The 72089-nt window shown below is 42.0% G+C and overlaps 1 long non-coding RNA gene across 1 annotated transcript; it reads right to left on the bottom strand.

The window, feature by feature from the left end:
* Positions 1-20997: 20997 nt before the first annotated feature.
* On the bottom strand, positions 20998-54030 carry LOC117196726 (uncharacterized). Its single transcript, XR_004477056.2, has 3 exons — positions 53736-54030; positions 51199-51311; positions 20998-21982 (listed from the first exon to the last, which is right to left on the bottom strand). It is a non-coding gene; the product is annotated as an uncharacterized LOC117196726 (long non-coding RNA).
* Between the last annotated feature and the right edge of the window lie 18059 nt (positions 54031-72089).

Below are 72089 nucleotides of genomic sequence, written 5' to 3'. Positions count from 1 at the left end.
ACCAAGGGGAAAAGAGGTAGGGAGGGATAAATTGGGAGATTGGGATTGAACATAGACACACTACTATACATAAAATACATAACCAATAAGGACCTACTGTAGAGCACAGGGAACTCTACTCAGTACTCTGTAATGACCTACATAGGAAAGGAATCTAAAAAAGAATGGATATGTGTATCTGTATAACTGATTCACTTTGCTGTACACCTGAAATTAACACAACACTGTAAATCAACCATGCTCCAATAAAATTAATTTTAAAAAACCACAACCCTGGCTCAGAGGTTCATCAAACTTTTATTTCTTCTCTAATAAAGCCAAGGTCTCCCACTGCAGTTCTCCCAAGAATAAGGAAGAACTCAAATCCTTGTAAACGAGGCAGAGAAAAGAAAAAGGGCAGGCACTGACTGCTCTACTGCGTGCCAGCCAGTGCACTTTACATGCGTTAACTCATGTCCTGTGCTTTCGGTTTTTTGATTGCTTGTTTATTTGCAACAGACCTTGTAAGATGGGTACTTTCAGTATTAGAGAAGGGGACTGAGATCCCCCTGGCTAAAGGCAACTTTCAAAATCACAGAGCTGAGATTCAAACCCAAAGCTCAATGACTCCCAGGGGGGTGCCCTTTTCTGAATTCCAGCAGAGCTCTCAGGTCAGCTGCAGGGGGAAACGGAGCAGTCAAGTCTGACTGTAGGAGTCTGGTGTCTTGCCTGGGAAATGTAAATAGTTTAGAGAACAGGGGCTGGAGGGTAATCATCCTGTCTGGTTTCACAGGCCACCCAGACAGCTCTGAAGCCCCTCTCCACCATCCACACCCCACGGTCACCTCGCTCCCCGTAACCCATCTCCTTGCAGATTCTTGTCATTCCGGGGACGAGAACCTCCTTCTCAACCAGAAGGAAAAAGGTGAGCGGTGAAAATACCATTTGGCAACCAAGTTCCTCAAGCAGAGAAACACTATTACAGGCTGAGGAAATGGTACGGAGGCAAAACTCAATCAACGTGTGCTGACTTGATGCCTACTGTATACAAGGCTCCCCACTAAGAATAGTGAGGACTGGAAAGGTGAGTAAGAAACATTATGTGGACCCCTTTCATTCATTATAAAATGGTTTATCAGGCGTATATTTTATGCCAAGCCAAAGGCGAGGCTCCGAGATATCAGGAGAGAAAAACAGTACCCCTGACCTATGGTCAAAGGTGCTTTGAGGTCAGGGGTCTTGTTATTAATTGTATTAATAAATTAGTACAAAGTGTTAATGTATTAATAAAAGTACTAATTAAGATATGGATTGAAAGCAGCAGTGAGTTAGGGGGAGAATGGACAGACAAGGTCCCAAGTGGATGAATGAATGAATTAAAATTAAAAAGGAGAAATTATCATTCAAAAGCACAGCTAAAGTTCTGGGAAAGGGAAGGTACAGAAGTGAAACCTGACCTGCAGGAGAGAAATCAGGAAAACCTTCGTGACCAATTGTCTTTTCATGTTAACAAGATTCAGACATGTGGATATGAGACGACTTGCATCCCGGAAAAGGAGAATGAGTCAAAGTTCTGAAAAAAGGCGTCCCCTGACTAGAAGGAGTCATTTATCCAGAGGCCAGAGCTACCTGGAAAGAAGGATGCATGCAGCAAGGATGGTCTGAGTGCCCAGCACAGGGGAGAAAGTATTTGGAGCCCTTCTTGTAAAGACTCACAGGAATACAAAGTAGGTGCTTTTATTAACCCATTTAACAGATGGGAATGATGGAAAGCCCACCTACAATCCCATCAGGTAAGTAGTGAAGCCCAGGTGGGATCCAGGCCTTTGGGCTCAGAGCAGGTGACTGCAAACTACAGTGCCTGGGCCAAACCTGGGGCATCACCTGTCTTTATAAATAAAGCTTTATTGAAACACAGACATGCCCATCCACTTGCACACTGTCTATGGCTATGATGGCAGAGCTGAGTAGTAGGGCAAAGACCATCTAGTCTGCAAAGCCTTCAGTAGTTACTATGTGGCCCTTTCTGGAAGAAGTCTGCCCCCTGCTCTCCAAAACTCATTCTCTTGACTTGGGTGACCCAGCACGTCCTGAGCTGGTATCACCAGATGGAACCCTCCACCTGGGGGCCACTCCCAGCCTTTGGCCACGGCCAGCCGTTTCCCCCTCTGATGCAGAAGCTGAACCCCAGGGTCTTCTCAGGACGTAGAAAGCCCTGTAAGTGAGCACATCCCTGGGGTGCTTGAATTCCTGTGGCATCGCCGCTATTTATATTGCAAACACCGCAAGAACTCATTTTTCATGCAATTTCAGCTGAAAACGGCCGTGGCAGGCCCACAGTCTGGAGATCAGGACGGTGGGGGTGAGCGGGTCTGTGCAGCTGGGCTCAGCCAACCTCCCGGGCTCCAGGTTGCCTGTCCCAGGTGCACTGGGCCCAGGCCAGGCTTTCTTCTGGGACAGTGGGCTTGAGGAATGAGGGCAAGTCGAGAGGAGAAAAGGCGCCTGGTGGGAAACGTGGCCACCTCTCATCTAGAAAAGCCTAAAAACACCAAGTGGCGTGCATACACCCACCTTGTTCGACAACCCAACATGGGTCATTAATTGAAATAAAATCAAACCAAATGGAATCCAGATGTTGGTAAATACGCACTTGCATAAAATTCAGAGACATGCCACCCAGCGGAAAGGCACCAAAACTCAAGCAGGAGTTATTTGAGGGACCTGGGGTTACCTCCTAGTCTCTAGCTCAACCACTTGTCTTTGGTTTGTTCTCCTTTCATGGCACTTAGGACTTTATCTGTCCTTTTTTCTTCTCTTTGCCTAACTAGAACTATCTTGCATTTCTCCCCGTAAGAATGGAAACCCCACAAGGAACTGTGTTTGTTTGTTGTTAACTGGTGTATCCCCAGGGCCCAGGACACAGCCTGGAACAGAGTATGTTTTCAACTATCCTTGTTGATTGAATGGTTCTATTTTCACGTATGCCAGATGAGCCACAAGAAACACACATTACTCTTAGAAAAAAAAAAAACCACTGTTTTAAAAATATGTATCAATCAAATCAAAGAATGGAAATCGACATTTAGCAAATATTTATTGACTACCTACTACGTGTCCACATCACCGATTTCCCCTCGCCTCCAGAAAGCCACGCATGACACAATATTCAGAGCAAATCTTCAATGAATACTTCGTGAATATCCCTGACCACACAAATTGCGTCACCGCAGTTACCACCTACTTTGAGAATGATATATAAAAACAGCAGACACAACAACTCATCTATAAGAGATTAAATGTTCCAGTGAGCCCACCCCCACGGTCCCCAAGAGTCTGGAATGCATTTCCCTGGGAGATAATAAAACTGAATCGCAACCGTAGCGCAAAGAACCAGCGTTGTTTTGGAGAAGTTATCAACCAACATCGTGAGGCCGGCAGGTCCCGTGAATAAACAAGTCAGCATTTATGAAAGTTTGCAACACAAAGTCTGGCAACCTATAGGCTTCATTCTACCCCTCTCCACCAAGCTGCAGACTCGGAAGACCAAAGTCAAGGTACAGAATAAACTTGAGATGTTGGAAGGACAACTACAAAGCATCTGAGAGTTACATGAGTGAATACATGCTGAGTGTTAAGCAGGAGATGCTGAGGCAGATCTGGACTCATTTTTTCCCTCTTCACAAACGTGGTAATGAAACGCTTATTTTAAAGGCCACTTATTAATGTCAAGTAAGAAAAGACGCCCAGAGAATAGCCAAGATTGCAAAATAACGGCTGGCCTGAACGTGCTACTTAAGTCCGGCTCTCCAGTGAAACAAGACTGGTGCTTGGATATAATAATAAACCCCACGACTCTGTGGGTCAACCTGCCCACTCTGAGCTTTCATCATTAAAGATGCTTGGATCACCCTCACCGTTACCTACACCACATCTGCCAGCTGATAAGTGGTTCCGATGCAGTAGGGGGACGTGAAGGGCAGCTGGGAAAATGAAAAAAAAAAAACTTGTAAAAGAGAAATAAACATTCCTAAGAAGATACTACCCTCCACTAGCCATGTCCCAGAACTATAAAAATAAATAAAGAAAATAGATCTATACTGCACTGAGCAGAGGGGCAATCCTTCCATCCCGGGGAGGATAAGAGAGCAACAAACCAAACCGGCAGGCTAACGTAGCTGACGCCGCAGTCTGTACAAAAGACGGTTGAAGTAAATGCTGGAGAGGGCGTGGAGAAAAGGGAGCCCTCCTGCACTGCTGGTGGGAATGTAAACTGGGGCAGCCACTATGGAGAACAGTATGCAGGTTCCCGAGAAAACTAAAAATAGACTTGCCACATGATCCAGCAATCCCACTCTTGGACATATATCTGGACAAAACTATAATTTGAAAAGATACATGCACCCCTGTGTTCATAGCAACACCATTTACAATAGCCAAGACATGGAAACCACCTAAATGTCCATCGACAGAGGAATGGATAAAGAAGATGGTATATATATATATATACACACATATATATATATATATATATATACACACAAGATATATATATATACACACACACACACACACACACAATGGAATACTACTCAGCCATAGAAAGAATGAAATGATGCCATTTGCAGCAACATGGATTGACCTAGAGATTATCATACTAAGTGAAGTAAGTCAGAGAAAGACAAATACCACATGATATCACTTATACATTGAATCTAAAATATGACACAAATGAACATACCTGTGCAACAGAAACAAAGTCACAGACATAGAAAACAGACTTGTGGTTGCCAAGGGGGAAAGGAGTGGGAGAGGGTTGGACTGGGAGTTTGGGATTAGCAGACGCAAACTGGTATATATAGGATGGATAAACAACAAGGTCCTACTGTATAGCACAGGGAACTATATTCAATATCCTGTGATAAACCGTAATGGAAAAGAATATGAAAAAGGAGATATAGATAGATAGAAAGATATGTTTATGTAAAACTGAATGACTTTGCTGTACAGCAGAAATTAACACAAAATTGTAAATCAACTATACTTCACTAAAATAAATTTTAAAAAAAGAAAGACTGTCGAATGATGGGTTATCAGACGTTATCTCTTCCTTCCACAAATGAGAATTAATCACCCGCTGGGTGGCAGGCCTAGGTGCTGGGAAGAAAAGGACCAGTCTCTGCCCTTAATGACAAGTATGATTAACTCCTTAGAAACATGGTGAAATTTGCTAATGGCCTTCCATGACCCAAGTTTGGTGCTAGACTTCATAAATGTCACTCAGCCACTCAATAAGCACTGATTAAGCACGTACAATAATCACACTGTTCTACGCACTAGGGTCACACTGAACAGACAAAAATTCCATCTTCATGCATCTCAGTGCATGTCCATAAAACACCACCCCGTGCATATTACTCCAGTTTTAAGGAGACGAAGTGGGATTAGCTACAACCTACTCAAGGTCACACGCTAGTAACCGGGCCAGAGCCAAGACTTGGGCCCCGCCCACCTTCAGACTTTTCCTTCCCCACAAATGTCTGCAAGGACCACCTGGCAAAGGTTATGGTGGGTCAGGTTTATTAATAACAGCAGCTTGTGTCTGTTTTTATCTTTGTTTCTACACAGACACACTTTGCCTATGAAATCCACAGTTTTTTTTTCACTTCTGCCAAGATAACAATAACAATAGTAAAACAACACAAGAATAACAATAATAGCAACAACAGTCATAGTAATGCTCCTTTCTCGTATTTCTCCAAACACATAGCCCTTTCAGGCGAATTATTTTTGGCCTTTAGACAGAGCTAGAGTTAACAAGAAATACTTCACTTTCTGTTCAACACTGTTGTAAGGAATCATCAGAATGACCGTGGTGATGACTGGCAAACTGCTGCTCGTCAACCTCCATATTGAGGAAGTGATGGGCAAGGTGGGGGCCGTGGGGAAATGGGGTGCATGAGGCCCGTGTCTAAGGGGCAGCTGCTTCTCAACCTCAGCTGATGGTCACCTTGCAAAAAGGAAGCCAAGCGTGCCCAGAACTTCTGATTTTTCAAGGGAAGCCAGAAATCTGGATTGCTATGTCAAATCTCCCCAAATTTCAATATTGGCAATACATTTAAAAAAATACGTGTACCAACATTTTGCTGGCTAAACGATACAAATTTTGGGGTTAAATCTGTCACAGGTCTCTGCATTATTCTAAGTGTTCTTTCCAGCAAATATCATGCATATTGAACAGCATTTTAATACATCTATCTAGAATACCTATCAATGGTCTCTTCCTTTCCACACTTAGAGCTATGACGTAAAACCACCTCCACAGAGAAGGAAGCAACCGTGTCTATATCGAGTCGCATTATAGACTCCAAGCACCAAGCACAAGATGTTGACAAGTGCCGTCAAAACTCAGAGGGAGGGAGAGGTCACCCAATTCTCAACTGAGTGTCGTGGAGGAGAGGAGGCTTTACCTTGGATTGAAAAGGAGGGGTCTAACTTGGACTTAGAGAGAAATGGCAGAAATTAGATCAGAAAGGCACAGAGCATGAGCAAAAGCTTGGAGATGAAAGTGAGCAAACACTGTTTAAGGGAATGTGAATACGAGAATGTTGATAGGGGTGAAAAGAGGACAAGGGAGCTGCAGATGGCGAGGATAGAAGGTTACACTGAGGCAAATAACCTTGTACAAAATGGTGCCCGTATCTGGTCTACTCTAGAAAAGGAGGGGAGGGGAGAAACTGAACTCTGAGGAAGGGGCTGTGTTGTAAGTCTTTTGACATCCCCAACACTTAACACAGTGCTTAACATGTAGAAAGCTTCCAATAAAAATTTAAGGATGAAATGAGCTCATATATGTGAGGCATTTTGACCAACACCAAGTGTGCACAACACCAAGGGATTAGGAATATTGATGAGGAGACAGTTTTCAAAGGAAACTTATATCGGACCCTCGAGAGAAGACTAATAAATTGAAGGTCTCTGGCAATTGTTAAGGGTGTTGTCAAAGTTTAGCAGGCATTTTCCTTCTTAAAAACAATGAAGGGAAACTCATTCCATGGATTTCTGATCCAACTGGGGATATTAAGCCAAAAGTGAAAGGGAAATAGAGGTTAATATGTGGCCCTTTTTGGATGTCAGAGTCAAGAGACACACCCTACCCTTCCCCTACAGCCTCCCCTAATAAAAAAAAAAAGCAATAGCTCTTAATCTACGAAAGCACTACATTTTACTTTCATCAAAAGCTATGGTTTATAAATTGAGTTATTTGTAGTGAGGTGGACGGACCTAGAGTCTGTCATACAGAGTGAAGTAAGTCAGAAAGAGAAAGACAAATAATGTATGCTAACGCATATATATGGAATCTAAAAGAAAAAAAATGGCATTGATGAACCTAGTTGCAGGGCAGGAATAAAGAGGTAGACACAGAGAATGGACTTGATGACATGGGGTGGGAGGGCAGAGCTGGGGCGAAGTGAGAGTAGCATCGACACATATACACTACCGAATGTAAAATAGTTGGCTGGTGGGAAGCAGCAGCATAGCACAGGGAGATCGGCTCAGTGCTTTGCGATGACCTAGAGGGGTGGGATGGGGAGGGTGGGAGGGATGCTCAAGAGGGAGGGGATATGGGGACATGTGTATGCGTATGGCTGATTCGCTTTGTTGTGCAACAGAAACTAACACGGTATTGTGAAGCAATTATACTCCAATAAACATCTATTTAAAAAAAGAAAAGACAAGACGTTGATAAAGATCCCCCCCCCCCCAAAAAAAATAGTTATGGTTTACTTTCCACTGCGTGACAACGCAAGGTTTGGAAGCAGACCCGGGTTCAAGTCCCAGCCCAGCCACTTACCAGCTCTGCCACCTTGGATAAGTTACTGAGCTTCTCTGAGCCTCTCCATAAAGGGATGAGGCAGCAAACACAGTGCCTATCTCACATGACTGATGAGGATGACAGGAATAATGTACAGTGAAACCTGATGACCTTCCTGTAACTATCAACTTGGACACAAAATGATCTCATTTCAAGGAGACATCAAAAGCCAAGGAGCCGATTCTGTCCAGATGAAAATCCCACAGAGATTCCATCCAGGATGTAAATTGCTTCTTGATAGTCATCTCTTTCCTGGCTCCTAAGTACAGTGTTCTGCTACCACTGCGTAGATGTTTCTCTCAGCAGGGTAATCCACACACACAGATTGCCCACAGCTGTCCCAGCCACATGAAAGCCCCACACACTCCCCGGTGCCCTATGGGTAAAAGGTAGTCATTCATCAAAGGCTGAAGACTGAGCACCAGACGCAATGAAAGGTCAGCCCTGGGTTTTTACTGCATTGGTATTAGCTTTCCCTGTCTGCAGCCATTTGCTCAGTACAAAGCTTTACAGTGTTTACAAATGGTGGAGGGTCCTGGCCTTTTCTTCTTATTGACTTTTAGATCCTTGCATCATTAATCTTTCATTTTCATTGGAAACTTCGGCTGGCCGTGAAAAGGAAACACTGCCTTCTGCTGTATGACTCAAGTTCTGCTGGGCTGTGCACCTCTACAGGAGGTCTGGGTGTGATAGGGTGTGTTGGGGGAAGAAGTTTCAAAAATTGAAACTGTTATTTTGGTGACACTGTGCTTGCACTTGAGACCAGCCACACCTGCCTAAGGAATTTAACACAGTGTTTACTATATTGTGAGCATTCAATAAAGAGCATTAGTTGTTATTATCTTATTATTAATTTTATTCGATTGTAGTTATTTCCATAACTTGTATGCTTGAGAAAAGAGAATATTTGTCAACAATAGGAAGTAACTTCTGAAGCAAGTAACACTTTCATCGGTAATAACTATTAAAGAAATAGCAGAGCAATAATAAAAAATAGCTATCATCACTACATAGTCCAAGCTTCAAAATGCTGAACATGGGCACGATGCAAACTTGTTATCTTTCCTACTTTTTGTGAAAAAAGAATTGTTTTCTTCCAGGTTTCTTTTAAATAATTTTCTACATCGACATCATCAAATACAACTTTCTTTGATGATGGAAAAGTTGTATAACCTAGCAAAAAGCTTACTGGTACATCCATGTTATTAAACACTCAGTGTGATTGAGCAATTTTAATTAAGATCTAATAACATAGTCTATGGTGTGTATATACCATACTTTACATAGCTATCCCCTTACTTTTTCTTTCCATTTAGTATTGACAATTCCAAGGATACTTTTCAGATACCTCACAAAAATATGCACTGAAATTGGGAAAGCTAGCTGTTCTCTTAATAATCCTAATCTCTTAGAGTTTGGTACATCATCTAAGCCTAACCAACCTGTGAGAAAGAGTCAACATCATCCTAATCCATTCATAAGTACGCCACTTGGATAGAATTATTGTATCCTTATTGTATTATATCCTTCCCCATCTCTCATTTCTAGTCTGTTAGCTTTTAATCACCAGCAATGCTTCTTATACCGCCCAGAAATCTGAGGAAGAACAGAAGTTTAAGAAGGAAGAAAGGCAACCTGGGAATGATGCTACAGAGAGTGCACAAGTGGATGAGAGAGTTCTGGGGGGGGAGGGGGCAGCCCGATGGCACAGACAAGCTGCATGATCGCCCATCCCTGCAGAGGTGCCACCTCCTGCCCCAGCCCCAGAATACTTCTCTCACCACTTTCCACAGGTCACAGAAGAAGAATTCATTCTCTCTTTATACCACTTTGTGCCAAGTATTATCCCATCCACTACCTTATTTGACTATCACAATGACCCTGGATGCGGGTGGAGGGTCTAAGTTGGGCAGATAATATTACCGTATTCACATTTTACACAACAATCTAGAGATACTAACTTGTCTAAGATTACATGACTACCCCACACCAACACTAGAATTAGAACTCAGATCTCACAGCTTCCAAGTCCAGAGGTCTTTTCAGTAGCTCGTTTCTCCATTTCCTCCTGCTCCCCAAGAACAAAACAGGGCAGCTGTCTGGACTGGTGAATACACAGTAAAACCGGAAGGTTACACATCCTGCTAAGTTAATAATTAAGGATTTCTGATTCCAGGAAACACGGAGGAAGCACACTCCACCCTGCCTCTCCCACTGAATACAGCTATAACAACATGGACCTAACGCATGAAGGTGTTATTTGAGGACTCTGAAAAGTAAATTGTGGCAATAAAATCAGAATTTAAAGTAACACTGAACTGGTGGTAGGTTTTCCACTTCTTTTCCCTCCAGTATACTTTGGCTTGAACTCAACACTCTAGACTTGGCAGTGGACACCAGGACAGAGCAGAGGAAGCTACTTCATTCTGGCCTGAGGCCCTGAAGAAGGAACTTCTAACTCCAAAAGACAGTATGGAAATTTCCTGTTTTGTTTTCTTTTTCTTTTCTCTATTTCTCACACCCCCAATCAATTTTGTAAGGGTGGTAGAAGTGACTAGAAGCAGGAGCCCATGGGAGCCAAAACTCTGATGGAGAAGAATACTTCTGTCAATTTGGTGGAGTTGCAATCCCAAGAGGGTGGGGAGGACCCTTTATTTTCCTCCCTCTGTTCTGCCACCATTGGCCCTTGACACAGACAACTGAAGTGACTAATCCTTAGTTTTCAGAGGACAAAAAAGGAAGAGCCCTAGGGAATGAGAAAATACGGAAGAGATCACAAGAAGAGAACTCAGGAAAACAGACCCATAAATGTGTCCATGAACTCTGGGGTTCACTCCCCTACAATGCAGGCATTGATCTGATCCTATTCAGCACACCAAGCACGTTGATCAAAGTCAAACTACCTCCCAGGACCCAGACTGGCCACTAGGTGGAGAGCATGCAGGACAGATCTGAATAGCATTGAAAATGCTTTGAAAACCAGAGGACATTAGAATCATAGCCCACAGAATGTGGGATAGAACTTGGGGCCTGACCATAAAAATAGGTCAACTGACTGCTGAAAGAAAAACATCAACGTTCTCCAGGGATTTTAGAAAGACCCAGAGTCTCTTAACCTAACACTAAAAAAGTTTAGGATACAATCCAAAATTACTCAGCATATACAAATGTTGAAATTACCTGACAAAGACTTTTTTAAAACTAGGATAAAAATGCTTGAGCAAGCAACTACAAACACTTTGAAACAAAAGGAAATATAAGAAGTCTCAGTAAAGAAATAGAAGATATAAAGAAGACTCAAATAGTTTTAGAACTGAAAAACAAAACTGAAAGAAAAATTTACTGGATAAACTTAATAGCAGAATAAAGATGACAGAATAAAGAGTCACCAAAATTGTAGATAGATGACTAGAAATTATCCAATCTGAACATAGACAAAAAGATTGGAAAAAAAAAAAAGGAACATAGCCTCAGGGATCTATGTGATAATGACTAGAATTTTATGACCAAAATCCCAGAAATGAGATAGTATAGTACTGAAAACTATTTAAAGAATAATGGTTGAAAACGTCCCAAATTTGATGAAAGACACAAACCTACAGATCCAAGAAGCTGAGTAAACTCCAAAAAGAATAAACCAAAATAAATCCACACTAAGACACAGCATAATCAAACAGTTAAGAACAAAAGACAAAGAGTAAACTCATTATCTATAATGAAACAACAATTGAAATTACTGTAGATTTCTCATTAGAAACCATAGGGCCATAAGAAAATGGCACAATATTTTTAAAGTTTTGAAATAAAACAACTTCCAGTGCAAATTCTTTACCCAGCAAAAATATCCTTCAGAAATAAAGGTGAAATAAGGACATTCTCCGATGAAGAAAAACTATGAAAAAAATCAGCTAGAACGGACCTGATCTATCCAAATTGCTAAAAGAAGTTCTTCAGGAAGAAGAGAAATTATGCCAGATAAAAATGTGGAGTATCAGTCATGAAGAGCAGAGGAAAGAATAAATATAATAGACTACTCTTCTTTCAAGGCCCTTAAAATACATTTGAAGGTTGAAAGAAAAATTAAAACTTTGTCTACTGGGGTTTTCAATATATGTAGATTTACTATATGAGACAATTATAAAGGGGGGCATAAAGACATGCATATGATGGAATGTGAAAAGATGCATATGGTGTAATGTAAAGAGATGCTTATGATGCATGTCGTGGTAAGGTGTTTACATTCCACTTGAAATGGTTAAATGTCGATTTTCAGTAAAGAGTGGAAAGCTAATATATATACATACACACACATTTACATACACGCACACATACTCATATATACATATCATAAACCCTAAAACAACTACTTAAAAACTTTACAAAGATAAAATAGATAAAAGATTTAAAAGAATAAAAAATGGCAGATAATTTTTTAAATGTTTAAACAACCCAAAAAGAAGCAGGAAGGAAGAAACAGAGGATGAAAACAAAACAGACATGGTCCTTACTTTCAAGACAACAATTAAAGGAGCAGATAAATATTTGCATTTCATGATGAAACTCCTGAAGGAAAATGTAAAGCAGAGCACTCTGACATAGACTAACCATCACGATCAGGAAAAGCCTCTGTGTGGAGATGAGCTTTCAATTAAGACTAAGAGCAGATCTGGGGAAAGAGTATCTCAAGAAGATGGAACAGCATGAGCAAAGACCTCCAAGCCGGAAACAGACTGGGTGTTAAAGGAACTGAAAGATGATGGTGGCTGAAGCAGTGAACAAGGAGAATGCGAGATAAAAGAGGTAAGGGAGAGAAAGACTGTGAGATCTCCCAGGCTGTAGTTACTAGTTTGGATTTCATTCCAAGCACAGTGAGAAGCTGCTGAAGTATTGCATTTGAAAAGCAAAGGATTCTATTTTTAATGTTCTGAGGAACCTCCATACCGCTTTCCACAGCAGCTTCACCATTCTGCACGCCCATCAACAGCATAAAGGGTTCCAATTTCTCCACATCCTCACCAACACTTGTCTGTTGTTGTTGATAACAGCATGAGTCCACTTATATGAGGTATATAACATAGTCAAACTCATAGAACCAAAGAGCAGAAAGGTGTTTAAAGTTTTAGTAATGCAAGATGAGTATGTTCTAGAGATCAGTGATTACGGGCTTAAAGCTTCAGTAATGCAAGATAAATAAGTCCTAGAGATCTACTATACAGCATTGTGTCTAGAGTTAACAATACTATATTGTACACTTAAAAACCTGTCAAGACAAATATCGTATAATATCACATATGTAGAATCTTTTAAAAAATGGTACAAGTGAACTCATCTATAAAACAGAAATAGAGCCACAGATGTAGAAAACAATCTTATGGGTAACAGGGGGGAAATGGCAGGAGGGATAAATTGGGACGTTGGGACTGACATATATACACTACTATATATAAAATATATAACTAATAAGACCTATTGTATAGCCCAGGGAACTCTACATAACACTCTGTAATGATCTATATGGGAAAAGAATCTTAAAAAGAGTGGATATATGTACATGTATAACTGATTCACTTTGCTGTACACATGAACCTAACACAACACTGTAAATCAACAATTCTCCAACAAAAATTTAAAAAAGAAAAACAGAAAGAAATGGAGGAAGACACAAAAAAAAATCTGTCAAGAGTGTAAATCTCATGTGTTCAGTGTTCTTACTACAATACAATTAACAGATTTAAAAATAAAATGAAGATGAGAATTCATCTGAAAAAGGAAAAGGAAAGGAAAGGGTTATTCTGGAGAACCCTACCTATCCCCACCCAAGGTGGGAGATTCCTGGGCAGAGTGTATATGTGCTCCCTCGGGCTTTGGCTGAGGATAACACAGCAAAATAAACAAGGAGGTCCCAGGCAAGAGCAAGCTTTCTCATTCCTTTGACAGCTGAATGGTTAGCTTCCCTGGGCAGAAATGTGTACAAATCTGGATTACATCGAACAGTCAGATGCCTTATCTAAAAGACGACAGCCAAAGCTTGATCTTTGGCCTTAGGGGAGAATTAAAAGATGTTTATGTTTCAGAAATAATCAGAGTCAGACATCTCAAAATTAAAATTCTTTGTCAGCCTATCAATATTTATGAATGTGTAAAATTTCCGACAGCCCCATTCCACAATTTCCATGCACTGCAGGTTGAAAGAAGTTTGACCTTGGAGACAGAAAGCATTTCTCTGCCAGCACATTTCTCACTTACTCTGCAGAGCAAAGCTTGTATAAAACTATACCCATCTTCCAGTTAAGTTACCTATATTCACCTTTCTTGTTGAAATCAACCAGAGTGAGACTTCTTTACTTTCAGCAGACCTTGCAGGATTGAAACAAGTAAAACTACAGGTTCCTCCATATACAATCAACTCCAAAAAAACCATGAATTAATGAACCAAGACTATTATATACTATAGCCAATCTAGTTTGAAACAATGGCAAGATTTGCATTCGGAATAAAAGGCTCCTACTCATAGTTTTGACATTAACTCATCATGTGAACTTGGTCAAATCTTTTTTTCTTTAATTTTTTTTTTTTACCTTAAGTGGCTTCATATCTATTATCTGCAAAGTAAGGAGTTGCACATTTTATGTGTATGTATCCATGTATGTGTGTGTGCGTGCGTGTGCGTTTGTGTATGTAAAGATGAGGTTCTCTAGAAGCAGAGCCTGAGACAGGGATTCAGAGGCATGTGATTAACTGAGGGACACCAACCTGTAAGGGAGGTGAAGCAAGAGAGAAAGGGAAAAGTGTTGAACAAGGATATGGTTAGGGTTATGCTTAGGCTTAGCCTGACTCACAAGAAAAGACTAAACAGACCAGGAGCATAACACATAAATTTGTAACTCAGAATAGTCCCCATTGTGAGACAAGAGGGTCAGCCTTTTTCTTTTTTACCCCGTTATCAGGCACTGGAATGCCCCCAGGATGGAGATAATAATGAATTTCTCTTGGGTGAACAGGCTACCCTCAGGTGAAGATAATTCTTTGGACATGGAGGCCAGCCATAAGCTCCCTGGAGCAACATTTACAGCAGCTGGGGAATGGACACACGGCCCCATAGAGGAGATCTGGACAAGGCACTAACATCTACGTTGTGTATATACTAATAAGAGTATATTGCACACACGAATGAAGGTGATGGAGGTATGTGCGTGCGCACGCACACACACAAACACGAACGGGGGGAGGTTAGTAGTGAGGAGAAAGAGTGAGAGGGAGATTGACTTCTATTTTCTCTATTGGCTTGCAAGGTTATTACGAAAACAAAAGATAATACTTGAGAAAATACTAGAAACTCATGCCTCGTGCATTCTCAAACCCATCACAAGCTTCCCTGACTCCCTTTTGCTATTCTCTCTGCCTCTGACTGCCCTCCCCAACAACCAAGTTTACTGTGACCCCAAGTGGCTATCAGGTCCCTTTGGAAAGTCCCCAGGTCTACCTCCTCCTCTGACCAGCCCTCCTACTGCTTACTCATAATGTAAGTCATCATTAATAAGGACCCAAGAACAGTACCCTGTTGTGTGGTACCCATCTTGGGAATCCATAATTAGAGGGTTCAAATCCCAACTCTCCATTTAACACTTATGTGACCTTTGGCAAAGTCAAAACCTCTCTACACCTGCCTTCCTCCTCACCTCAAGGTGAGCGACGGCACCGACCTCAAAGTTTTTATTCTACATGTGACAGCTTTTGGAAGCTATGGTGATACATTATTTGACGGTTCTTTTCTCTGTCCGAAGGAATGCATTTCTAGCATCTCCCAGTTAAGTAGACCCGTAATACCCTTGGAAACTCAGGACTCCATCCAAGAAGGAATGGTTCTACTTGGATTTGAAGGAAACAAAAGGAATGCATAGTTCTTGCACTGAAGGAATCTAATGCTGAAGAGAGGAAAAGCATGAAAATGGGGTTGGGGGGTGTCCCAGGCCATGAGCCAAAAGCCCTGGTAGCAGCTGGGCTCAGCAGACAATGCTCAGCTATTTTTAGCCTCTGTTTGGGTATACTGATTTCCGGGAAAATATCCTCTAATTATGGTGTCTAGGATTGTATCCTGCCCTCCCACCCTCATCCCACCAGAAGCCGAAATTCTGCACTGTCAGGCAGCTCTTTCTAAGTGCCCCTCAAACAAGACAGGGATTCTCAGCTTTCTAGAAACGCCATCCTGGAACTGGCTTTAATTTCAACAGCCATCCAAGTGCTTTGCTCATAGCAAAGGGCAGTCTTTGAATCCTCCCCGCATCAGGCTGCTTCTGGTGCCTGTTGGCATCCAGCACAAAGCACTGGCATGATTTTTCTTGTTGTTTTCAAAACAATGCTGCAAAAAAAAAAACCCCACAATTCCATCTTAGCATCTAGTGTAGTGGGATAATGAAGTGTAAAGCCTATTCTGGTTACACGTTGCCTCATAACAAGTCACTCTAACACTTAGTGGCTTCAAACAGCCATGTTGTTCTTTCTTGTGGTTCTACGGGTTGGCTTGGCTAGCTGGACAGTTCTGCTGATCTGCCTTGGGGTGTTTCATGCCATTGCCGATGGCGGTTGGGGTTGGTGTTATCTAGACGTTTAACTGGGATGTTGGCTGAAGCGTTAGAGCATCTTGTAACAGTGTCCATGGGGAGGAAGAATCCACAGCATAAGGGGAGGAGAGGAAGAGGCAAACGTGAATACCTTCATCTCATTACTTTAAATGATGAACCAAAACAAGAGTCTAGGAGGCCATCAGATACCAGCATATGGGCCCTTGCCTCCTTCCTTTCCACGTCTTCTCTTTTCATAACCTCGTCAGCCACAGTTATGGGGTGAAAATGAGCCAGAAATGATGGGAATCGTTGAGCCAACATCCAGGCATGACCTTAAACACACACTTCAGATCTAAATGCAAACACACACCAGTCAACAATGGGAGCTGAAGGAACCATTTATGGAGACACTTTCATGAGACTCGTAATTTTCTATCTGAAAATATGAGTGCTCTCTGGGGTTCATCACATTTCTGATAAGAACCTCTGCTGCTCCTGCAGTGCGTCTCATGTCACAGGCTTACAGGCCTGGAAAAAAGTCTTGGAATTCTGAGTCCAATTATCTTTCCCAAAGGGAGTACTAAAAGGGATAAACTAATGAAAAATGATTCTATATTTCTGAACCTTTGTGGCTAAGTAGGTCCAAGGTGATAAGACGACCGTATTCTGAAAATCACATATCTGGATACCATGCCTCTCCTGCCTGCCTTACCTAAAATAGCAAGTTATTACCCTTCACCCGGATTTAATTCTCTCTGTGCGTTTCTAACTGCCTGATATTATGTCTATTAGCTTATTGTTTGACACTACAAAATGTCAACTCCATGAAGGCAAGGACCTTATCTATCTTGTCCACTGTCTAGCCCCTTCAGTAGTACCTGGAACACAGTAGGTAATCATTAAATATCTGTTGAATTAATTAATTAATATTATTTTAATTAAGTATAAGACACTGTAGTATTTGCTCTGTGAGGTTCTGTTCTGCAAGATAAGAAGTTATCCTCCAGAGCTGTGCAATGTACATTAGTAACTATACTGCTCAGAGAACTACAAGGGCATTTAGATGAATAAACGGAAGGCTATTCAGAGAGCACAGAAAAAAATCATGGAAGACTATTCATTTGGGCATTACCCACTGAAGGTGACAGAGACATGATTCAGACAAAACTCCAGCCCACAGTGGGCTCACTGTGGCTTGGGTACTGTTTGAAATGCCCACCATCTGAGAATCAGACTTCCTGACTTCCTGACTCGGATTATTAACCTGTATCTGGTGGAACTCAGTTTCCTCCTCTGTAAGATAAACATCTATGCCTGGATAATCACTGAGGTTCCTTTCCATGACAACAGGGGACGGATCTAGGAACAAGGGAACTGGGTTTGGGCACCAAGTCCTCAGTAAGGCAAGACCCATAACCAAAGTGTCTGCTGTCAAGATCTATCCACAAGCCACAGGAGGTTCCCTACAGGGTTAATTATAACAAAGAGAAAACTGGAAACCAAATTAGAGACATTTTCGAATTTATCTGGAACTAGTTTTAGACTTAAAGGGAAAAATTGCATGAATTGTTGAGTTTCCACATACCTCACCCAGCTTCTCCTAATATTTTAATTGTCTCATTCTCCTTAATGCTCTAAAATATAAGTGGGTTCTATCTAGTTTGGGGTCTTTACTCTCTCATCCTGCTCTATGCTTGGTGTCTTTGCTCAGCACTGGCAAACTATCTTCTATTATGTCTTTGATTATTTCCTCATTTCCACTGTCTCGATTCTCTCTTTAGGGAACTCCTAGTCATTGGGGATTTGACCCTTGTATACTGATCATCTATGTCAACTGTTCTCCCATGTTTACATTCTGAGAGATTTTCAAAAATGTTTCTTCCAGGTGTTAAAGCACATTTCTTTCTAAAGACTATTACAGCAATAATAGTTTCAATTTAGAGCAAGGTTTCTCAACATTGGTGCTATTGACATTCTAGGATAGGTAGTTCTTTGTCTTCGGGAACGATCCTGTGCACTGAAGGATGTGTAGCAGCATCCCTGGCCTCTACCTGCTAGATGCCAATAGCACCGGAACCCCCATCATCACAATCAAAATATCTCCAGACATTGCTAATCACCCCAGGTTGAGACAACTGATTGAGAAGAACTCTAATTTCCCTTATTTCTTCTCTTTCATTTGGCCACAGTCACTAATACAATTAGGGCTTGTTAAATTTCTCTTCTGTTTCTTGAATTATTTCTGTATTCCAGAGTCAAATGTTCTGTTTATTCATCTTGCTTCTTCTCTATTGTTGAGATTTCCTGCAAACGTCTGGTGGTTTTGACTTTCTGTATATATTTACCAATGCAGGGCTTCATCAATTAATATAAGTCACTGGATTGAGTCTCCAGTTTTTTTAGTAGGTTTTTGCCCCCAACTGACCTCTCCCCTGAATCAGAGTGAACTCGGGGTGAAGTGTATGAGTAAGCAGGCTTCACTATAGGATGGACCAGTTCAGAGCAGGCAGACAGAGCAACTGATCACTTCTCCAAATGTCAGATCACAGTGTGTTTACTCTGCGGCACTAATGCCCGTACCAATGCTCTAGAGAGGTCTTCCAATAATCACCCTCATTCCTGCCTCTTCTCCAACCCTCATACTCTGTAACCTACTGAACCCAAGCCAGGAATGTCTTGAGGCTCCAGGAAAGAATAATTCCCAAATTGAACCAAACCATTACCACCTGGCCCTAGGTGTGCTCTGGGCCCCTTCCTCCAAATGTCCTTCAATAAGTAAATGATTAAATAAATTGTGTTACAACCATACCATGGAATAAAATTGTGTTACATCCATACCATCAATAAAAAAGAATAAGCTACTGATGCCTGCAACGATTTGATTGGATCTCAAGGGAACCATGCTGAGTGAAAAAGCCAGTCTCACAAGGTTACATAGTGGATGATTCCATGACAAAATTCATAGAGGTGGAGAACACATTAGTAGTGCTGGGAGTTAGGGATGGAGGGGGAGTGGCACAGCACAGGTGTGATTATAAAGGGTAGCACAAGCGAGATCTTTGTGATAATGGAATACTTCTGTGTCTTGATTGTGCTTTTAGTTACATGAATATACACATGTGATAAAACTGTAAACACAAACACACAGAGCATGTAAAAGTGATGAAATCTGAATAATCTCTGTAGCTTGTATCAAGGCTGATTTTCTGGCTTGGATATTGTGCTAGTTATCCAAGACACTACAAGTGGAGAACCCTGGGTTAAGGGTAACTCCCGTCACGGAACCTATATGGAATCTCCCTGTACATTATTTTTTTCAACTCCCCATGACTCAATTGTTATTTCAAAATAAAAATATTTTTAAATGAGGTAACTGTGACTCCACCTTCATGCTCACCTCCATACATTCATGACCTTCTCCGGACACAGTGAACACTCCATCTCCCATTCTTAGGCAAATAGGGGTTTTATTCCTTCTATCATCTTTCCAGTGGGATTTCTGGAGGTAGAGGAAGCAAACTCTTTGTGTTCACGTATGTGCAGACAGCAACCCTGAATTGGAAAGCATGCGTGCATTTCTTTTGAATTAAGAGAACTATAAGGAGGGCTCAAAAGGTTGAGTTAATCGAAACCCCAGCTTAAAAAGAATAGAGGGGACTTCCCTGGTGGCGCAGTGGTTGAGGATCCACCTGCCAATGCAGGGGACACAGGTTTGAGCCCTGGTCCGGGAAGATCCCACATGCCACGGAGCAACTAAGCCCGTGCGCCTAGAGCCCGTGCTCCACAACAAGAGAAGCCACCGCAACGAGAAGCCCACGCACCGCAACCAAGAGGAGTCCCTGCTCGCCGCAACTAGAGGAAGCCCGCACACAGCAACGAAGACCCAAGGCAGCCAAAAGTAAATTAATTAATTAATTAATTAAAAGGAAGAAAAAAGAAAACACAAGAGGATTTTAAAAATAGATATATAAAATAAGAGAAAAAATAGGGAGTGATGGTGGAAATCCCTTATAAAATTATTTTTATTCTAACTTTCTGCCACTGGGAACCTTGTACATTTTAAATTTCTTTTCCTTTTTGGTTTCAGTTAGTTTGTTTTGCACTCGCTGCTAGGAAACTTAGAGTCAAATTGGAAGGTCAGCCATGGGAAATGTATTAATCCACAGAGTTATCATGTGGATTCCTTCCTCAATTTCCTTTCCTTGCCCCAATTTCTTATTTTTATTTTATTGGATTTTGTTCCTTTGGGGAGAATAGAAAGTTTTAAGTACAGTCAATAAATCAGAGAATCCTTCATAACAGTGGCAATGTGTTCTTATACGCTGCCACATGTTCTGTTCTGAGTATGAAATACAGCTTGAGCGAACAGATGTTACCAGATATTAAATTGTTTCAGAAGTAGATGAGAGAAGAGGAAAATCCAAATACTGCCCAGAAAAAAAAATATATTTTCATGTATAACTCCCAGGGATAGTCTTACAGAATAGAATTATTATTGCTCTTTTGTTTAAACATAAGAGAAAGCATTCAGGCTTAGATTTATTATATTAGTATATTAACCACTATTGCTCTTTCGGCTTCTTGCCTTTGGGTGATGTTTTCTTGCTGAGAATTATTTTCTATTTCCATCATGTTGAAACAAACAACGTGTGTTTCCATTGTCTTTTTATATTTTCTGAGCCAACAGTCTGATATAATTCCCATTTCAAAATGGATGCAGGGGACACAGGTTCGTGCCCCAGTCTGGGAAGATCCCACATGCCGCGGAGCGGCTGGGCCCGTGAGCCATGGCCGCTGCGCCTGCGCGTCCGGAGCCTGTGCTCCGCAATGGGAGAGGCCACAGCAGTGAGAGGCCCGTGTACCGCAAAAAAAAAAAAAAAAAAAAAAATCAATAACTGTTTTTTGAACAACATGTGCTTCCTTTTTCTAAAAGTCTGAACTTCGGAAGATAGAGAAAAAGTATAAAATATATTCTCTGAAGACTGAAAACCGACTCGCATAGGGTGTTTGTGCTCCCACTGGACAGCACTGCTCTTGATCCTATGTTCCAGACCACAGAACTCCACATCCCTTCAAACCTCACCGACTCGTACTTGGAGACGCCGCCCGATCACTTGCTAGGAGCTGGTCCCAACCAGGCCCCTGACAACTGGCCAAGTCCCGTTCTAAATCAAGCAACTCCACAGAACCTTGAAGCTACCACTCAGCTGCTCCAGACACCAACACCTGCTAGAAGCCCGTGCGGCTCTCACCGACCACACAGAGCCCCGGGGCATCGATACGGTAACGCTCCAGGCGTCTGATAATTCTCTCAGAACCCAGCATGTGTATTACTTTCGAAAATGACTGCCGTAAGAAATCACCGTATACCGAACGGCACAGAATAATACAAATTTATTATCTTACCGTTCTGGAGGTCAGAAATCTGAGGACAGACTCGTTGGGCTAAAATCGGGAGGTGAGCAAGGCTGTACTTCTTCCAGGAGGTTCCAGAGGAGCATCTGTCTCCTTGCCTTTTCCAGCTTCTGGAGCCCACCTGCAACCCTTGGCTCTGGACCCGTTGTACCTGCAAGGCCAGCAGAAGCTGTTGACTCTCACACCCCGTACCTCGACACTGACGCTTCTTCGCCTCCTGCTTCTACTTTTAAAGACGCTTGTGATTACATTGGGCCCACCTGATACTCACAGGTTACCGGCATACTAGCCTCTATTAAGGATCGTTGATTAGGAAACGTTTCCATCTGCAGCCTTAATTTCCTTCTACCACGTAACATGTTTACGACTTCTGAGGCTTAAGACAGGGTCATCTTAGGAGTCATTATCCTGTCTACCATGACCAGTGAGCCAACAAGTGAGTAAATGAGTGACCAACAGACTAGCCTGGTGGACTGACCGAGTGAGTGTCCAGCTCGGGGTGATGACCGCTCAGCTCCTTGAAAGCAGCCTGTCTCCAGGAGTGACTGGATGGCAGCGTGGGAGCTCAGCTTCCCCCACTCACTCCGCCGCCCCTCTGAGCTTCACTTGCCTTGCCTGTCACGTGAGGATAACAGGAACACCTATTTCGCAGGCTGACTGTGAACACAACATGAGAAAACATGTCAGTGTCCGGAATAGAGCAACGACACAAGAGAAAGGCATTGAAACAATGAAAATGGAAGAAGGAGGGGGGAGGAGGGGGAGGGGAGAGGAAGGGGGAGGGGGAGGGGGGAGAACCAATGTTCCATGGTACTAAGGTATACTAAGTCTAGACACAGAGCATCCTAGAGCCGAAAGTATCTCGGCAATCATCAAATGGGATAGAAAGGCAGAGACGAGAAACAATGTCATTCAACTATGACAGAAATAAGATTAGCAATCAGCACCAATTAGAAGCCATGAGACCTCTCTCTTCAATACCACTCAACCCTTTATCAAGACTGTGACGCCGAGCAAGGATGCTCCGCATTAGCAGACGGTGGGTGTTTGCCCAGCCGTGGAGGACACTTCCTTCCAGCTCTGGCTGTGTAGGGAGCCCTGCCTTTCTGATGCGTGGGAGCCACACTCTCCTTAAACTTTAAGATAATATTTCAGTCATATGGGGACATTTTTCACCATGGATACAAAGCAGGATACATAATTGTATATTCATGATAGCAGCAGTTATGTAGAAATAAACACTTATTTTACTTGAAATTACTGCAAAAAAATGTGTTCACATTGTTTATCTCAGTGTTGTATTTGCTGGGGGCTTTTCATTTTTTCCTAACTTTTCTTTGTTTTCCAGATATTCTAAGTGAGCACGATTTTTATAATAAAGAAATGTAGAGGTGCTTATCTTTTACAAAAAACTAATGAGAGAGATTACTTCTGGAGGACATTGATTTTGTTCTGTCATGACCCCGGATCTCTAGAACCTGGATGTTCAAAAGAAATATTTCCTTTGTACTCTGAAAAATACTTCTTCTAGCTATGTCTTCCCCTATTTCTAGGAGATCTCTGATTTATCCCACCTTGTTACACACACACACACCACCACCATCAAAAAACGTTCTAACGTTAACTACCTCTGTAAGCAAGCCTATGGACCATATAAAACTGAAATGTGCCCATCAGTGAAAACAAGAAATCAAAGCCTGTGGCTATGTTCACATCCCATAGTCACCATCATCAGCCTCGCTCAACCGAAGTTCTCTGGCTTCCTGATGTTTTCCCTTTCTGTTATCAGCACATTCATTATCCAGGCGAACTCTTTTCTAATAGAATTTCATATCAAATAAAGAAACACACTGAGAGACGGTAACCCTAAAGAGGAACACAAGTCTAGTCTCTCATAACCCACACTCCCCTGGGTGCAATTAGCGTAATCTCTTTCTGAGCGTGCTCTGAAGACAGGCTTTCACCACGGACCATTTTTCATGTGTCTTGGCTTTTCATCACTCAATTCTTGAGTGAGGCCACGGACATTAAAATGATAACAGATCATGTTGAAATCATGGTTAAGTTCAAGGGGGAAATAACATGCTTTGTCTACAGTTAGAATGGAGGAAAGTGATTGCAGGTCACGGCTGCATCGTTTTCATAATATTTGGACTTGTTTCTTACTGTCACATTTGGGTTAATGGAGTTACATTTCGAAAGCTGGTCTAAAGCATTCAGAGGTCATTGTGTACATGGCGGGGATGGAGTGGGGGTGAGAGGCAAGTTTTCTCAGAACTTTAACAATTCGTTAAGATGGCAATCAGATCCCTATTACAGAAAGATCTCAAAGCCCCCAAATGAAAAGGGAAAGAAACGGTCTTACTCAAAAGTACCTATGAATTAAAAACCCATCTGAGAAAAAAAAAATCAAGCCCTACCTGATTTCCAAAACGATGGTTCCCAACAAATCAGACTTATGAGATGTTCAGGGTTTATTATATTAATTATTAATAATATAGGGCTTCTAGGAGTCTCATGAGTGATTGGCCTGCCCTTCTCTGTTGTGTCTCTGAAGATGCAGAAATTTCCCAATGTGGCCCCTGTCAGCCCAGCTTGTTTCCTTGTATCCTACATTCATTGACTTTTCCCCCAATTTTCCCCCACTGACTACCACCTCTTTCTGTAGCTTCATTCCCTGAAACCACCTGACATAAAGGAAGGTCATCAGCTCTCAGGGCTTAGAATTTACCTGATCTCACCAGCCTGCTCGTATTTTCTAAAAATCTCCTGTCTCCACTTTGATAATAATTGTGATCATAATCACATTAACAGCAAACACTCACTAGACGCTTTCTATGTGCCAGGCATTTTTTACTTATTTCGTTTAAGTCCTGTGACCGCCACGTGATGTAGGTATCCATTATTAAACTCTCTGAGACTCAGTGTTCTTCTCTGTAAAATACGGGTATGTAAAATGACGAAGTTCACACAGTGGGTGAATACTAGGTCTGAGAATCACACCCAGGAATTCTTAATCCCAGAGTCCATGCTCTTAAACACTGCCCTATGCTTACCCTAGTCTACTTGCTATCAAAATTTCCAAGGTCAGCCTCATCCATTCGGATAATAGAACTTGTCTTCTAGACTGTATCATATTCCAAAGGACGGACATATATATATATAAATAGACAGATAGATAGATATAGATATAGATATATCCCTCCTTTGCTATATAAAATTTTAGAATTACAGAAGAGTTGTAAAAATAGTACAGTTTCCATCCATCCTTCATCCAGCTTCCCTGAAGGCCATGGTTTTTTTGGTCTTTGGGTCATCATTGTCAAATTCAAATCAACTGAACTGCAACACGATAGGGACACAGAAAGAAAACCAGCTAGTATTTTAATAGTACCTCACATGGGTGGCTTTCCCCCTTGGTGGAGGCTCTCGGCTGCCCCTCTCACACTTTTCCTGTTATTACTGATAATTTCCTCCGTACATAGCACAGGCACTGACCACAGATCTACACTGTTGACATAACAGATAGACCAAGGATTCTTAATTTTGCTGGGTCCTTGATGAATTTAAAGAATTGCCCCTTTCCCTAGAAAATGCAGAGGTAAACAATCCCATGGAATTCAGGCAGTTTGTAGACCCAGGGTACCGCTCTTGTCTGTTTTATTGTTTGAAAGCTAACGATTGCAGTCTGACCTGCTAACCTCACTCACTATCTTTTCCTCAATCTTCATAGGGCTTCTCCACACCACTAACCCCGGGAACGCTGCCAAGGAATTAGAGCCACTCCTCCCAAGACACAGCTTTCAACCACTGAATTGTTGGTTTGGGGCTGCGGAAATGGCTGTTTGCCAAAGAATACATGTTACTGCCACCAGGACAATCTCATCAGGCAGTGAGCACAGTGGATCCACGGCTCCCACCATGTCAAATCCATTACTTCTGGGACTTCCTGACAAAGGGGCAGCCCAGTCAGCTCCTCAGTTACGTACTTGCTGAAGGTCAATCCACTTATCCATACAGACCCCAGTGACTTCTCACAAATTAGTATTTATGAGCCTGATATCCTGTCCAATCTAAACATTCTACGTGGAATGTAGCTGGTTTCTTTCTTGATAAACTGAAAGTCTGAACTTCTCAGGCTAATATTCTACTAGGGGATCAGGTGGTTATTAATGAAATCACAACACCTAACAAAGGTCTTAAAAGAGAATCAGAGGACGGTTGGTCCTTGAGTTACTCCAAGCAAGAGAGTGAGCCTTCTTCGGGTAATATAAGAGCAACATGTTGATTGCCTTTTCAAATATTAATGGGTTAAAAAAAACAGGCTATTTTCAAAAATACTCACATTTCAAAAATATAAAATTAGTCTATCCTCAGCATCATATGATGAAAAGAACTCAGGCTTTGGAATTAAACAAATAAACCTGAGCTTGGATGTGCCCCTTGACTGAGTTGTGCAACTTTGCTTATCTTCTTCTGTAAAATGAGGAAATAATGCACATGAAAAAGCACTATGATGAGATGAAATGTGGCAAATGTGCACAAGGGACTTTGCAGCAAGGACTAACTTAATGAATCTTACTTCTCTTTCCCCTAAAATTCTTTCCACAACTCCCAGGTATCCAGCAGCAAGAAGGTAGACAAATCTACAACTTAAGACACATCAAATTTTGAAACATATTTAAAATTTAGGGAATGTAAGCGATTAAGAATGCAAATCTCTATGTATGTCAGATATTCAGAAGTCAACAAAGAACACTTAAAATACACCTAACAGCAAAAGACCTAAATAGACATTTCTCCAAAGAAGACATACAGATGGTCAAGAAGCACATAAAAAGCTGCTCAACATCACTAATCATTAGAGAAATGCAAATCAAAACTACAATGAAGTATCACCTCACACCAGTTAGAATGGGCATCATCAGAAAGTCTACAAACAACAAATGCTGGAGAGGGTGTGGAGAAAAGGGAACCCTCTTGCACTGTTGGTGGGAATGCAAATTGATACAGCCACTATGGAGAACAGTATGGAGGTTCCTTAAAAAACTAAACAAAGAATTACCATATGACCCAGCAATCCCAGTACTGCACACATACCCAGAGAAAACCATAATTCAAAAGGACACATGCACCCCAATGTTCATTGCAGCACTGTTTACAATAGCCAGGTCATGGAAGCAACCTAAATGCCCATCGACAGACGAATGGATAAAGAAGATGTGGTACATATACACAGTGGAATATTACTCAGCCATAGAAAGGAACGAAATTGGGTCATTTGTAGAGATATGGATGGATCTAGAGACTGTCATACAGAGTGAAGTAAGTCAGAAAGAGAAAAACAAATATCATATATTAATGCATATATGCGGAATCTAGAAAAGTGGTACAGATGAACTGGTTTGCAAGGCAGAAATAGAGACACAGATGTAGAGAACGAATGTATGGACACCAAGGGGGAAAAATGGGGTTGGGGGTGGTGGGATGAATTGGGAGATTGGGATTGACATGTATACACTAATATGTATGAGACAGATAACTAATAAGAACCTGCTGTATAAAAAATACAAATAAAATAAAATTCAAAAATAAATGAATGAAATAAAATACACCTAACAGAGTGGCTATCATCGAAAAGTCTACAAAGAACAAATGTTGGCGAGGATGTGGAGAAAAAGGTACCCTTGTGCACTATGGGAATGTAAACTGGTGCAGTCACTATGGAGAACAGTAAAAAGGTCTCTCAAAAAAATAAAAACATAACTATCATATGACCCAGCAATTCACTGCTGGGTATATATCCAAAGAAAACAAAAACACTAATTCAAAACATACATGCACCCCAATGTTCATACAAGCATTATTTACGATACCAATATATTTACAAGATATGGAAACAACCTAAGTGTCCATCAGCAGATGAATGGATAAAAAGATGTGACACACACACACACACACACACACACACACACACACACACACAGAGTGGACTATTACTCAGCCATGAAAAAGAATGAAATTTTGCCATTTGCAACAACATGGCTGGGCCTGGAGGAGATTATACTTAGTGAAATAAGTCATACAGAGAAAGACAAATACTGTATGTTCTCACTTACATGTGGAATCTAAAAATTAAAACAAATGAGTAAAATAGAAACAGACTCACAGATACAGAGAACAAACTAGCAGTTACCAGTGGGGAGAGGGAAGGAGGGAGGGGCAAGATAGGGGTAGGGGATTAAGAGGTACAAACTACTATGTATAAAATAAATAAGCTACAAGAACATATTCTACATCACAGGGAAATATAGCCATTATTTTGTAATACCTTTAAAAGGAGCATAATCTATAAAAATATTGAATCACTATGTTGTACACCTGAAACTAAGATAATATTATAAATCAGCTATATCTCAATATAAACAAAGAAACAAACAGAACTGATTGCAATCAGTTCTGGGCAAGCTGGGGTAATCACACTCCAGCCTGTCTTTCCACTGAATGCAAATATCAACCCTGGACAGAATGCGTGGAGCAGCTATCTAAGAAATATATGGTAGCAGGCAGATCAGGGAAGCAGAATTGGAAGTATCACCAAACTGGTGGTAATATCCCCACTTTTTCTCCTGAGTGTCACCCAGCCCAGACACACACACAGCTCGAACCCAGAAGTGGACATTGGTGTGAACACCGGTATTCTGACCCAAGGATTAGGAAAGGGGGCTGCAAGGATCAGAGACAGTAAGAGAAGTCCCTTTTTCTTTATTTAAAGTTTCTGTCCCAGCTGCTGGGCAATCCTGTCACATTGCAACAGCAGCAGCAGACTGGGAAGATGCCTAAAACTGAGGAAAGGGAATCCTTTTCCCTGACCAGAGAGCATGATTCCAACAGCATTAGGCAACTAGCCATTACATTTTTTCCTCTCTATCTTCAGCAAACACTAAACACAATAAATTTTTAAATAATCATACCCAGACATATCATAACATGACTTGAAAACTAAAGACAAAGAAAAACCTCTTAAAAGCAGCTAGAGGAAAAAGGCACATATAAGGGAACAACAATTCAAATTTCTATAGATTTCTCATCAGAATCCATGGACACCAGAGGAATGAGAACTCTTAAAAATTTCTGCAGGTAAAGAACTGGCAACCCAGAATTCTACACCCAGTAAAAATGTCCTTCACAAATGGAGGTGGAATAAAGACATTCTGAGATGAAGGAAAATTAAGAGGATTCATTGTCACCAGAATCTTCTCTGAAAGACATGTTAAAGGAGGTTCTTTAGACAGAAGGGAAATGATACTGGGAGGAAACGTGGAACAGCAAGAATGCAGGAGGAGCACAAGAAATGGTAACCATCTCAGTAAATAAAATAAAGTAGTCTGCTCCTCTTTAGTTGGCCAAAATATGTATGATGGTTAACATAAAAATTATAACACTGACTGATGGAGTTTTCAATGTCTATAGATGTAATTATACATATGATGCAAATATACATATGATAATTACTATATATATTACATATAATATATATAAATATGTATATAAATACATATGATAAATACACTACATATAAATAAAGAGGGGAAAGGTAAAAGTACCTATATTGTAGTTAGGTTTCTATACTCCATTTGAAGTTGAAAATATTAATTCTGAGTGGAAAGTGAAAAGCTAAGTATATTATATTATATCATGTTATACTATATTATATTTTATATTGTAATCAACAGCTAAAAAAGAAACAAAACACAAAAAAACTTTTAAAGTGATACAGTAAACATCTCAATAGAAAAGTTAAAATAGAATACTAAAAAAAAAAAATCGAATAATCCAGAATAAAGCAGAAAAGAGGAAACCTATAAATGAAAAACAGAAGGAAGAAACAGAAAACAAAAAAAACCAGAATGGTCCACCTAAATCCAAACACGTCATCACATACACATGAAATGTAAGTAGACTAATCACACTATTTAAAAAAGTTATTGTCAGAATACATTTTAAAAATAAGATCCAAGGATATGTTCTCTACAAGACACACTTTTAAATATAATGCTGTAGGTAAGTAATAATAAAGGGATGGAAAAAGATGTACCATGAAAATACTAATCAAAAAAAAAGGTGGAGTGACTCTATGGATATCAGACAAAGTACACTTCAGAACAAGCAAGATTAGCAGAAATAAAGAGGAACATGGTATAATGATTAAAAGGTCGGCTGACAAAAAGACATAACAATCAAGTGTGTATTCACCTAAAAACAGTTTCAAAATACACGAAGGAAAAATTAACAGAATGAAAAGGAGAGACAGAGAAATCCACAATTATATCTGAAGACTTCAACCTTCTCTTTCAACAATAGATAGCATGATTAAACAACAACAACAAATCAGCAAGGATACAGAAGAATTAAACAACCCTCAACTGACTTGATTTAACTGGCCTTTGTCAATTGTCAATTGTCCCATTACCAAGACAAGAAGGACACTGTATCAAAGTACCCTAGCGGCAGAAAACTGGTATTAGACAACATCCTGGACAAGTTGCTATCCTGGATGGATAGCACGTGTCTTAAGTCCAGGATTAGCCCGACTGGTGATGAAGAACAACAAGCCCTTTCTGGGCTTTCGTCTTTTTACCTGTGGAACAGGCAGCTGGTGGACAGGGCAATGAAGTGCATGTTAAGAGGTTGAAGACAGACAGTCTAGGTTAAAATCCTAGCTCTGCCTCTTACTAGTTGGATGAGCTTGGTCAAATGCCTTGACTACTCCTCTAGTCCTCTTTATGCTTCTCGGTGTGGCACTCCCACATTCATATGTAAAAGAACACACAAAAGCACCTACGCTACATGGGGAGAGGAGGGGTGTGAAGTGGGAGGTGGGCGGGGAGAACGAGGTAATCTCAGTATCACACTTAAAACAGAACCTGGTCCATGGTAAACAGACAACAAATGTTATTATTAAAGCTATTATTAATTCCAAAATTATTGAGATAGAGCAGTGTTTCTCAACCTTTTTATTATTGCCTCCTTGAGAAGCTGTTTTCTGACATTTTTTTTCACCTAATCATACCTTTTCTCCCTGAAATTTTAATACCACAGATATATACTGTATATCTGTGTATGTGCTGTGGCTCCTTGGAGAGCCACAAACCAGTTTAATATTTAAGAACCAATTTTCACCCTCTTGGGAGAAATATTACCCCTGTTGAAAATGCACATGTTAAAGAAATCAATCTCTAACTTTCTATAATTCTAAATTGGTATAGATCATATTATAAGACCTTTAAAATTACATATTTATGTTACATAAAATGTGAATGAAAGTTGCCAGTGGAATTGTTTATTTACTGTTAAATTACGCTAGGCAGCATTTGGGAGTATAATGGGTTAAATCAAAGGGTTTGGGAAAGGCTCCCTAAATAGTACAGGCAGGCAGCTGGCCAGAGACTCGGTCTCATTAGATAAATATCATTACACCCTGGAAATATATTTATGGTTAAGTTACTGGTATACACTATGAGTTTGAAGATTTATGAGATTATAAAAAATTTTTAGTCATGAAGAATATGAGAAAATGAAATATTTTTCTTTTAGTCATGTAACTGGGCAGATTGAAATGTTCTCCTAATTTCTCTTGACATGTAGCCCATCTCTCATTTGCTTATAAGGGTGTCTGTAACTGCAGCACCTGTCAAATACTTATTTCCAATGATCAACGATCACATTGCAAAGACAGCCCAACCTCATCTTGTCTTTAAAGGTGGAGAAAGAAGCCTAATACTAAATGTCTCTTCTGGAGCCAAGAAAGCATGTATTTTCTCAGCCCCTAAATCACACATTGATGGTAAAATAAGGCCCAAGCAGCTGTTTGGAATACTCCAGCCTTTCATTCCTTACTGACCTTAGAGATATTCAGCCTAATCTTGATAAATTAGCAGAGTATCACTTACCCTTCACGTTGGCTTATTTTTTTTTTTCCCTTGAACTTCTTCTGCTGTGTTTTTTCTTCCATTCTGGTCATAATGAGTTATTTCACATTGGTTCCACCTCTGATGCCATCCAGTTGACAATTATTGAAGTATTCCGAATTATTTTGGAAAGAAAGAATATAGTGATGTCAGAGAAGTAAGCTGACCAGTTTCCCAAACAGGGAATGTCTTCTGGGAAGGTCACACTCAAGGTCAGATTTTCACATGAAGGAATTTACATTATCAGTTGACTGTGACTCTGGAACTGACTCAATTTAATCAAACTCCTAAACGATTAATATAAATCATAACGTCAAACTTCTGGTTTTAGTTTCTGGCTTTATTTGTTTGTTTTGTTTTTTCTTTACTCTGAAGAAAACACCTATCTAGTGACTGAAAAATAGATGTCTGTCATTCAGATCGTACCTACCCAAATAGCAAGGAACACACGGACACAAATTAGTAATTGTTAGATCAGAATGTAATCCCCAATAAAGGGGAAGATGCATGGGAAATGATGATGAGGAATAGCAAAGACAAACGGTTGACACGTGTTCCACTATTACCCTTACTGAACCAATGACAGACATTGTTAATCAATCACTGCGCAGTGTTCATGGTAAGTTCTGATGCGGCCCTGTATCCGTCCCACGGAGTACTCGAGGCAGCCCCATCCAATCAATCAGAGTTATTATATGAGATGAAATCTTATACGCTATACTGGCCTAGAGGGATAATTAGTCCAAGCCATGGATCTCCTTTTTCTGCCATAAGGCAGAGAACTCTTCACTAGTTATCAGAATTTATATCTACAGCTGGTTTCGTACTCTTCTCTCACTGCTGGGACTAGAAAATTATTGCCATATTCTCCTTTTGTTCTGGTGGAGCATATCTGACAGATAAAATTAGAGAGATAGAATAACGCTGAACTTTAGGAAAAAGACTTTAGTGATGAAACCTGAGCCTCTGTAGTATTTGTCGAAATCTCCATGGAGATTTTGTGCTTCTTAAAAGCACCGATGCTGGCCATCCAGGAAAGGGAACTACCCAGCCCATGTGATTCCACGGTCCTGACTCTGGCATTACAGATAACGCTGACTGATCGAAGCCTTGCTTGATAAGCGAGGACAGACACAGTACTCAAGACTTCACAACAGGGTGCTCTAGACTGCTCCTCCCAAGCAACTAGATATGGCGTGGCAGGCAATCATCAGAGTTAAACAATTCTCTCTCCTTCTGAGCACGGTAGAAAGACACTGAACCAACATTTGCCCAGTCCCTTTAAGGTAAGTGTGGCCAGGGGACTTTATGGGCCAATGCTATTGGAACTGAAGAGACACAAAGCTCTAAGAGGCAGTTCGTGACTTAACTGCATCAACCACGTGGCCTGAATCATTCTACATGGTCGGTGCAGTATGAGTTTGGGGCTTACAGGGATGTGGCTTAAAGCCTTCAGTCTAGCCACGATAAAAACCATGATGGTTAATTTCATGTGTCAACTTGACTGGCCACGGGATGCCCAGATTAAACATTATTTCTAGGTGTATCTGCAAGGGTGTTTCTGAATGAGATTAGCATTTGAACTCATGAAGCCAGTCAAGCAGATGGCCCTCCCCAACATGGGTGGGCATCTTCCAATCCATTGAGGCCAGAATAGAATAAAAGGCAAAGAAAGGCGGAATCTGCCCCTTTTTCTCCTGCCTCAATGTGTGAGCTCATTTCATCTTCTCCTGCCCTCAGACTGGGATTTACACCATAGGCTCCCCTAGTTCTCAAGCCTTCAGATTCAGACTCAATTATACCATCAGCTTTCCTCGGTCTCCAGCCTGCAAAGAGTAGACCACCAGACTTTTCATCCTCTGTCATTGTATGAGCCAATTCCTCATAATAAATATGTGTGTCTATTACTGGTTCTGTTTCTCGGGAGAACCCTGACTAACACAAGCATGTAGACAGAGCAAGAAGTAAGCCTCTGTTCTTTGAGGCCATCAAGATGGAGGGGTTGTTCCTTCAGCATAACCCAGCCTATTCTGAGACATGGTACAAGGGAAACTTTTTTTGCAATCCTTGCAAAATCTTTCTGGGAACTCTCAATAGGAAAAATTTGGCCTCCTCAAGGTACCTGCAATTTTGGCAAACTTTAAACATATAAGCAGATAAAAATAAGCTCTCTTGATACTGGGGGATCTTTTGAGATGAGATCTTGAAAGAGGACCAGAGAGTAGGTTTGAACACAATCGGGACGAGAAGGGGGAAAGAAATGAAGGAGAAATACACATGGGAACAATTCTTCAGGCCTCATGAAAACTTGTGCTGATCCCTGCTTTTGTATTTCTCCAGGACAACTGGGCAGGGACCCAAGCCAATCTGTGTTGGAATAAGATACACTGAACCACAGTGAGTGTGTTGGCCCCAGAACTACCATTGAAAGCAAGATGGGGAGAGGAATGGTTAAATGTTACCAAGCATCATTTTCTGGGCAAACATTTAATTTTTTTGTTGTTTACATGTCCCTTCCACAATAGGAAAAAAATTCAAATAACTGGTTTAAAGAGGGCTTGGTGCTACAAAAGATAGTATTTTTTTTCTGCCTAGCTTTCGCAATATATAGTACTTTCAGGCCATAAAACAGTTTTCAACAATATGATTACAAATTTTAAGGGGTGCTACCCAAAAACTATAAACTACAAATGCAACTTCTAAGAGTGCGCACAGTGCCAAACAGTACAATTCTTTATATAATAGAAAACACGTTTCCTTGGGTAAAGTAGACTGCTGATACTTTAAATAATGACATAATAATTAATTCCCAAACAAATGAACTGAAGGAGCTTCCTTACTCCCCCCAGCTGTGATTTTCTTATCAAGGATATGTTTTAGAAGAAGACTTGAAAGTGATAATGTCAACTCACATAAAAATACTGTGCTTTCCCAGTCAAATGTCATCAAAACTACACATTCAGTTACGGTTTTATAAAAGTATAAGGTCCCGGGAACATATTTCATAATTGTGCGTGGCACTTGAAAGATTTACTTTTATAAAACATTCCAAAGGAGAAATTCAATTATTGGAGAGAAATTATGAATAATTTTTCCCTTCAAATCAGATATTTAGTATTTTTATGAATGGCGTAGATTAATTCATCCATTGATTTCATCAAAAATATTTCTAAGCCTTATCAGTCACCAGGTTCAGTTCTAGATGCTGAAGCTACCACTGCGAATAAGACAGACAACAACCATGGACTCACAGAGCTTACACTCCAGCGGGGGTAATAAATGAGCAGAAATGATAGACATAGATAGATGGATGGGGAGAGAGAGAGAGAGAGAGATGGATGATCGGTTATCACTAATGATTTCTTATTATATTACATATATGTTCTATAGTCTAGGGATAAAGAATGATGGTCAGAGGTACTATTTGAATAAAAGAGTCAAGGAAGCCGTCTCTGAGGAAGAAACCTTTGGGAAGAACCCTAAATGAAATGAGGAAGAAGATTCCAGGTAGAGGGGAGAGTTAAGTGCAAAGACTCCGGGGCAGAAACTAACTTGGAAGATTTAAGATACGGATCTTGAGATGGCAAGATCTAAGATGGAACAATGACAAAAGACAGTAGAATAGTGAAGAAAGGCATCATTGGAGGCAAGGAGGTCAAAGACAGAGGACCCAAAGCATCAGCTGGTTCATTTTGGTGGATGGTCCCATATCCTTTAGTTGAATGATTTTTCATTAATTTTGAATCTAATCTTCCTTATCTGTTAATGTAAAGCCCAAGATTTCACTCTAAATGCCATGTCTGCCTGTCCCTCAAGTGTTTGATATATAGTGTTTGTATTGTTATTTGGTTCTAAATATTTTCTAAATTCCACTATGGATTTTTTTTTTAGTTGAGCAATGCTCTGTTTGAAGTGATGCATTAAAATTACCAAACATGTGGTCTTCTATATGTGCCCATTACATAACTGTGTTGCTCAGATCTGTATTTTCACTGATGTCTGTCTGTTTAATCTATTGGTATCTACAAGAAATATGCTTCAATCTCTTAGTACAGTTTTGTATTTGCCCATTTCTCCTTGTAATTCCATCCATTTTCTGTTTTAAATATTTTGTGATTATCTTGTTACTTATACACATTCAGGGTCAACTTTCTAGTTCCTTTCTGGTTAGTGATTTCCTTGTATTAGGATTAGACGAATCCGAATAATGTGTTTTACCTTACAATCTTTTCTGTCCAACATTAATATGACCATTTTAGTTTTGCCTGATATATATTTTTCCATCCTTTGACTTTCAACTTTTCCATGTTATGATACATTTAAAATATCTCTTGTAAACAAAAAGTGGCAGGTTTTTTTCCCAGTCTAAGAATTGCTATCTTTTAATACATGAACTAAGAAATTTACATCTATTATGATTATCGAAATATTTAGATTTAATTCTATCACCATTTTTTTTTTTTTTTTGCAGTACGCGGGCCTCTCGCTGTTGCGGTCTCTCCTGTTGCAGAGCACAGGCTCCGGACGCGCAGGCCCAGCGGCCGTGGCTCACGGGCCCAGCCGCTCCGTGGCATGTGGGATCTTCCCGGACCGGGGCACGAACCCGCATCCCCTGCATCGGCAGGCGGACTCTCAACCACTGCGCCACCAGGGAAGCCCACCACCATTATTTTTAAGACCAATTATTTTGTGAATCAAATTCCAATGACAACTTGATAGTGAAAATTCAGATTATACACCCAAGTATGGCACAAACTTGTGACTTTGTTTCCTGTTGGGAAGGTTTTTTTCCCCTATACAGACCCCCAAACAGCACCAAGCTCCTGGTTGTTCCCCCAACTAGGGAGCACAGGTTTTCTACTGCCCCGTTCACACTGAAGCGGCACTTCCTGGTTTGAGGGTCTCCATCCCAAATTCCAGCCTTGCACTGCCCATAGGGTCACTGTGTCAGTTTGCTAGGGCTGTCATAACAAAGTACCACAGATTGAGGGGCCTAAATAACAGAAATTAATTTCCTCCCTATTCTGGAGGCTAGAGGTCCACGAGCAAGGTGTAGGCACGACTGGTTTCCTCTGAGGCCTCTCTGCTTGGCTCACGGTTGGCCATATTCTCCCTGTGTCTTCATATGGTCTTCCCTCCGTGCATGTCTGTGTCCAAATCCTCTCCTTAGAAGGCCACCAGTTCTACTGGATTGGGGCCCGTCTAACGACCTCCTTTTAACTTAATTACTTATTTAAAGTCCCTTTCATCAAATACAGTCACCTTCTGAAATACTAGGGATTAGGACTTCAGTGTATGAACTTGGGGGAAGGACATAATTCAATCCACAATAGGCAGCCTCTGAATCCAATCTGCCAGGCTGCCGGAAGTGGAGGTTCTGAGGGGTCTTTAATGCCTCTCTCTGAATCTAGCTTAGGACCAAGCTCCGCTGCTAACATTTCTAGGAAGTTAATCCTGGTCTGATGCCCCTGGACAGCATTCAGAGCTTCCTCATCCAAGGCACTGTGTACATACTTCCCTTGTCATGCTATATAATCATTGGCTACATATATCCTAATAGAGGAGGATGGTACGATAACACTGGTGATGACGCAGCCCCGGGCACAGGAACTCTTTGAGGCAGCTACTTTTATTAACCACCTTTTAAAAATAAAGAAGCTTTGTCACAGAAGGTTAATTAATCCACCCAAGATCACAAAGCTAGGGAGTGACACCATTAGGATTCAAACACGGGTCCTCAGGCCAGAGTGCACATCCTTACACCACTATTTACTGACTTTGGAATCCAAGAGACTAGGTCTGAATTTCAGCTCTGCCACTAAATTATCAGTAAGCCTCTGAGAACGTTGCTCTAAATGTACCTCCTTTGCTCCTTTAACAAATACTGAGGACCAGTGATATGGCACTCGGTGAGACGGGGCTGGGGATGCACAGTGAGCCACGCCCGGCATGGACTTTGATCTCGTGGAGCTTACCGTCTAATGGGGGAGCTGCCCCTGGGGGGACGGTGTGGGGGGATGATTTCAATGAGGTCAAGTTATAAACCAGGAAGAAGGCCCTGAAGGAGAGGAATGTGCTACAAAGTAGAAACCTGCTGTAGAACTGGAATGGCAGGGACGTCCTGCTGGAACGCATGGATACCAGGAGGAGAAACTGGCAATAACTAAGCAAAGGGTATGGTAAGAATACAAAGAGAATATTCCAAAAGGAAGAGCACACCCCAGGGTCCTGTGGCGGAAGGAGGCTGGGCAAAACCAAAGAAATGGAAGAAGATCCATGTGGCTAGAAAACAGAGAGGGAGAAAGAAGGTGGTGTGAGATGGCTCTGGAGGGGCTGGCAGGGAGAGAAAACGCTAAACCTCTCTGCAGATTTCTACCAGAAGGGTTTTACCACGTTTAACTCATCCATAAACTGTCAATAATACAATAATAATTCCTTCCTTGTAAGGCTGTAGTGAGGATTTGCTGGCGGGGGGCGGGGAACTATGACAGATGTCTGGGTTGTGGTCAGCACTCAGCCATCAGTCTTTTTTTCAGTTTTTCTCAACTGTATTTCTTATAAGGAATGTCTAGTCAACAGTCTTGTCCACTGGGGTTTTAGCCCTCCTTTAAATTGATTTCCACACAAAATGTAGGACATTGGTATCTCACTCTGCGGCCTGTCCTTTCAATCTTTCATTTGCATGAAAATTACTAGATCAAATAATGTCATCCTGCAGAAGAACCGCAATTGTGAAATCAAGCAAACCTTGCAAAAGTGGCCAAAGCAGAGGATTTGCCAAATGCCACCACTGCCAATTAGAAGCGAGAGTGATTTGGGACAACATCTTTAAGAAAGAATAAGAAGTCTTTCTTCTAAAGAGTACCACAAAGACTCTCCTTTTAAGATGTTAAAAAAATAAAATAAAACAAAAAAACCTCTCCTTTTATAGAGAGAACAGAGGGTAGTGGCATTGAACAGTATTCTTCCCCAGCTTTTGGTACAACCGAGTGCTGAGGGCTGACGTGGCAAGTGCCACATTTTATTTAGAGCTTCGTCATCTTCTCTAGGGCTATACGCTCCCTCACTTCTCATGTGTAATATAAAGAACTCCCTGTTTCTCGTCTTTATCAGTTATAACATTTGGAACCATCAAGCTCACCACTGCAAGGAGATTTAGGTTGAGAAGGATAGCTAGGCTTTGCAGCTCTGACTCTGTCCTAAGATTTATATTTCTTACAGGAGTCCTGGTGCGACCACCCCACTGGCCTTGGGTAGGGTTGGAGCAGGAGAAATGACTCATACTTTAGCCTAAATGTGGACAAAAGACCCTTCTCTTTATACTCCATAACTTAACTGAGACAATGTCAGAAGAGTCGCATCCGACTTTGCTAAAAGGGAACTCAACACCGAAACCAAGAGTACCTAGAGTGCAGATAATCTGTTTACCGAGAATGACCAGCTCACTGTCGGCTTGTGGCTCCACGTAGCTGAAGGCAACTCCAAACTTCTCGCCTCTCTTTAACTCTCAGCACCTAGGAGTTCACGCCTACGTATCTGAGATCTTATATGCTCTACCTAATCACTGAGCCCAAAAGCGAGAGATCCATGTCTCCTTTGTGGTTTGCCTAGACCCATCTCTTCCTTGGTTGACTAACAGCAGGAATAAAATTCACTTGTAGCCTCACCTCCTATTCCTCCTTAGGCTCAGGCTTTATTGGGCATCTCTCTAAACAAACTTAGAAATGCAAGACCCACATACCCATCAGAAGAGGGTCATCTCCTCACGAATACTCCATTCTCCAAAGCCCAGTTTTCTCAAAAAATGGGAAAAAACTGTGCCACGGAACATAAGTCTAACACCCACTCACCATTCTCTTGTGATACATTTTTAAAAACACAGGTGCTGCTTTCAAATAATTATATCTACATTCTATTTCAAAATACTGTAATAATTTTCAAGCTGTTACATCTGTCTTCTCTAGCCTCCAAATACCTTTATTTACTAAATTGTGCAAGAATAACTGTAAGAAAAGTCAGAACAGGCTGTGATCCACCCTCTCTAATGAACTATAAGATCCGAGAGGGCCAGGCTGTGTCTGAGTGATCTTTTATGCAGCTATGATTGTGCACATCCTGGTGACTCTGTCTTGAATCCCTTCTGGTAGACACTTTTCAAGCTTGTTGGCTTCCCAGCATCTCAACTTTCTTCTAAGTTTGGAGAATTCTCCCTGTGTCCCACTACAGAAGCTGCAAATGTCAGGTACTTCTTTTCCCAGACTCCCTTGCAGCTACAGCGTGAACACGTGACCCAGGCTCTGCCAATCAGATGCACCCACAATGGACTCTGAAACAGGACCCAGCGGTACCAGGAAGTGGAACCATCTCAGGCAGCAATAGAGGCTGCAGCAAACTTGAGCTCCCAGGACACAACTACAGGGCTGTAAGTCCAAGTATTCAGGGCTTGCGCTTTTTTGCCGAACCAGTTCTAGGGCATGGTTTTGACCTTTGTCTCTGTGTAAATCGGAGCCTGGTTTTTAGCCCTCCTAAAAATACCCTTTTAATAAATCCTTTTCTGCTTAAATCAGCCAGAATCAGTACCTGGAATGCCCAGTTAAGCGTCCTCACTTCACTTTTCTTACCTGGAGAACCAGCTCAAAACTCCCACTAAGTGGCTGATAAGTGAAAATAGGAGGCAATCACCTGGCTATTATTGGTCTAATTCCTGCAGATAAACAGGAAAATGGATTAAAAAAAAAACAAAACAGACCAATCTCCTACTTCGGAGCCTACGGATCCAGGTCAGGATGCTGTTCTCCTTTCTGTGGAAGCACAGATTATCCTCCCAGATAACTATCCGTCAGTCTGATAACAATACTGTATATCTGTAGCAACACACAGAAAATGATTCGCAGTTATGATGAAGGTAAAAATGCTTTTTAAAAAATGCTTTCCACTTTTAAAAGATGGAAACCCTCAGCTGAAGAGAGACTTGTTTTTTTCAGGTGAATATTCTGGACCACAGGTTTCTGCATGATTTTGCTGAAAAGTAAACGACATGTCATGGTTTCAGAGCAGAAAGAGACCATGCCAAGTGAGTCTGCATAATCCTATCCTTCAGTTTTGTCACAGACTCAGGGTCAAGTGAATCGTGTTTAATGGGAGCAGTCCTCTCTCAAGTGCTGAGGAGTAAGACCTTTCCAGAACAGAGAATAAGGCCCTGTCACCCTCCAGGGTTATTCTCTCCTCATGCCCTCTATATTAACCCAAAAGCTTCTGTCTGGGGAATCCTCCCTTGCCATGCCGAGGATGGAGACACACAGGGTGTCCTCTGAGCAAACTTGGGAATGTACCTCATCACATTGTCACCAAGATTTTACGACAGAGCAGTGAGCAATTATGTGCAAACAGATTCACAAGTGGGCCATTGTTTCAGGCTGTGGTTACTCATATGTCAGTGTGCTTTCAAAGTGCATGCTTCTTACCAACGGGGTCAGCAACAGACCCTTAAATTACATGGTTGTGGGTATAAACAGAGCCTTCCAACCCTGGCTCTCAATCAGAACAAAATTTGTGCTGAGGCATAAAGAAAATTTTGTGCTGCTGGGAACGTTCATCCAGAGAAATCTACAAACAGTGAGCTGCTTTACTACAGATGCCCAAGGGGACCTTAAGATAACACTTTGCTATCAGTGAGTTTCAGGCAAAATTTATCTCCTGAACTGCCAGTAGAGAAATCCTACCTAGAATCCAATAGGATAAATGGGGCTCAACCTGCTTGTCAATTTCAAACAATGGGTGGGTGGTCCTAAGCATTGGCTTGGTGGGAAAGAGTCCAAGATTGATTAGCAATGTCTACCCTGGGATGGGAAGTGAGTTCCATGAATTTTAAAAGCCCTGTCACCCGATGTCACAGTGTCAATTAAGCATTGCCTGATTTCCTCAATTCAGTCCTGAAATCTCCGTCCTTGGAAACTCCAGAACTGTTTCCTTCTGCTTCTCTTATAATACTAGATTCCACTCTACTATTTGCATGTTTCCATTTGCCTCTTCTAGCTCTTTAATTCCCCAAGGCAAGAAACTTCAGCTTATCTACTCCTGCATTCCTCTTGGGTTTTAGCAATCTTCCACCCAGCCTTTTACCTATTTCTCAATTCTGCAGCAAGTGTGGAATTTCTCCTCTGTGTTGGAATTGGTTAGACTGGAAGAGAAGCATAGATAAGATCCAGTCCGTACCTTCAATAAGCTTATGGCCCAGTGGACTACTAACTGAGTGAATGAAGCCAAAATTGTATTCTGGTTCCCCCACTGGTGTGATCTGTGCTAATGACCATCTCTTAGAGGGGTTGGTGGTTTATTACTTATGAAGTAGGTTTCCATATACATTGTACTCTGATGTCATCCCAGTGAGATGGACAGAACAGTGAACTGAGGTCATATCAGAATGGTTAAAAGACTTGCCCCCAATTTCACCATGATATGTTTTCACAAATCAATTAAGGAATGTTTTTGAAAGTAACCATGAAGCAAATGGCTCCATAGTGCTGTGACCTGAAGGCTGAGCTCTGACAATCATCCCAGCTTCAAACACAGAGCAGGAACCTCAGTGTCTGGATTGGCTGAGTAACAGACACCACCACAAAGATGTCCACATCCTAACCCCTGGAACCTGAGAACATGCGAGGTTTCATGGCAAAAAGGGAATTAAGATTTCAGATGGAATTAAAGTTGCTAATCAGCTGACATTAACATACGGAGATTATCTTGGATTTTCCAGATGGGCCAAATGTAATCACAAGGTCTTTAAATGGGGAAAAAGGAGACAGAAGAGAACCAGAGAGACGCCAGCATGCGGAGGACTCAGCTGGACATTGCTGGCTTTGAAGATGGAGGAAGGGACCACAGCCAAGGAATGCAGGCAGCTCCTTTCAGGGCTCGAAAAGCCCCTAGACCCTCCTAGAGCTTCCAGAAGGAACAGCCCTGCCAACACCTTGACTGTAGCCCACTAAGGCTCATTTTGGACCTCTGACTTCCAGAATTGTAAAGTAATAAATGTGTGCTGTTCTGAGCCATTAAGCTTGTGGGAATTTGCACAGCAGCAGTAGGAACTGAATTCAGAGTCCCTGTGAGCAAATCAGTTTCAAAATAGCCTTCTTCACAAGATGTGTGTGTGCGTGTGTGTGTGTGTGTAATAAAAGGATATATAAACAGGGTCTTCTGCACAGCAGAGCAATCACAAATGTTAGTTCCCCTCTGTCTTCCCTTGGAAATATCACATCCTGAGAGTCTTTATATTTTTATCACAATTTAAGCAAATTTTGGCCTATACGATTCTCTGACAACATTCCAAAACACTGAAGAAAAATAAACAAGAAATAAAACTCTTCTTCCAAGAAGGTAGGTCTCCAACCTAACTATACATGAGAATCACCTGAGGGACTTTTAAAAAACAGAGATGCCCAGGCTCTCTCTCGGACCAATCACATCCTTCTCTCCAGGAGGGAGTCTCAAGCATAGGTCTGCCTTTAAAAGCTCCCCGGGGAATTCTAAGGTGAGATGAGGGTTGAAAACACCCCCCCAAAGCCATGGAGGAGTTTTTACAGTAGAACTGGGAGCACAGCTCTCTTGATCCTTCACCCCTGTAATCGTCCCTACCACGCCCACAATATGACTTTCCAGCACCTTCTCCTAAATATACTAGTTTTCCTGTTTTGTATTTACTCCAGAAAGCTCTTGCCAAAAGAAAACCGACTCAGAAGTCCAGTGGATAAAAGAAAGACGAAAATGGGATTTGGGAGCCAGGAATCCTTCAGATTCCAGCCTTCTGAATGTCTTCTGAAACCAAAATTTTTGTTTATCAGTTAACCCAGGAGGTGGGCTGGACTTGTGTACCTGTCTAGTGTGGCATGTCCCAAACCGTACACCGCAGACCATTAGATCCTCAGGACATTAACAGATGTTGTCAGAAAAAATAACAATAATGGGGGGTCTATGATCAAATATCTTAGAAAATCACCATCCACGCTCTCCCACACTTAGATATTAAAGGCTCTGAGATGTTCTGCAGTTGAATACGCGCGCACACACACACACACACACACACACACACACATACACACACGTAGTTTAACCTAATACTTCCTAAACTTACTTGACCAAGGAACTGTTCTGTTAAGGAATACCCGTCATCCGGGGGACCCAGTGTGGAAACGCAATTCCTTCTTGTGAAAGATCAGAAAATGGGGGCTTAGGGTATGATGTACTTTGCCCAAGGTAAGGAAGCACCGTCTGCCAATGCCCCCCTGTCTCCCCCTGAGCCACCTGGACTTCCCTGACCTGGGCTATTTCCAGCTCACTGACAGCTTCCCAACCCAGGGTGCGTATGCTTTCCATCACTGGCTCTGCCCACCTCGAAGCTCTGCTCACGAGGGGCCCTCTTAGTGGCTTTTCCCCTCCCCCCGCCCCTAGCCCTACTTCTTCACCTGTGCTTCCCAGGGTCAGTCTCCTAGTGACCCTCCTCTCCACGCTTTCTTTTGCAGGAACACAAAGAGTTATTCACAGAGCAACTTACGCACAATGACCTAGATTTAAGGTCTAGTTCAGACACTAAATAGGTGATTTTTTTTAAAAGATTTAATTTTTTTAGACCAGTTTTAGGTTCGTGGCAAACATGTGCAGAGAGTGCAAACATTTCCCATATACCCCCTGCCCTCACACGTGCATAGCTCCCCCATTAGCAACATCCCCGCTACAGTGGGACCCTCATTACAATCAGCGCAGCTACACTGGTACATCCTTATCACTCAACATCCATAGTTTGCATGAAGGTTCACTCTTTTTTTTTTTAACTTTTATTGGAGTATAGTTGATTTACATTGTTGTGTTAGTTTCAGGTGGTCAGCGAAGTGAATCAGTTTTACATATACGTATATCCACTCTTTTTTTTTTTTTTTTTAAGATTCTTTTCCTGTACAGGCTATTACAGAGTATTGAGTACAGTTCCCTGCTGTATAGCACAAGAGGGTTCACTCTTAATGTTGTACATTCTGTGGGTTTGGACAAATGTATCGTGACATGTATCCATCATTACAGTATCATACAGAGTAATTTCACTGCCTTAAAAATCCTCTGTCCTAATGACTGGGTTTTTTACAAATGAAATCAGATTCAACCTCCAGATTCCAAGTTTTCAGCAGACATAGACATTTTCTCTTGAGACCAGCAGTTAAATTCTACTGTCAAAATCAAAAGAGTTTAAGCTTTTTCTTCCTTCTGACACTAAAAAATTTTTTAAAAATGTTTTTTGAGAAATAAGGCTGCGTTAGAGATAAAGCATTTTTGCCTTATCTTCAGAAGCAGGGCTTCTCCATTTTTGTGCCCACTGGTGAAAGGTCACAGACAAATAATCAGTCATGTTGCTAGAATGTTCTTTGAGAGCTAAGAAGGAAACAGAAAAGCTTAAGAAAGTTGAACTCAGGAATTTCTGAATAGGCTGCACATCTGAGGTGGCTCCAGGCAGCCAATTTTTTTTTTTTTTTTTTTTGAAAACAGTGAATAAATTGCTCAAGAAATTAGCTGTCAATAGCAGGGGTATGAAAACCCAGCCAGAGCTCTAAGTTTGGCCAAGGATCTCAAACTGTTTTCCAGATATTTGGGGCTCAGTAAACTCTAACACATTTTCCCCAGCAACTTCTTTTCCCCTTTAATTTCCAAACCCTGAAATTACAAGAGAACTTTGATATATGCTTTTTAAACATTAGCTGATATCAAGCAAGCAGATACGCATTTTCTGATTATTGTTTTAATGGAAGGATTTTCAAGAAGCTAACATTTGATTTCGGTGATCGCGATTTCTTCCCCATATTTAAATTTTGCACACTCTGTATGCCGAGGGTGGACATTTACGGTTGAAAGCTCGTGAGAGACACTTACATTGTCACAGGGAGGGAGGGAGACACAGAGAGAGACAGAGAGCGGGGGAGAGGGAGAGAGTCTACAGGAGTTTCAGGAGACCTACGCTTAGAGAGCTGGGAGGAGAGAAGTATCTAGTAAGGTAGAGAAAATGCAGCCCTTGCCTTTCACCTTGGAGAAGACTGATGCTGTCTAAGGCCAGTTGGACAACAGTCAGAACAGGCATTACAGATAGATGAATAAGTTGTTAGAATCCGTCTGCTCCGCTCTGAGTATTTTCAGGACTGACTGGATCCAGAGTTGTGTGCTTCAAAACACAACTACATCTGACTGCTCTTCATCAAAAGTCACGGCTGCCTAGAAATCCATCCCCAGAAGTCCCGCTCTTGTGCCCCATGAGGGTGTGACCTGTCACTCCTTCCTAACTGCCTTCTCGATCCTCAGCTCTCATCATAACCATTGCCAGAAGCTTCCCACCATCTTGGGGTCTGACCTCAATCCCAGACAAATGACCAGACCATCTGACTCTCCACTAGCTTAGCTCTGAAATCAGATTTTGTTTTGAAGGGCGGAGAGTCCATGTGAAAATGTTGTTCTCTATCATCTTGACCTCACACCGTGGAGCTCCTGCTAATGGCAACACCAGCTCATCCCCCCATTTCCACCCAAGCATCCCACTAAGCATCTCTCCATGGACATTCTACCTACACAATACAGTGCTCATCACCTTGCAGGTGCAAACCACCCTCTGTGGATTACATAGGGGGTCTCCTACAGGGAATGTTTTGAGAGAGTGATGGAAAAAGTCCCCTTTGACCAAAAATGACTCCCTCAGAAGCCTGCCATGGGACTGAAAAGTCCACCATTCTTTTCTCTGGATTAAAACATGGAAGGCAACTGTCTAGGGAGATGGGGAACTGGTGAAGTCATAATCAACCACAGGTACGCAGGCTAAAATGAACTTATCAAATTCGCTCTGGCCACCAGCACGGCTAATGAAAATAGATCATGGACACAAAATATTTGTTTAGATATGACAAGGAAAGATGCCTGGGGCACGTGGGGCTGAGCAATCAAAATGTTTCTTCTTAGAAAAGGGAACCCGCCTGCACTGTTGGTGGGAATGTAAATTGATGCAGCCACTATGGAGAACAGTGTGGAGGTTCCTTAAAAAACTAAAAATAGAGCTACCATATGACCCAGCAATCCCACTCCTGGGCATATATCTGGGGAAAATGTTAATTCAAAAAGATACATTCACCCCAATGTTCATAGCTGCATTATTTACAATAGCCAAGACATGGAAGCAACCTAAATGTCCATCGACAGATGAATGGATAAAGATGTGGTACATATATATGATGGAATACTACTCAGCCTAAAAAAGAGTGAAATAATGCCACTTGCAGCAACATGGATGGACCTAGAGATTATCATACTAAGTGAAGTAAGTTAGAACAGAGAAAGACAAATATCATATATCACTTGTATGTGGAATCTAAAACAAAATGATACAAATGAACTTACTTACAAAACAGAAATAGACTCACAGACACAGAAAACAAACTTATGGCTACCAAAGGGGAAAGGGGAGGAGGGATAAATTAGGAGTTTGAGATTAACAGGCACAGGGAACTATATTCAATATTTTGTAATAACCTAAAATGGAAAAAGAATCTGAAAAAGAACATATACGTGTGTATTATATATCTGAATCACTTTGCTGTACACCTGAAACTAACAACATTGTAAATTAACTATACTTCAGTAAAAAAATGTTTCTCCTTAGTTATGGGAATAATAAGGAGGTGGGCAGGCGTTAGGAGACAAAACAAGAGTACTACGTGCCCCTAGAAGAACCTAACCCCAAGGAGAAGACACACAGGTAGGAAAAGATGATGAAATGACCATGAAAACAATGCTGCAGTCATCATTCAGGGAGAAGACAGAGTGTTAGACATCTACAATATAGCCACTGATTGGATTATCATGATCCTTATACTAGGTAGGTATTCTCATTTCCATTTTACAGATGAGTATACTGAGGCTCATAGAAAATTCATCCCTTACCTTATTCACACAACTAATAAGTGGCAGGTTGTGGGTTCAAGCCCAGATCCCCCTCCAAAGTCATCATCATTCCATTTGGTCACACCATCTTCCTAATGATGTCTTAGTTGTAGTATAGTTAGGGGCGCACATATGTGCTTTCTCAGGGAAAAAGAAAGACAGAGAAGGAAAAATTCCACTAGATTTAAGACTAGAGGCTTGGCGCAGAGAAGCAGCAACGTCACTGAACTCAACGGACAACTGTTCCTTAGCCTCACGCCCCACGATTCACCTAAGTCTGTGGCTCCCAACTGGGTGCTCAGAGGTATTGCAAGGGGTCTGTGTATCCATATGTACATTGAACCTTGTCTGCAGACAACATACATCACGGACATCTACTTCTGTGACTGATAATATACCAGTTGATTCAAAAGTGTTATTGAATTCACAGGAGATATTTATCATTGTATATTTCCCAACCCAGGAATATTAAAAGCATAATTAGAATCATATGAGATGGGAGTTTTTGTTATTAAAAGGGGATTTTCAATCCTACAATCCAGAAATTCCATTCTTAGATATATACTCAACAGAAATGCAGCAATGTGTTCATCCATAGACATTATACAGGAACGCTCACAGAAGTGTATTCATCATTTCCCCAAAGTGGAAACAACCCAAATGCCAACAAGAGTGCAGTGGCTAAATACAGTGTCGAACAGTTATACCACGGAATACGATGCAGCAGCAAATGAGAACAGACCACAACTGCACACAACAGCAGGATGAATCTCACAGTGTGATGTGGGGCGAGGAAGACAGAGACCTGAAAACAACCCTCTGTGTAATTCCACTTATATAATATTCACAGACAAGCGAGACGAATCTGTGCTGTGCAAAGTCAAGAGAGAGTTTACCCTGAGGTGTGTAGTGGAACTTGAGTGATGGGGGCCTGTAGTGTTCTGTTTCTTGATCATCTGGATGTGGGTTACGTGAGTGTATCCAGTTAATGAACATTCCTTGAGCTGTGCATGTGATTTATATGTGTTTTTATATTGCTATTTTAATAAAAGATTTTTTAAAACAGAGGCAGTCATACCTATAAGATACATGACCACCGCTCTCTGTAAAGGTTCATCCCAGCCAGGTGCCTCCCTATTTCCACCCTGGCCATCTCCCCAACTTCAAATCCCCCACCCCACCCTCTCTGCCTATAAAAACCATTTCTTGTTCTTTCAGACTCAGCTCTGTTGCACCACCTCCAAGGAACTTTCTCCCATTCTCTAGCCAGAAGTGAATTCTTGCTCCCCAAGCCCCAGAGAGCTTTAACAGCGATTTCTCTGATGACAAAGCAGAGGTCCCCAGAGCCTAGCATAGCACAGTGCTTGCCAAATGATAGGATAACAACAAAGGTCTTCTGTTGTTATAATAACCTCCACATCTTAACCTCCTAAAGAAGGATTTATGTTCACCTTACTTCCTGCCCTCAAGAAACTCATAGTCTTGGAAGAAACGTATGTCTGCTAACTTTGTATTGCTCACCAGACCCAACCCATTACCATGCATCCAGCAGGTGCTCAGGTAATGAATGAAGACATATGTCACCCGTAAAAAGAACTTGCAATGAAAGATACCTTGAAGATCTCAGCAATTCTAGATCATACATGAACAAAGGAAAACCAAGAAGAATTCGATATGAACATTGCCCTTTCCCCCCCGGTGGCTGGTATGTTATCGGATTGATACTAGACTGAATACCCCTTTGTGGGTCCAATGATCTCTACAGGCAAAAATGTGCTTTTGTTTTCTACAATAAGAAAACTGAAGGGTGCTGAGATGTTTTGATCGTGGGGATGAAAAGCTCAGCCCAGTTCCAAGCCCCTTGGATCAACCTTGGCACACACTTCCACCACGAGGAAAAGGCATCCGACAACAAAACCGGCAAGGCTACATCCCAGGAAAGATGACAGAAGTGGCACAGACGGATAAGCCTTCAAATCCACTTCAGACTGGTGCCCCAGGAGGGGCCACGGTATTTCTGAAGGGTCCCCAGAGAGTGGCCTCAGTCTATCCTTCTGCCTCCTTCCTCCCCTTTTTCCTCCCCTTTTCTCACTAAACTGCACAGGACAAATTCACTGTGAAATAATTTTTTTTTTTAATCATTAGGGCAAAATGAGCGAGGCTGGAGCGCTAAGATTCCTGAATTAATAATATTGCTGCCATCCGTGATTTGGGCTTTCTCTTTTCTGTTGGCAGAAGCCAACACATGAGGAGATATTTTCCAGCATCACAGTCAAACTGCATTTTTAGATTTGTGGGCAGGCTGAGTGATCTCCAGCCAGAGTCTCAGCCCTCAGTCCTACATTCCAGTGTCATTCTCTGACCACAGCATCATTTCTGGTCTCCCCCAAGTCATTGCTTCGGAGAAAATGAAGCGTGTTTTCAGAATTTAATTTAAGAATAACCCAGGCAACCTAAGGCCAACTGACAAGGTAGTGGGTCCAGCCAACAGAAGGAAGGGCAGACATTGAAGACAGACGTGGTCAGCACCTCCCACCAATGAGACCTTTTATGCCTGCATTGAGGATTTCATCGAAAGTTGGAGTGCAGGTCCAAGCAGCTTCAAGTGCCCACATCTTTTGCTTTTTATTCCAATCACAAGAAAACAGAGCATGTGAGTTAAAACGTGAATTCCAGGCATCATTACCATTCAGGTATCAGCTGGAACTGCATTTCTCACGGAAGTCTAGCCAAAGCCTTGTTCAAGCTAACACCCTTCCTTCAAAGATTTTACCGCAATTGTCATCTGCTAATAGTTACTTGGGCAATCCAGGGGGGCAAGGATTGAAGTTGTCTTGTTCATGGCATCGGTGGTACCTGGGAAATACGTGGTATAGTTAACACATGCTAGTTGGCTACACAGACTACTAGGACACAGCAATCAGCAACACCCCCCCCCCCACCATGGTTAGAAAGCAGGGAAGCAAGAGAAGTGTTTTTCATGCTCGTGGTGAATCCATGATCAAATTTTCCTTCCTTTTTCTTTCTCCCAGACTTCAGGGCCCCAAAGTGTCTCCTGTCCCTAACTTATGGTACCACCATCCTCCAAGTTAATCGGTTTCAAAACCTAAGAAGCATCAGTGGTTCCGTCTTCCTTGTCAGTCTGCCTACTTCCGACTCATTGATGCTACCTCTAAAAGCTTTCTTCCAGCCGCCTGCCCCTCTCCTCCAACTCGTATCACTCCTACCCAGGGTCTTGTTCCCACTCTCCTGGACATCGAACTGGCCTCTGACCGTCACTCTTGCTTTTAACCAAATCTCTTCATTTCTAGCTAGCAGATCATTCTCGGTACTTTCAGATCACCCCCTCCTAGAAAAAGCACTCATGAATTCCTCACACTTAGGAATAAAATGTATGAATTTTATGAATTACATGAATAAAAGGTAAATGCCATACTTTGGAATACTCCTCGGTCCCCAAGCTGTCTCCAACTTCCCTCCAGATGATCTTTCTATGTCCAGTTGAAATGCCATTTTCATGCAGAAAGTCGTTCCTAAATCCATCTCCACCTGAAAATGCAACCAAATGCTGTCACCACATTTTTGGGAATTTTGTAAATGTTTAATTTTATAAATTCTAAAGTACCTCCTAAATCGTTCCTATTAGTCTGGAAAGATCTTCCAGCCATCATCTAGATCATCTTGGTCTTTGTTTACTCCCAAATGCCTAACACTATGCCTGGCACAGAGTAGCTTTTCAAAAACTATTTCTGGAACTTAATTAAATTCATTCCTTCATTCATTCTTTCAAACGTGCAGTCTCTGTTTACCAACCCCACCCCAGGGATAAGATGTAGAATAATTATGTGACCTCAGACACATAACTTTCATCCTTCTATAGTTTCTTCATCTGCAAAACGAGCTATGCTGTGGACCAAATAAGATAAGGCACGTGAAGCACTTAGTGTCTGACGCATAGTATATGCTCAATAAATGTTAACCTCTTATTATTATTTCACAAGGCAGTCTGTCCACTGTGGGGCAGCTATGGTTGCTAAAACATTTTTCCCCAATTCTGAGCTAAAACAGACCTCCTTATAACTCCTCTCCATCGACCAGAGCTTCTTTGCCTGTGGGCAACAAGCAGGCTCAGCTACACTTTAAAAAACCTAATTCGCAGCCCCAGGCCTGGAATGAAGGGAAGAAAACTGGGGTCAGCTGGGGAGAGAAGCTGGAATTCATTAAATCCATGGGTTTCTGAAGGGCTAAGGTTTGTAAGTTGGTGTTCATTTTCTACCTTAGGACTTTTGCTCTGGGAGTCCAATATACTGCTTAAATTTCTCTTATTTCCTTCAGCTGTAGGATTTGGGTAAGCAAGGAAAATTCTGCAAAATGACTTCACCATTGGCAGTCATTTGCCCTTGGCCAAATTGGCTTGCAATTACTCTAAGAATGTCAGGAGTTTGCAAATTAGCTTAGGCCGCCTGATGCTAAGTAGTCCCCTTGGGGTGGGTCGTGTCCATGACTTGAGTCTCGCACAAGATGGATCCAGCTGCCCTGAAGAAGTGTGTGCCCTGCTGTCCTCACTTCCCCCCCAGCACCTGGTTCAACTCCTGCTGGGAACCATGACACCTCAGGACTTGTTTTCATTTCTCCAGTTTCCCACCCCCTCTTCCACTGGACTTTGTACCTCTTTGTACCTCTGGGTTAATTATTTTTTGAATAAATGGCCTTCAACTGACAGAAGGCTCCTTTCTTTAAGACACCAGGCTTCTCCCTTTCGTCAGTGTGCTCTGTCCTGCAGTGCTGTCCGTTCGCACAGACCACGGTGTGCAGAAGCTGCTACACCCACGCACAGGCATAAGAGCTGATGACGCCACAAGCTAATCTTCAGAAATCTTGAAGTTCAAGAAGAGTCTGTAACTCTCCAGGGGTAGCAATGACTTATTTTCAACTAACTTCAGAGTAATCCATAGTTTTCTTCAGCTCAAGCATGTTAGGAGAATGAATTATGTAGTATTTTTACACAATTCACTGAGTATCTACTCTAACTCACAGCCTGACAGCATAGCCTCCTAACCAACTTCTGCCTCTACTTTTGTCCTCTAGAATCTATTCTCTACCAGACCCCAGAGTGATTTTTTTTTTGCGGTACGCGGGCCTCTCACTGTTGTGGCCTCTCCCGTTGCGGAGCACAGGCTCCAGACGCGCAGGCTCAGCGGCCATGGCTCACGGGCCCAGCCGCTCCGCGGCACGTGGGATCTTCCCAGACCGGGGCGCGAACCCGCGTCCCCCGCATCGGCAGGCGGACTCTCAACCACTGCGCCACCAGGGAAGCCCCAGAGTGAATTTTTAAAAGATGTAAGTCATAATATCTTACAGTCTTGCTTAGAAATGTTCCACAGCTTCAACTATATTCCAAATGAAACCATGGCTGTCCAAGCTTTATATACCTTGGTTCCTGAAGTTTCTCTGCTCCCTCATAGCCCGCTGCCCTTTGCCTACTACACGCAAATGCCTCCCAGTTCCTCAAATGTATCAACTCCGTTTTGGCTACGGGCCCATAGTTTTTGTACTTCCTCTTCCCTCCTGGATTCTTCTTCCCCAAGTTGTAAATACACGTCTCGGGCGCATATTTTTGCTCCCACCTTACATTTAGCTTTCTCTGAGAACTGTAAGCTGCGAAGGTGCTCTTTAAATAATTCAGCTTATTTTCTTTACATCAGACTTCTTGGGATGGCCATGATTTATGTGGTCAGTGGCCCCAATTCTCTATACATAAATAAGAAGTCTAATGAGAGTCAACAAATATAACTGGTTTCATTGCCCAGTGTGGGGAAAATATATCAATCCTACAGTCATTAAACGAATGTGAATCATATATAAAAGTTACCGACATAACAGTCACAGAGCGCCAGGGAAAAGGATTCAGAAGAGAAGACACTCCCTCCCCTTTAGCAGGGTGCTGCTCACTTTGTAAGAAGGAAACCTTACCCACAATGGAGCTTCTCACTGCCACTGGAAGAGGCAAGTTTGATGGGATTGCAACAATAAGCTGTTTCTTTAATATTCCAATTTCCTTCTAGGATTGAATTACCAGCCTACTTCATACTCCTCAGATGTCACAGGGGCAATAAAACTAATCAGAAGAGGAATTTCTCCTTGACCACTGTCCACAGTCCGTTCCCTCAGAGGCAGGCTCTTGATACGGAAACTTCTCTCAGTGCTGAACAGATAAGCCTGTGGCTTGTCAAGTAGCAACAGGCGTGTCCAAGAGCCACAATGCCCAGCAGCTGAGAACACAAAAAGAAAGGCCAAAAACAAAGAGTGAAGATAGTAGCAACATGAGTAGATCCCAGCATACGGTAAGTGTTTATTCTGTGCCAGAAGTGGTTCTAAGCCTTTCTTATATGTTATTCCATTTCAATCCCATATCCGTTGCTTGAAGATGCCAATATTACCTCTCCATTTTACAGATGAGAAAACGGAGGCACCAAGAGATGAAATAAACTAGCCCAGGGTCATTCAGGCAGTGAAGTGGAGTGTCAGAATTTGAACCCAAGACATCTGACTTCAACACCTTCATCTCAACAATTTACTGCTCCTCCGTGTGCCAGAGAGGCTTGGAGGTCAGCACATCACCAACAGTGCTGACAACACCCACGTACTCTGAGTCCCAGAGGGACAGGGTTTGCGGAAGTGGCCATGCAAGGCCTCTGCCAACTTGATGAAATCGTGAGTGACTGAGAAGTGCGATGGGTCCACTCCACCCCGTGCGATACAATCGCCCAAAACGTTCCAGGAATTCTTGCGACATCTCCCCTCTCTTCCACTGGGCAGGTCTTTTGTACCTAACCCTTGTCTGCGCCGTTTCAGGAGACACTCCACCATCAATTTCTTCTGTTTCATCATGTAGCCAACGATTGTTCTCAATCTCATTTCTAATCACATTGACCCCATTACCCATTACCTACTGAACCACCTGGGTTTGATTCCCAGTGTTGCCACTTACTGTTTGGGGAAACGAACATGTCACTTACCCTCATCTAAGGTTAGGGGTCTTCATCTTACATCGGACTAAAATAAGTTTCTTACAATGTTCTTTTGAGGATCTAGTTCATAGTGACTGCTCAAGAAAAAAAATGGTAGCTATGTGGCAAAATAAAGCACTTAGCATTTAAGACCTTCTGTGTGCATGGCTCCTACCAACCTTCCCAAGTTTATTCTACATGAATGCCCTTCAACAAATACTGCTACCTCGGGGGTTCACCGGCTCTCCTCTAGACCAGCATTCCTCCAGGGGTGGTCCTTGGACCCTCTGCAACAGATTCATGTGACATGTCCTTAAAATTCACATCCTTAAGCCCCACCCTGGCCTTGTTAATCAGAATTTCTCAGGATGGTTCCTGACCACCTTCATTTGTAACAGGCTCTCCAGGCAATACTTACGAAGCCCTACGATGCAGTCCCACTTGCCTTGTCTACAACAAGGTTCTCTGTGCCCGAGACTCCTTCCCGCTCTCATATCCATCACCCAAATCCCACCGATAATTCAAATCCTGACTTATATTTCTCCTCCTTCATACAACCATTCGAGATTCCTCCCTCCAGAAACAATGTGTCCCTGCTCTGAGTTATCGTGGCCCTTATTCATGGACATGGCGACTGTCCCCAACGTTTTCAAGCTCCTAGAGGCGACAGTCAGTATGTAAATCGCGCTAGCATCTCCAAAGTTATCTCTCACAGGACTTCGCACAGAGTAGGAGCTCCGTGAAAATAACTGAATGGGCAGGATAAAGCCCAATCCCAATATTTTAGATCTTCTTGATAAATTAAGTAATAACCGACTCACTTGAAGAAGAGAAGGGAAGCTGACTGAGCAGACTTTATTTATTTAAATAAATTTATTTATTTATTTATTTCTGGCTGCGTTGAGTCTTCGTTGCTGCGCACGGGCTTTTCTCTAGTCGCGGCGAGCAGGGGCTACTCTTCTTTGCAGTGCGTGGGCTTCTCATTGCAGTGTCTTCTCCTGTTGCGGAGCACGGACTCTAGGCGCGCGGGCTTCAGTAGTTGCGGCACGGGAGTTTCAGTAGTTGTGGCTCACGGGCTCTAGAGCGCAGGCACAGTAGTTGTGGCGCACGGGCTTAGTTGCTCCGTGGCATGTGGGATCTTCCCGGCCCAGGGCTCGAACCCCTGTCCCCTGCATTGGCAGGCGGATTCTCAACCACTGCACCATCAGGGAAGTCCTGAGCAGACTTTATTATCTTTCTCTCCTCCCCTTCTTCTCCCTGATTCCTGCTGCCCCTTTATTCCTTAGCCCAAGTCTTAGAGTGGGAACCCTTCATGTCTTCCCTTTAGCACACTTGAGGCTGGCTGCCAAAGTTAGGTCATTTCTCTTTCTATTTAAGAGTAGGCAAAATAGGAGATCAATATAACAATAATAAACCATGTAATGTCGTCAGATTTCCCTGGTATAGGCTCCTGTTTAGCTCAAAGGGCTGGAGACATTTCCCCAGCATCTTGGTTAGATTCTGACTTTGTGAACGCTGCAGGTTGGTTGCTGTTCTCCGTACAGCTAAGCAGAAACACTCACTCACTCAATTTGCTCCCTTGTTAAAGCACCGCAGTACTTTTCACTCCTACGTCTTAGGCAGCCCAGGCTGCTACAGCAGAACAGCATAGGCTGGATGGTTTAAACAATAGACAATTATTTCCCGCAGTTCTGAAGGCTGGAAGGCTGAGATCAGGGTGCCAGCATGGTCGGGAGCTTGGTGAGGATCCTCTTCCTAGTTTATAGACCACCCAGCATCTCACTGTATCTTCACATGACTGAGAGAGAGAAGGAGAGAGGGAGGGAGGGAAAGAGACAGCATGTCTCTCCTGTTGCTTCTTTGAAGAGCATTAATCCCATTCATGGGGGCTCCACTCTCATGACCTAATTACTTTCCAAAGGTCCCGCCTCCAAATACCATCACGTTGCAGATTTGGGCTTCAATATATGACTATGGCGGGGGGGGGGCGGGGGGGCGGTGCGGAGGGACACAAACATTTAGTTCCTACACCCCAAGCGCCATGATCTCAGTACAGCTCATCCTGAGCTCTGCTGGAAAGGGCACACCTTACCCTCAGGCAGTGGCAAGCAAAATGGCAGTGACTATGCCACTGTAAGTTCAGACCCAACAGTGTAATCACATTTCAACAAGGCAAGAGCAGGAATAATGTTTCCCTCCACACTCATCTCACTCACTGTGCTCCAGCCACTTCGCTCACCCTGCAGTTCTTCAAACACACCAAGCTCCAAGCTCTTTCCCATCTCAAGCCCTTGCCAATTCCCTCTGCCTGTGATGCCCTTCCCCTATTCCTATAAATATACAAACCTTTCCTTTAAATCGTCTTTCCTTTAAGCATCGGCTTAAATATACCATCTGCAGAGGGAGCTTCTATGGTTGTATTTTTTTTTTAATTAAAGTAACCTCCTTTCCCAGTTCATTCCTATTTCACCCCCTTTTTATTTCCTTCTTGACATGTACCACAATCTCCAATTCTTGTATTCATTTTCTAAATTTCCTGGCTCCTTGTCGGTCTTTCCAGAAAGGATAAAAATGGAACGAGGCCAAGAACTGTGTCCATCTTGCTCACCATTCCTGACACATAGTAGCGACTCAATGAATATTTGTTGAATGATTGAATAAAATAATTACACAATATATAGTCGTAAGGAAAGGGGAGTCACACAATAAAAACATCAAATCTTTTATTCATATATAATGTTATAACCAGGAGATAATCATCTTATTTAATTTTATAACAATATCAGATTTCAACATGAACTCCCTGATTTAAGTTATTTTGTTGCTAAAAGGAACAGGTCCTCCTCTTTATCCCGGACTGTGATTTGCCATGATACTTATTCTATAGACTCTGAATAATAAATCTCATTTCTCCCAATGGAACTCAACTCCTAGAGATTAAAAGTTGACATCCTTACGAGACATCAACCAAGAAAAGACAACTTGAAGAAGCAAGTGTGGCTATTTTAGAAGAAAAAGACGTCTACGTTCTGTTTTGACTTTGCAAGTCTCAAAGAATACTTTCATGACAATGCGCGGAGAACTACGTGAAATTAAATAGCCACAGTGGAATGTGGATTTAATTGCTTGAATTGCTGCATTAGCTAAAATAAAACAGCTGTGATCACACTCTGGGGTAAAAACCATTGTTCAAGCAAGACTTCTATTAAAGATCGCCCCAGCGATGAGTCTGGCTTTCTAAAATCAGGCATACCCCTTCCTGGACCACACGTTGTCCTTAGGGTAACAGTGATTTCAATTTGGGGGGCATGTGGGTTGGAGAAACGTCTGTGCCATAGGGCAGGGCACAGGACTGCTTGATAGATTTTTCTCTCTTCCCCCAAATACACAACTCAAGTTACTCAAAATTACTCAGCAAAGCAAATTCCTTTCATATTTCCATAATCCCAAGACACAGGAAAGGTGTTGGGCTGGCTGCTGGGGCTTTTAGAGTTCCAATGCACTAAAAGATGAAACTAGAAGCAAACTGTGTCCAAGTTCTTCCCAAAGAATCTGTGTGAATAGACCTTGGTCCCTGAAAAAAAAGAGTCTCTGAGGTGGTGGTTTTTAATATTTCTCGGGATCAGAAACCACCTTGACATAATAAGAAAGCCATAGAGACTTCCACAGAACATTCTTGAATGTACTAATACAAAGTTGGAAGCCTAGTCTCCAGAAGCTCTGTGAACACCCTAAAATTATCCATGGACCAGAGACTCAGAACTCTTGTTCTAAAATGCAGAAGAGGGGCTTGAGATGGGGAAAGTCAAGAATTCAAATGTTTTTTTCACCAACCACCATCGTGTATCTACTCTAAATAACTCTGCCACACACCACCTCTAACCCATCTGCAGACCTGGAAACGTGTGATCAATATCATGGCAAGTAAATAAGTAGAAGGGAAAGTTTGAGGGAAAAGCACAGAAGGGCAATGAAGCAGAAAGCCAAAATTTTAAATTCTTCATATTCTGTCCAGTCCTCCATTCCTCAGATTCTGTTCCATTGACCTCACAAGTCAGTCACTGTCAAAGTCAAGTGTGCCTCAAAGTCAACCTGAGAAGGTTACCTTAAAATGCAGATTTCTAAGCTCACCTGGTTTCTGATTCAAAGGGATTCTGTGGTTTTTATTAAACACCCAGATGCTTCTGAAGCTGGCGGCCACTTAAACCACAGTTTCAATTACTTCCAATCCTGTTTCTCAGCGTCTAAGAAATCCCAATATTTCAGGATCCAAAATACATATTCCTTCCTCTTATATCCAGAAGTGACACAAACACCCTTTGTCTGATCCTGAGTACCAGAGATGCCACTCTTTCCTTCTCATCTACACCCCTTTTAAGGGGGAACTTTCAGGGAAGAGATGCAGTGAGCTGTTTCTAGATGACCCGGTGCCTGAGAATTGCCCAACTTCTGATTATCAATTGACTGCTAGCCTTATTTCATCTGCAAAGTCCCTCTTGTCATGTAATGAAACATATTCACAGGTGTGACACCAGGGGAGGTCAGGGGGCCCATATCTTTGCTAAGGCAATTGCCTACCTTTTCTGCCCATCCTTCAAGACCCTTCTTCTCCAGAATGTCTCAATAATGATTTTACCCCTAATTCCCACAGATGATCCCTCCCCTTTTTGAGTTCCCATTTCACCTGGTTTAACTGCTTATTGTGAACTATAAAATAGAGATAATGCCCCTTTTTGTTCTCTTATTGTTTCTTATCTGCCACCTGAGTACTAGTTCTTTGACAACATGACAATGCTTTAAATGCCTCTTCATCCCACACAATATACAACGAGTCATAAGCACGGAGGAGGTGTGGCAGCACCTGTTGCTTTGGCCTGCCCAGTATCTATTCCCCGCTTTCCCCCATTCTTTCCTGGTAACCATATCTCAGTTTCCGTTCAGAAAACTACCCTCCTCCAGCCTAAATCCATTTGTTTCAGAGAGCCTAACTCCACTCCCTGATTCCAGATATGGGCACATGATCTAGGTTGGGCCAATCGGCATAAACCATTCCCCTGGCACAAATGATCGGTTCACAATTGTCACATGACCCAAGCTAGGCCAATGAGATTCAGTGCCGAAAACTTGGCAAGTATAACCCAGGAAGTGAGTAGTCTCTTTCTGTGCAGGTTCCTGGGGCCAGTGAGCTTCACCAGGCATCTTGTCATCACTAGAGGAGGAGCTGCTCAAGAAGGAGCAACACAGGTACAAGCAGGGCTGAGAGATACAGAGCCAGTGACCGAGTCCTAGGGACCTGGTTCCTGGATTCAGCCAGGCCAGAAGCTAGCCCTACCTCCCAAACGGCTCAATTACACACAGCGTACAACTAATAAATATCACCTAGTATTTGAACCAATGTGAGTGTGTTTCTATCGCTTCAACAAAAAGAGTACAGATTTATTTAATAAATACTGACTGGTTGAATTAATAGCCATTTTCGTCTTGGGAAATGTTGGAAGTATTTGGGTTCTTAAAGCCTACAAATTACTTCTTTGCAGAAGAAGGTTCAGTTGCTTAACTTACGTCTTTGGCAATGAACACTGATATGGTCATAAACTTATGGCCTTTGGAACTGGACAAATGAACTTGGATCCCAGCTCTGCCACTTAACAAATTGTGTAGCCTTGGGCATTTTACTTAGAAATCTTTAAGCAGGGGAAGATCACAGCAAAAACTGTGCACTGTTATTGGAGGATCATTTTTATGTAGATGATGGAATGAAGGATGGAGAGACAGACGCAGGAAACTGTTATCAAGTTGAGGCGATAGCAGATGAGACTTTAGACTAAGGCAGCATCACTTGAGACACAGATCAGAGAACAGATTGCAAAACCTACAACATAGGAGCAAACTGAATGTGGGATGTGGGGAAAACAAAGGAGTCAAAGTTCCTGCAAACGAGTTCAATTATTTTTAGTATGAGACATTAAAATAAAGAAAGAAATGCAGCCTGCTAGCCAGGTGGTGGGGATGCTCTTCAGTTCTAGTCAATCTGTTGAGTTATCTTTAATAACACAGACAGCTTTGGAGGTAGATCTGTAGCTTCCTTCTTCTTGAAGAAATTGAGCGGCTTCTCACTTCTAGGCAACAGAGGGAGATCTTTCTAGCAGGTGATGCTTTCATGGCTTTGATTTAATGTTGTGTTTTCCAAGGGGCTTCCCTGGTGGCGTAGTGGTTAAGAATCCGCCTGCCAATGCAGGGGACACGGGTTCGAGCCCTGGTCTGGGAAGATCCCACATGCTGCGGAGCAACTAAGCCCGTGTGCCACAACTACTGAGCCTGCGCTCTAGAGCCCGCGTGCCCCAACTACTGAAGCCCACGCACCTAGAGCCCGTGCTCTGCAACAAGAGAAGCCACCGCAATGAGAAGCCCGCACACTGCAACAAAGAGTAGCCCCCGCTCATCGCAACTAAAGAAAGACCACACGCAGCAATGAGGACCCAACGCAGCCAAAAATAAATAAATAAAATTAAAAAAAAAAAAAGAATAAAGTTGTGTTTTCCAAAGTATTAGAGGGGTCTGCTGGTGGTACAGTACGTGGTTTTAGGTGGATTACAGGAAGACTAGCTGCACACAGACAAGACATGAAATAACTGAATCACATCGGGGAAAAGCTGTTCCCTTTCAGGCCTTTTGATTATTTTGTCAAAGAAAAGAAAAACCTCATACGGGGCCTAAACCATCTTTAACACGTCTTTCTATCACTTGCTAATCTTCTTGCTTAATAGGCAGCAGGTCTCAGGCTTAAAATCTTGAGGAGGCCACGGTATCCATCTGAGTAATACCATTGTGTCTTTGCTGAAGTTATCTTTGCACGTGCTTTCTATCAATGGGAAGTGGAACTTATTTTCCACTTATAATAGCTATTCGTCTTTTTTTTTAAAGATAAATTTATTTCGTTAAAAAAGATGACTCCATTCAAAGGCAACTAAAGAAATGCAGCACACAGCCATGGCAGGAATTGGGGAAGGGATCCTCCTGGGCCAGGGGTTCTAAAACATCTTTCATCAGTGGTGGAACTTCTGGCACTCTGACAGATGTCTTCTTAGGAGGTATATACTTGGAGCACCACTGAAAGTACACCTTGCAGCTAAAAGCCTACAGTGAGTAAATAAATGTGCCTACTTTCTGGACAGGTACCAGTGCTGAGAACAGCCCCGCTCGGTGCGCAGCATCCCTGCAAGCACTTGGGAGCCCAGCACGATCTCCTGAACAACTCCTGATTCTAAACAATGCGGGAGTTTGGTTCACTCGTCATGAATAAACACCCTCAGCCCCAATGTTTGGAAACGCAAGGGCTTCTGCTCCCAGACGCCGCTCTGCCCGGCTGCGCGTCCGAAGGATAGATACATCAGCCCTTCCCGGAAGCGCCGCCACGCTTCTGTAAAGGTGCCGCCGGAAAACTCAGGACAAGCACACCAAACAGTCTGGCGTAGGGGTGTGTGATTTCGCGAGCGATCTTTTGTTTATTGAAGGGTCGACTTTTCAAGGGGGAAAAAAAACCACTTCTGGCTGAGCGGCGGAGTTCCAACGCTACTAAACTTCTCCCCCTAGTGGACCTTTCATTAAGACGTAAATCATTCAGAGCTGGAAGCACAAGGACCATGCAGCTGGTAGCTTTTAAATTTCACAGTCAAAAACGGCATTAATTGTTTCTAGATTTTTTGATGATGGTCATTCTGACTGGTGTGAGATGATATCTCATTGTAGTTTTGATTTGCATTTCTCTAATGATTAATGATGTTGAGCATTCTTTCATGTGTTTGTTGGCAATCTGTATATCTTCTTTGGAGAAGTGTCTATTTAGGTCTTCTGCCCATTTTTGGATTGGGTTGTTTGTTTTTTTGTTATTGAGCTGCATGAGCTGCTTATAAATTTTGGAGATTAATCCTTTGTCAGTTGCTTCATTTGCAAATATTTTCTCCCATTCTGAGGGTTGTCTTTTGGTCTTGTTTATGGTTTCCTTTGCTGTGCAAAAGCTTTGAAGCTTCATTAGGTCTCATTTGTTTATTTTTGTTTTTATTTCCATTTCTCTAGGAGGTGGGCCAAAAAGGATCTTGCTGTGATTTATGTCATAGAGTGTTCTGCCTATGTTTTCCTCTAAGAGTTTGATAGTTTCTGGCCTTACATTTAGGTCTTTAATCCATTTTGAGCTTATTTTTGTGTATGGTGTTAGGGAGTGATCTAATCTCATACTTTTACATGTAGCTGTCCAGTTTTCCCAGCACCACTTATTGAAGAGGCTGGAGAGGGTGTGGAGAAAAGGGAACACTCTTGCACTGCTGGTGGGAATGTGAATTGGTACAGCCACTATGGAGAACAGTATGGAGGTTCCTTAAAAAACTAAATATAGAACTACCATATGACCCAGCAATCCCACTACTGGGCATATACCCTGAGAAAAACATAATTCAAAAAGAGTCATGTACCAAAATGTTCATTGCAGCTCTATTTGCAATAGCCCGGAGATGGAAACAACCTAAGTGTCCATCATCGGATGAATGGATAAAGAAGATGTGGCACATATATACAATGGAATATTACTCAGCCATAAAAAGAAACGAAATTGAGTTATTTGTAGTGAGGTGGATGGACCTAGAGTCTGTCATACAGAGTGAAGTAAGTCAGAAAGAGAAATACAAATACCGTATGCTAACACATATATATGGAATCTAAGAAAAGAAAATGTCAAGAAGAACCTAGAGGTAAGAGAGGAATAAAGACACAGACCTACTAGAGAATGGACTTGAGGATATGGGGAGGGGGAAGGGTAAGCTGTTGCAAAGTGAGAGAGAGGCATGGACATATATACACTACCAAACGTAAGGTAAATGGCTAGTGGGAAGCAGCCGCATAGCACAGGGAGATGAGCTCAGTGCTTTGTGACCACCTGGAGGGGTGGGATAGGGAGGGTGGGAGGGAGATGCAAGAGGGAGGGGATATGGGGATATATGTATAGCTGCTTCACTTTGTTATACAACAGAAACTAACACACCATTGTAAAGCAATTATACTCCAATAAAGATGCTAAAAAAAATTTTTAAACAAGGATATACCACAACACATCTATTAGAATGTCAAAATGCAGAACACTGACAGCACCACACATTGGCAAGGACGTGGAGCAACAGGAACGCTCATGCACTGCGGGTGGGAATGCAAAATAGTACAGCTACTTTGGAAGACAGTTTGGTAGTTTCTTATAAAACTAAACATACTCTTACCATGTGATACACCAGTGATGCTCCTTGGCATTTACCCTAAAGAGCTGAAAACTTATATCCACGTGAAAACCTGCACACTGACGTTTATTGCAGATTTATTCATAATTGCCAAAACTTGGAAGCGACCAAGATGTCCTTCGGTGCGTGAATGGATAAATAAACTGTAGTACATCCAGACAAGGGGATATTATTCAGTGCTCCAAAGAAAGGTGCTATCGAGCCATGAAAAGACACAGAGGACACGTCAATGCACATTACTAAGTGAAAGGAGTCAGTCGGGAAAGGTTACACACTGTGTGATTCCAACTATATGACATTATGGAAAAGGCAAGACTATGGAGATGGTACAAGGTTAGTGGTTGCCAGGGGTTGCGGGAAGGGAGGAATGAATAGGCAGAGCATAGAAGATCTTTATTGCTGTGAAATTCTTGTGTGTGATACTATAATGATGGATACGTGTCATTATATATTTATCCAAACCCAAAGAATATACAACACCAAGAATGAACCCTAAGGTAAACTATGGACTTGGGCTGATAATGATGCGTCAGTGTAGGTTCATTGATTGTAACATAGGTACCACTCTGGTGTGGACGTTGATATGGAGAAGACTGCAAGGGGTCGGGGCAGGGGGTATTCAAGGATTCTCTGCACTTCCTGGTCAACTCTGCTGTGAACCTAATACTGCTCTAGAAAATAAAGTCTCTTTCTAAAAATAAGAAATGCATACATCCATAGTTAAATAAATAAATATTAAATACTGGGGGATCTTGTTTTGGACACACTGTTTTGGACATCGGAAAGATGTAGACCCTTCCTACTCCAAGTGTGGTCTGGGACCACCAGCATCAGCAGTACCTGGGAGCTTCTAGAAATTCAGAGTCTCAGGCCCCACAGCAGACTCACTCACTGAGAATCTGCATTCTAACAAGACCCTTGAGTGATTTATAGTAAAGTGTAAGATGTACTGATGCAGAATGTCTGGTCCCTACCTTCGAGGTGCTTTCAGCCTATTAAAACATTTGGGGAAAAAAACCTGTCTTTGGTGGAGTTTGAGATGCAAAGAAAAGCAGCAATGGTCCACAGTAAGGAACTTCACGCTTTTGATTTCATTTCTCAGTTCCTCCACCCACAAGTTTTTCCCACCTGTCATTCCCTCTTCTCCATGGGTATAGCTCTTGCTAAACACTCTTCAGTAAGTATCACGGGCAACGTGCCATGTGCCAGGCACAGTGATAGACACAAGGCATGGACCCTTTTCTGAAGAAGCAAACGGAAAAGTTAATAGGAAATTAAGGTTTTGACTACCTCCCCTATTAGATTAAACACAATAATGGGAGCATGCACAGGGACTCTTGAAGGGGACTATAAGAAGGTCATGAACTACCTTCCAGCATCTGCCAGGTGCCAGGCGCTATTTATGTCATTTACTTCTCACAGCAATTTCACAAGATGAGAATTATTTTCCTCATTTACCTGATAAACTGAGTCACTAAGTGACTTAACAATTGGCCTAAGATCTCACAGCTGAAAGCAGCCAATTACCACTGGCTTGTTGGACCACACACCGGTCACCTCCTGGCTGCTGCATTTCTATTACATAATGCTGTGTCTTACAGCTGTGATGGCCCTTTAGGCCATAAGCCCCCAGGAATTTGAAGAATTATTGAAGAGGGAATCTCCTTTTCTGTGAGATGGGCAAGGAACGGACTGGACTGATCACGTTTAGTTCCTAAGGAGCAGGGAAGCACCGGTTTACAGCTGGGTTCTATTGTAAATGAAATCTGCTTTCTTCTGTTGGCTCTTAATTCCACGATCCCTCCTGCCACAAGGCCTTTGCACAGATCTTTCTTCCTAACCTCCTTCCTCTGTAAAACTCCTGTTTATCCTCCAGACCTCAGCTGAAATATTTCCTACTCAAGGAAAGTGTCCTGACCTCCCAGGGCAGGTGTTAATCCCTCTGTTATTCATTCTCATTGCACTACATACTACTCTTTTGAAATACCGTATTTGCAACTGAACTATGATTATTTAATGGCCACTGCCCTCCCTAGACCTACATTGTCCAGAACAGCAGCCTCTGGTCACATGTGGCTATCGAGCACTTGAAATGTGGCTGGTGTGACTGAGGAACTGGATTTTAAATTTTACTTAATTTTAATAAATTTACATTTAAAAGCTGATTTGCTTAATGGAAATTTTGAAAGTGTGGAACAACTTGAGTATGTGAACTACTTTGTAAGTTAAAAATTTTATGAACTCTTGGGCTTCCCTGGTGGCGCAGTGGTTGAGAGTCCGCCTGCCGATGCAGGGGACGCGGGTTCGTGCCCCGGTCCGGGAATATCCCACATGCCGCGGAGCGGCTGGGCCCGTGGGCCGTAGCTGCTGAGCCTCCGTGTCCGGAGCCTGTGCTCTGCAACGGGAGAGGCCACGACAGTGAGAGGCCCGCATATCGCCAAAAAAAAAAAAAAAAAAAAAAATTTTATGAACTCTAAATACAGATCAAGGATTTCTAGAAATTTAGCATCTGATTTGAGATGTACTATATATGTAAAATATACACTAGATTTGGAAGACTCACAATGCAATATCTTATGAATCATTTTATAGTGAGTATATGTTGAAATGATGATAGTTCCGAGATAATGGAACAAATATACATTAACAACAGGTTTCTAAAATTAATTAGTTTATGAAATTAACAGGTTAATTGCACGTTTCTTTTTACTTTCTAGTGTGGTTCCTAGAAAAGCAAAATTATATATATGATGTACATTATATATCTATTGGTATGTACTGCTCTAGACTGTAAGGAAAGTCCTTGAAACTGGAACCAAGTATTTATTTAACTTTTTTATGTTCACTTCCCAACATAGTATATGGTAAACAACAGGTGTTGAAGAGATATTTGTTTGACATTTGAATAAATGAATGATTATCCATGTCTGTCAAGGCTGAGAGACAAGATGGCATATTTGTCCTATATTTTCTAACTGTTGCTAATTTTTTCCTTTGACTAGCATAGGGCTTTGAAAATAATGATAATAATAACTACAACTATCATTTCCATTCACCTACTATGTACACTTTTAATCTATTGGAAATTTGTTATAAAAATTAGAGAGAATGTATGGGAAGTAACTTGTTCAAAGTCACATTATTAATGGTCAGAATTTAGCCAACGCTTTCTTATGAATAATTGAATGAATGAGAAAACAAACTTATGAAGCCCAAGAAAAGGGAAGATAAACTTTTTCCAGGCCTCTGTTGCCTTGAATGTGAATATGAATCCTTTCAGTTTTATCTGATTCAAGATTGCTTGCCCCAGCTCAGAAAGGCTCATAAGAGATTTTCAAATATGAAATCCTGGAATAGAAACAAGAAAAATACCCTACTGGCAGGCAAGTAACTTGCTCAGGTTACAACAATAATTAGATTTGGAAACGCTGAAGACACATCTGCCTTCGGGAGCTTAAGAGAGAAGGTCCTGGCGGTGGTTCCCTCCTCATCTGTCATGTGGCCAAAGACCCTCCAAAAGCACCACAAAACCCAATTAATTAGAAATAGATGAACCTCCACGTTCTCGGGCCATACAACACTTCAGGCCAATGGGCCAACCTTCCAGGCTCAAGGACACACATTATGCATTTGGCCACGTGCTCTGCTCTCAACTTTTAAACCCGTGTGTCTATTTTAATGGCAATTTAAGCCATCTATTTCCGATCATTTGCATTAGCCTCATCCGAAGCAATTTTGGAAAGAAGCTACAATCTAGTAACTCCCTCCGTGCTGTCTGCTAGACCTGAACTCCTCTTCCACAGTCCCTCCAGCAGAGTCTGCTGGGTGGCATTTGTATAAGCTCAAGACAGCATGGAGATTAAGAACTGGGACCCTTGAAGCCAGACAGCCTAGGTTCAATTACAGAAGCCTCCCTGGGTGCCAGGCACGTTTCTAACCATTAGCTATTATTGCTATTACATTTAGGGGCAAGTGACAGAAAGCCAACACTGGAATGGTTATACATGACAGCTAACACAGGCAGTCCAGGGCTGGAAGGATGACCCCACCTCACCAAGAACCCCACATTTTCTATTGTGTTGTCCCAGCAACCTCAGCACACAATTCTCACCTTCTGATCCAAGATGGTGACCCCAGTTCCAGTCAATGTATCAACACTCCAGCCAGAAGGAAGGATGAAAGAGGAGAAAAATCAGAGACCCTTCCTTTAAGAATGGTTTCTTGAAGTTGTACACACCACTCCTGCTACATCCCATTGAATAGAACTTAGTTTCGTGGTCATGTGTCATCTTAGAGGAGACTGGGAAATGTAGCTCTTTAATCTGTTATTCTGTTATTGTTGTAGAAAAAAGTGAAGGATGGATACTGGGGATAGCTAGCTGTCTCTGTGACAGAGTCAGAGTGGAAGATCAGAAACACCATCTGACATGCACCCCAATGTTCACTGCAGCATTATTTACGATAGCCAAGATATGGAAGCAACCTAAATGTCCACTGACAGATGAATGGATAAAGAAGATGTGGTATATGTATACAACAGAATATTACTCAGCCATAAAAAAGAATGAAATCATGCCATTCACAGCTACATGGATGGACCTAGAGATAATCATCTGAAGGAAGCAACCCAGACAAAGACAAATACCATATGTGATCACTTATATGTGAAATCTAGAATATGACACAAATGAACCTATTTACAAAACAGAAACAGATTCATACACATAGAAAACAAACTTACAGTTACCAAAGGGGAAAGAGGGTTGGGGGAGGGATAAATTAGGAGTCTGAGATCAGCAGATACAAACTGCTACATATAAAATAAACAACAAGAGGTCCTACTGTACTACACAGGGAATTATATTCAACATTCGGTAATAAACCATAATGGAAAAGGATTTGAAAAAGAATATATATATACATATACGTGTGTGTGTGTGTGCATATATATAACTGAATCATTTTGTTGTACACCAGAAACTAACACAACAACAGTGTAGATCAACTAGTCTCCAATTAAAGAAGAAAAAACCATCTGGATCTAGAATGCATGCCAGATGGAGGAGACCTTTGGGTAATGGAATGTAGTTTGAGCAATCTGCATCCAGACCTCAGTACCCAGCCACCTCCACATTCTCTTTGCTTCTAGATCCCATAAATGAAAGCTGCATAAAACGCCAAATAAATGTGTACTCTAATCATTGTACAAAAGTGACCACAGATCTCTTCTTTCTGCTCTCACCAGAATTACATCCACGGCAGGCTTCAGATGCTTGTGGATACAGAAAGAAAAGATCTGGTGACTTCTAACACTGCTTCAGCTTAAAAGGAAGGCTCCTCAAACACCCACTAGCAGTCACACTCCAAAGCCAACCTCTAGCCCTTTGCCCTCCATCAAAACTGAGAAGGTGATGACACCCCAGCAGGCTCAGGGTGCCCCTCCAGAAACTGACCGCAGATGCCCATGGTAGACAAGGCATCTTCCCATTCTGTCTGAACCTTCACAAATAAAAGTTGTTGACAACACGTACACAGATAATAGGAAACATTTTTTTGGCTGGTGAGTTAGCTTTTAAGTCGGGCTTGAATACTGTAGCAGATACTCTGGAAGCTTCCCCATTATCCCACTGCACTCTCTCCTTCTGAACAGAAATGTGTTTCCCAGCCTTGAGGTTAGGTTTGGGATTGGCTTAAACCAACCAAGTGTATGCAAGCCTGTGTCCACAATAATTATTGCAGTGTTGGGCTTGTGACTGAACGAGATGTGCAGGAAGATGGCAGGGGCTAGGGGTGTGGCCTGGAGAAAGAAGCATCAGTTGATGTTGGCCATTGTCTTGGGTTCACAAAGAATATTCAGCCTTAGAATTAAGACATCAGATTAACAGCCTATATTCCATAGAAACTAAAATGGCAAGACGAAAGCTGGTCTGGTATGATGTTGGTTGGGTCAGTGGCTTGAAACTTACCTAAAGTCCATACTAATGACTTTGAAATTCACAAACCATTAAGTTCTCTTTATAGCTTAAGCCTCCTGAGTTGAGGTTTCTGTTAAGTAGTATTCTAATGGACGCTGAGTCATTCAACAAAAACCTGGGAATATTTAACACAAGACGAATTAATCAGGAAGCTATAACCGGACACTGCCACATCAGCCACACCAAAATCGGAATGCTGGTCTACCATTTCAGCACCTGTGTGAGCACAGGCAAGTTATTTGAAGAAAACGTGAGACTCTGTGTTTTCTGCCATGATTTTTTTTCCTTCTTTTCTTTTTTTAAAATTCTTATTGGAGTATGGTCGATTTACAAAGCTGTACCAGTTTCAGGTGCACAGCAAAGTGAATCAGCCACACATATAAATATATCCACTCCCTTTTTTCTTAGATTCTTTTCCCATATAGGCCATCGGAGAGCACTGAGTTCCCTGTACTATACAGCGAGGCTCCGTTTCTTAATCAGGAAATTGGGAATAACTATTAATCTCACAGATTGTTGTGTGTATGAGCCATACAACCTAAATGAAACTGCCCTGGACCAAGCCTGTTTCCTAGACAGAGAAATCAATAAAGATATAATAAAGTCACAGATAAATGGAAAACTGAGACTTTGGTTTACTGAAAAATAAACTGTGTATGAAGAGCCTCTCTAACATACACCCAAAGAGGAACAGGGACAGAGCCTGGATGGACAAAGGTGGACCTCAAACTTCACAAGACATCACATGGTTGACAGAGAGCCCAGACATTCCTCAAGTAAAGTTTACAGATAGTTTAAAAAAATAAAAAACTTTTATGGCACAGTTCCATCAGTTTTGACAGATGCTCGCAGTCGTGTAACCATACATCACAGTCAAGGTATGCAACCGTTCCATCATCTCCCCAAACTCCCTCATGCTCCTCTGAAACGAACTCCTTCCTGCATCCCCAGCCCCCACCCCCAAGCGATCAAAACAAACCGCTGATCTGCTTTCTGCCCCCGCAGTCTCGCCTTTCCCAGGATGCCCTCCGAAAGGAGTCGCGCGTTACGTCGTCTTGTGGGTCTGACGTCTTTCACGCAATAGGGTGCGCTGCAGATTCATCTATGTTGGGGCTTAAACTGGTCCTTTGTTTTTCCTGCTATCCTGAACATGGGATTAAAGCCTACCTTTCTTCTTAACCATATACGCCACATGAGATGACAGACTGTGGGCACAGGGAGCTGGCTTCCAATGATCATTTTCATGCCCCTAATTTTTTAAACCCTTTATTTACTGAAGTAGAGTTAATTTACAATGTTGTGTTAGTTTCAGGTGTACAGCAAAGCGACTTAGGTATAGCTATATCTATATCTTCTTTTTCAGATTCTTTTCTGTTATAGGTTATTACAAGATACTGGATATAGTTCTCTGTGCCACAGAGTAGGCCCTTGTTGTTTATCTCTTTATATATAGTAGTGTGTATCTATTTATCCCAAACTCCTCATTTATCTCCACCACCGCCCCCCGCCCCACCCCACTGCTATCCCCTTTGGTAACCATGAGTTTGTTCTCTCTTTTTTTTTTGGTCACACCGTGTGGCTTGCGGGATATTAGTTCCCTGACCAGGGATTGAACCCACACCCTCAGCAATGAAAGCTCAGAGTCCTAACCACTGGACTGTCAGGAAATTCCCTGTAAGTTTGGTTTCTATTTCTGTGAGTCTATTTCTGTTCTGTAAATAAATTAATTTGTACATTTTTTTTGGATTCCACATATAAGCAATATCATGTGATATTTGTCTGACTAACTTCACTTAGTATGATAATCTCTAGGTCCATACACGTTGCTGCAAATGGCGTTATTTCATTCTTTTTTATGGCTGAGTAATATTCCATTGTATGTCCCTAATGTTAATATGTACTTGCAACTGTTGAAGGGAAAGAAGCATGTTAGAGTATGTCATGGACTGAATTGTGTCCTCCCCCCACCAAAATTCATGTGTTGAAGCCCTAACTGCCAGTGTGACTGTGTTTGGAGATAGGGTCTTTAGGAGGTAATTAAGGTTACAAGAGGTTATAAGA

The sequence above is a fragment of the Orcinus orca genome, chromosome 20, assembly GCF_937001465.1.
Source record: "Orcinus orca chromosome 20, mOrcOrc1.1, whole genome shotgun sequence".
In the NCBI taxonomy this organism is placed as follows: domain Eukaryota; kingdom Metazoa; phylum Chordata; class Mammalia; order Artiodactyla; family Delphinidae; genus Orcinus; species Orcinus orca.
Note: the sequence above shows the minus strand (reverse complement) of the source record. Positions and strands in the feature narration are given on the sequence as shown.